The sequence below is a fragment of the Ochlerotatus camptorhynchus genome, unplaced genomic scaffold, assembly GCF_037179485.1.
Source record: "Ochlerotatus camptorhynchus isolate MF236.1 unplaced genomic scaffold, CSIRO-AGI_Acam_v1.1 ptg000503l, whole genome shotgun sequence".
Classification (NCBI taxonomy): domain Eukaryota; kingdom Metazoa; phylum Arthropoda; class Insecta; order Diptera; family Culicidae; genus Ochlerotatus; species Ochlerotatus camptorhynchus.
In genome coordinates, this window is record NW_027040988.1 from 36,076 (window position 1) to 108,164 (window position 72,089).

Genomic DNA, 72,089 nt, shown 5'->3' on the forward strand with positions numbered 1-72,089 from the left:
CTGTGAGGGAAACATGGTCGTCACTTAGTCTCTCATCAGTGAACACACTGGCAAAATTGACAGAAAAAAGGCGACAAATATCCTGCGAAGTGGAAGCGACTTCATTGTTCAATTCCATTGACGATGGGAGGCCAGATTCTCTGCGTTGCTCGTTCACGTAGTTCCAGAAGGATTTCGGGTGTAGTTTAAGGTTACGCTGAATACCTCGTTGAAATCGCAGAAAGCATCGACGACTGGCTCGCTGATACTCGTGATTAAGCCTCACGTAGTGATGTTTCAGAGGAAGCGTGCGATACTTCGTAAATCTTCTCAATGCTGCTCTCTTGGACGACTTCAACCTACGCAGCTCAATCGTCTGCCAGGGAGGGTGAGAGTCTTTGCGTTGAATTCTTTTCGGGACGTGTCTGTCAATGACATATGCCAAGACATGAGTAAAAGTTTGCGCAGCGGCCTCAACGTCGTCATGATCGAGAATGTTCTCCCAGTCCATGTTTGACAACACATCTACAATGCTTCGATGGTCGGCCTTTCGAAAGTCATTAGAAACCGCAGCAGGAAGACTATCGAAATCACGAACGAGATTGTCCTCAACAGTGACAATCAGAGGAGGGTGGTGCGGTACAAGCTTAACTAGTGGACAAGGTGCTGTGGAAATGAACGGAGCATTGTCCTGAGTGCTCACGAAGCAGAGGTCGAAACTACGGTTGTTCTCTTTGACTACGTGGTTAATTTGAGAAAGTGTTGCTACGCTATAGTTATCGAGAAGGCCGATAGCTCCTGCATGAAATACAGAACGTTCTGGATCTGGATAGAGGAAGCCGCTATGGGATGGTCTCCACGAAACGCCTGCTAGGTTAAAGTCCCCAAAAATGAATAGCTCATCAATTGCGCACAAAAATAATGTGCGATCGCTCAGTTTAATGGCTGTCCAAACCTGTTCCACACTGTTCCACGATTCATTTTCGATTGCTCTCGCCTCCAATCCGGAACGGACAGCCACAAGAACGCCACCACCAGTAGATTTTCGGCTGTTGTTTGGATTCCGATCGCAACGAAAAACCTCATAATCGGATCCAAACACCTGGCTGGAAAGCGTTCGCGAATCGAGCCACGTCTCGCATAGGACAATCACATCATAGCAACGATCCGATACAGCAAGCCGGTAGTCGTCAACATCAGAATTCATTCCGCCGGCGTCTTGGAAGAAAATAACGATGTCCTGCTTGCGGCTTACAATCGAACGTCTGTTCTCCCTGGAAATCACGGAAGCATCAGGCAGCGAATGAACATTAACAATACCATGCGGATACTCGCCATAGTGACTGGGTTGGAAGACCCCCTCTCCACATCCGACTACAGGTCCGGAACGACTATGGTGAGCGGCGGCAGCAAATGGCTGGACTGAGACGGAGGGATTAGGGGCTTCCACGAGGCTTTCTACGGCGCGTTCCGGGCTCCGAGGTACGAGAGTTGATTCGGCGGCATTCAAGGTGCTGAAATTTGGATCGGCATCAGACATCGTATTTGCGCCATTAATTATGTACTCGCCTGTTCTAGCAAGTTGGAAGACCCCCAATCCACATCTAAAGTCAGGGCCAGGACGACTATGATGAACGCTGACAGGAATTAGCACGACTGAGTTAGAGGAACCGGGGGCTTCCATAAAGCTTTCCACGATGCGTCCCGGTTGCAAAGCAGATTGGTTCATCCAGAGTTCAGAAGACATCGAGCTTACTACGTCGTTTTCAGAAGGCGAGGTTGGATCGGATGGTTGCGTTAAGTATTCGCTGCTGGAAGCGGAAGGTGGCTCAGAAAAAGAAGGTTTTGGAACGTATCGATACTTGCCTGTAAGTACAGGCTGGAAGACCTCGTCACCGATTCCAAAACCAGAGCCAGGACGACTTCTGATGATTAGATCTACAAACAGCTCGACTGGTTCGGAGGGATCAGAGTCTTCCGAAGCGCTGTGTTGTTGCGTCCCAGATCCGCCCAACAGCACGTTAGTAATTGAAAAGGAAGTATCCTGGAGCTGGTGTCACTGTGCTGGACCAATACGGATGATTTTGGTCACCTTCTTTGACCGGAAATCATCGAACTCACGGAACTGAATGCCCTCCGGCCACGAATCGCAGGAAAGGGCAACATCCCGTTTGTTTTGGTTGACGCCGACTTTGAAGGAAACGTAGTTTAACGTTGACGGATCTTTTCCTCTGGGAACCAACTTGGCAACCCGAGGTTTCTCGTCTGTTTCCAGACACAAACACTTAGAGGCAAGAGATGAAATTTCATCGTTCGTAGTAGTGGGATGAAACGCCGATAAGTACACCCACACCAGATCATCGTTCAGGTCCACGGTTCTGACCGAGTCGATAGGTGCTTTCTTACCACACAGTATGGGCTTGTCGTCAGTGCTAGATGAAGTACGGCGACGTTTCGGGGTGCCACGACCGGAATCAAAGCGGTCATTTTTAGGCCAACGTGGAGTTGAGCCGACTGGGATCTTCGATTCCACTTTGGCTGCAAGAGCAATAACAGCCGAATTCAATTTATTGATGTCCTCTTTCATCGAATCAACCGCATTTGGAGCCACAGAAGTCTAATTGACGTCACGGCTCACGATATTACGGAAGTGGCCGTTTGAAAAAAGCGCCGCACAGTGATCGCACATCCAGAAGACATTGTTCTCGTACAATCCAAGTTGATCGAGAAGTTCGAGATCAACTTTGGCACAAATCACGTGAAATGTGTCGCCACAAAAACCGCGACAAACAATACGTTCGGAGTCCGAAATGGTTTTTTGGCACTTCTTGCAAGCCATGATCACAAAAAATGCGACGCAAACTTTATACACGCAACAAAGACTACCACGTAACGAAAAACTATAGCAAATTTCCGATGCGCGAAACGAGGCAATCAGACGTAGAAACACTATTCAATACGCAAAAGTACGGTAGCAGAGTGTAATGCAACAAGAGATACTGACAATTTGGTACGACTTCAGAGAGGTACACCAAACGAACTCGCACTCTATAACACAAAACACTACTAAAACAGTTCAAATTCACACAGGTAAAACGACGATTTGTCACCAGCGGTTTTACGTTTTCAGCTTATCACTACACTGTCACCTCTGAAATTCCGTAGATATGTAGATAGAACCTATTGAAAAGTGACGCGAGATTTGTTTTCCGTACTGAGCTCCAATGGTCGATGATAGATATCAAGAGATATATTAAAAGTATATCATCATGAGCCTCCAATGATTGCCTTGATGTGTTTTTCCTAACAAAAAGAAAAAAATACTGCATAAATTTAAATTTTATTGATCTGACGTTAAGTAGCATACAATAAGAACATCCAAACAAACGATCATAGGACTGCAACGATTGATTTCATCACCAATGAATCGGAATTATTTTAAAAATCGCGGTAGAATGTTTCAAATATCAAGAAATACAGGGTTTCTCACAAAATTAACAGCGATTTTGAATGAAATTGCCTACATTTAGGCGCAACTGTGCATAAGAAATCTTTTTTGGCGTCGACAGCTCACACTGCTTGCACACAAGGGTCTTAGCATCTGAATCGGATTCAAAGAATCCACATTTAATAAGAATAATTACTAGAAATGCACTTGGAAGAACAAAACGAACAGCCCTTTTTATCGGTCGGCAATCAAACTTTTTTTACATTAAGTTTATTTTTATTCAGTTGTTTAGTTTAACCATAGTAAGTGATGAACATTAGTTATTCATTCTTTCCTAAAACTACTGAAAGCCATTGGCTAACTTTTGCTAATTGGTATTTATCGTTTTTCAGTGTGAACATTTGTTCTATTTTAAATTTTCAAATTTTAAATTACCTATCTAACTAAGTTTTATCCTAAATAAACCTACTATTTACAAAATTATGGGTAAAGATTTCTAATTTTTTCGTACTCTGAATTTAGAGTTTGGTGCCAACTGGCGAGCATTCTCTGGTCGATTTGATCGAGATTTGCCAGAATCATCTTCAGGAACTTGTTCTGCAGGACTTGGAGCTTCTTCCGATGAGTTTTAGCGCAACCCTTCCATACCGGAGACCCATACTTCAGCATAGGCGCAACAATCTGCCTGTAGACAGCCAGCTTGTTGACGGTGGATGCTTTCGAGCGACGGTTGATGATCGGATACAGACGTTTCAGCATGATGGTGCCTTTTTCGACTCGGTCTTCCACGAGCGAACGGAAGAGGAGCTTAGTGTCGAGAATCAAGCCAAGGTAGCGTACCATTCAGTTTCAGCTTTCAGAATCTTGATCATTGATGATGGTTTGAGCCGGTCGGTGTTGCGATGCGGAAAAACAAAAGTTTGCGTTTTGCCGCGTTAACAAATATCTTCCAGTCGGTGAGATATATGGGGCCGTATGAATAAAAAGAGTTTACTTTACCTTCCCGTGCTTTTCTTACGGGAAAAGTAAAGTAAACGCTTTTATTCATACGACCTATGGTGTAAGCATCCAATCCGTTTTGGAGCTTCTCGAGAGTGCGCATTACTCGTCCCTTGTAGATGATTGGCGAACCGTCAGCAAACAGCGACAGTATTCCACCTTACGGCAGTGTCGGTATGTCCGATGCGGACCGATTGTACAATATGGGTCCCAGGATGCTTCCTCGAAGGACTCTGGCGGGTACATCATACGGTTCCGAGAGAGTACTGCCTACGCACACTTAAAACGTCCTGCCGTCGAGGTAGTCCGAGATGATCTTCACCAGGTAGCTGGAGAAGCGAAATTTGTATTTGTATTTGTATTTAAAATAATTCATCTGACAATTTAGTCTTAATGAATAAATTAGAGCTAATTTAACACAGACCTAATCCGATTTGAAAAATGTTCGGTTGGTTCATTGAACTCGAAAAACTCTGCGACAGCCGTAAATGCACGAATACACGCTGAGATTGGTTCGTTGTTCCCAAACATGGTTCGGTGAAAACTTAGTTGCAGTAGCGTTGTATTCCGAAGAGATCTGCTCGGCACACGAAAGTTCAACATCGCAAGCAGGTCGGGGGCATCACCATTCAACAGCTTAGCAATAAGCAACGATTGCTGTTCTTTCCGTCGTTGTTCCAGTGTTTCTAAGCCCAACAGTCGGCATCTATCAGGATACGGCGGCAAATTGTCAGGATCACTCCACGGCAAGTTTCTCAGTGCCAGACGAATAAACCGTTTTTGAACCCGTTCGATCCTTAGGTACCACGTGACATGGTGAGGATGCCAAACGACGGACACATTTTCCAAAATTGGACGGACGAGTGCACAGTACAATGACTTCCAACAATGTGGATCCGAAAAATCCTTCGCAACTTTGGAAATAAAGCCCAACTGTCGCGTTGCTTTCGATATGAGCGCTGAACGGTGTAAATCAAAATTCATTTTTGTGTCAAATTGGGTGTACCATGCGGTGACACGTGATTATCTGACATTTTTCCACACTAATAGTCAGTTTGTTTCTCTGGCACCAATCGGCAAACAAAGTCAGCAAGTTTTGCAGAAGCCAACAATCTTCTAGTGTGCGCACCATAATGTACAGCTTTAAATCATCTGCATTGACCAATTTGAATCTTTCTCCCAAAACCAAAGCAGCATCGTTGAAGAACAGAATAAACAGCAACGGTCCGAGATTACTACCTTGTAGAACTCCAGACTTGTTTGAAAACGGCGAAGATACAAAACCCTCAACCTTCACTCGAAGTACACGCTCTGTAAGGTAGGATTCCAACCAAAAAACCAATTGCATAGAAACTCCAAAACGAGATAACTTGTGTAGCAGTATGTTATGATCAATTTTATCGAACGCTGCCTTCAGGTTGGTATAAATTACATCGACTTGCGCTTTTTCCTCCATACTTTTTATGTACTTCGACGTAAAATTCAACAAATTGGTGGTAACCGATCGTCCGGGCATGAATCCGTGTTGATCAGCTTTTTGTGGCACCGAGAATAACTCTACCCACTATAACCTCAAACAATTTTGAGACAGCTGAGAGACTCGTGATTCCCCGATAGTTAACAACATTGTAACGATCACCACGTTTAAAAATGGGTGTCATAAACGATTTCTTCCAAATGCGAGGGAATTTTGCTTGCTGAAGTGAGCGATTGAAGATATTACACAACGGTTGTGCTAAAGCGGCAATACAACGGCATATTATAACTGCAGGCAAACCATCAGGACCAGGGACACAGGAACATTTCAGTTTATTTGCAGCCAATGAGACCAAGGTTGCAAATACTCATTTCAGCTAAAACAATGTTTTTCTAAATTATGAAATAATTAGATGCCATGATCATATTTTGAATTGGTAGGATACAAGAAGAGGTTGCAAAGAATGTGTTTGAAATATTAAACCTGTTTATTTCACTTCATGAGAGTCACAATCAGCGATTTTTCACACACTCACCCACTCACTCACTCACTCACTCACTCACTCAGCGATCAGCAAATCGCTGATTTTGACTAATAGAAAGCAAAATTTACAGGTTTTATGTTTCAAACGCATACTGTGTAACCTCTTCTTGTAAGTTACAAGTAAGACATGTCATCATGCCATCTTTTGGTTTTATTATTCCGAAAAACATTATTTTAGCTGAAATGAGTATTTGCAACCTTGAATGAGACCATTTCTGGATTTACAGCAAATAGTCCAAACTCAACAAAATAAGCGGGAACATGGTGGCTTCATCGATTTCCAAGTTTGAAGCGGGTTTCGTCACGAATACGGATGCAAAATGCTTGGCGAACAACTGGCATAACTCTGTAGCTGACGTACAGGTAGACATTCGTTGGGTAGACATTCGTTGGGATCACTGCAGAAGTTTGTTCACGAAGCCGTCGTGCCACACGTTATCGAATGTCTTTTCGATGTCCAGTATCGCCATGACCGTTTTCTTCAAGACCGACTTCGCCTGATTGATGAGGTTTGAGACCCGTCCGTCGAAACCCGGTGCCTTCATGTTCTTCGTAGACTTCATGGTGTTCACCAACTCATCAAGTGTGATTTTTCGGTCCGCCGGAAGCTCGCTAGGCTAGCTGGTAGACGCTCTCCGCTTTGCCTATGTCATCGGAGAGCGCTTGCAGCAAGCCGTCGATTTATTCCGTCGTCGTTAACGCAGGATTTTCGACCACTCGATCCTCCACAAACCGCTGGAGTTGAGGCCAAATCACTCGATGATAGTTTCGCCTACGATGCTGCTGACGTTGGTTGATGGTTTGATTCATATCGAAAACCACCGGTAGGTGGTCGGATGACAGCTCGGTAATTGCACCGGGCTCAGAGCAACCGTCTGCCATGTTGGTGAGAACGATGTCGAGAGTGGATCCGACACCGGCTGATGAGTAGAAGATAGGCGAGTCCGAATGGAGGACCACGTAGTGTCCCGCCTGCAGGTCCGTGGTCAGCACTGCTCCGATCTTGTTACTTCTTGCATTGCCCCACGCGAGTGGCGTGCGTTGAGATCAGCGGCGAGGATAAACTTACCCTTCCGATGAATCAACTTCTGGATGTCATTCTTGAGACGATCGATTGTTCCATCCGACTCCTTGCATTGGGCAGGACAGTAGATGGCAATGAGTGTGATGGAACCATCCGGCAATGCCAGGTCGACTCAAATGGCTTGCACGAACGATAGACGAAAGTCAGGCAGCATCCTGTACTCCAGTCCTCTCCTGATGGCAATGGCAACGCCACCGCCCCTATGTGCTCGAGCTCGGTCCAGTCTAGCAATTGTATGATTTGGCAGGCTAAAGTTGACCTCCGGCTTGAGATACGTCTCGGTTGGAAACGCGACATCGATGTTATGTTGGTGCAGGAAATCTACGATTTCCGGCTGTTTATCGCCACTGAATGGACGTTACAATTTAGGGCGTTGATGGTGAACGTGAAAGTTTGTCATGAAGTGCATCATTTGCACCATCATTTTTTTGCATTTCACTGACATCAGATGACTGATTACCTGCGTCAGATCATCGGTTGGAGGGACCAACGTTACAGCGCCAGGCTGGGTTCCCCAGAATCCTGGAGGAGTGCTGCTTGGTTCGGCTTGCGACGAATTCCTATACTGCCTTCTGGGCAGCGGAAGGGGAGGAAGGTAAAACCTTGCTCCGCAACTCTTAATATACAGCTCCCAACCAATAACCTCACTCTTAAGATCCGGACACCCACCCTTCACTATATACTTCCAAAATTCAGCCAGTGAACTAAATTCGTTTGTCCCCACAATCACATCTGCCTCCGACCTGGAACACTTCCAAACCGTGACCAATTTTCATCGTCATCTTCTTCCTTCTTTTTGCCTTGAGCTGATGAAAAGTTGAATATGCTATTTTTAGCTGAAGAATCATATTACCTGAATAACCCCTTATTCAGCTTTCAATGTTCGCTCCTAAGTAACAATTTTGGATTAATGAGGATTCTGTAGGCCATGATTTAGAGTTGTTGAATGCTTAATAATCTCGATAAAACTTGCAATGTTACTTGAGTTGAACGAACACAATCGAAACCGAACAATCCTTCAGCTTTCCATCCATGCAACACCACCGACCGCACCGAAACGAAGCTTCCTCTATGTCCTTAGTTTCAGAATGAGAATCCTCATCCGTGCAGATGTCGTAAAGCTGCTCGGTTGGACGTATTTTTGATACTAATGAGTTGATATTTTCGTTTACTCGTGTTTTGACCACTTCCCTGGATCAAAGGTGGTAGCCCAACCCGAGCAAAGTCTAGCGTCAAAATGACAGCAAATTGAAATCAAGCTTTGATATCAACATCAAACTGAAATCATGATTTTATTTCAGTTTACGCAACTGAAAAATTTGATACCAAATTTTGTTTTCATTTTGCTGTACATTTGCTCTTCAAAAATATGTTGTTGCGGGTTTGTTTTCATTGCCTTAGCATAACATCAAATTCAATACTTGTTTTGATATCAACAGGAAAAATGGATATCAAATTGTGTTTTCAGTTTGCTCTCACTGATAGCAGAAATAGTTTCCAATGTGATGTCACAGGAAGATTTTTTGCTCTCAATTTTGATATTTTAACCGTTAAAACGACCAAAATGACAGCAACTTTGATCTCAGACTTGGCTCGGGAAGTAAGACAAATTCATAGAATTATGTTGAGATAACTGCTTTACAACCAAAATCAGTCATATTAAGGTTATAAGCTTTTATAAAACATGTGTGTTGCTAGGGAAGTGTCCTTTTTCCCCCATACGTTTGAATAAATACACGGCGAATGAGAACAACTCAAATTTGAGTTAAGTTCACTCATAATCGCCAAAAGTGCAGGAACTCAGCGATGAGTAAAATTTGTCCCATGGTTTCCTGTGGAAAACCTAAAAAATCTGCCGGAAAATGAGGATATTGACGAAAATTTTATTCAGTCTCGGAGTAGTACCAATAGACTGAGTGAATCCAATCTTTACTTTTCTCAAATTCGGGAATTTTTCCCTGGAAAATCCTGGAAAAACCTGGGAAAACATGAGGCAAATTAACTCATCGCTGAGTTCCTGCACTTTTGGCGATTATGAGTGAACTAAACTCAAATTTGAGTCGTTCTCATTCGCCGTGTACATTTTTTAAAGACCTGTATCACCTCTGCCTTGGGTTTTGAAAGTTGAACTAATATCCGTTGTTCTTTTAGCATGAAAAAACTTCGCCTGAGCATCAGGGTTATCCATTCTGGATTTTCGTTTTACCCCTGCAACAATGTGCATAAATGTAACCAGATATTCTGAAGTGCAGAATTTGTTATCATAAACGATAAATGAAAGCACTCTGTTTCCATCCCCAAGAAAGTCTTCCCATTCTGTCGGTGCATCTAACCAGCTGTCGGAAGCATACGCTCCTCAGGAATAATGCAATCCCTGCCATAATATTGTTTTCTCATCATCCGCACTAACCAAACATCAACATTAGCAAAATTGCATACCTAAACATTGCAGTATTTATTTTTCCTGTCTCCAACATTGCTCACACAAACACACCACTGCTACCTATCCGAACACATTTGTAGTAATACCTTCCGAATGTATTTCATGTTACGCACAATCTGGCCAATAATTCATTCTGTTGCACACTTTTGCTCTCACTCCATCAGGACAGGCTTCCATCAGCATCACCACATCATATTAGATAACGGACGGATCACCAAGATGGGAAGGAGAGTTGAACCTGGTCTCATCCCGTTCTTCCAGCGCTAATAGACAGTTTCGACAACGGATCCGACACGAGCAACGACAAAAGTAGCAGGATGCTACTATCCTATACTTTCCCGAGCGCCTCTATCCATTTTGTAGAACCTCTGGTTTCATGTCATCCACTACGAACAAAACGCACAATCTCTACACGGGACGGCCTGGGACGGACGGGGACGCACTGACTAAACATGGGAGAAAGAACCCGGCACGAACAATCTTTCTCTGTTTGCAGAACGTCATCATCGCCGAGAGTGGAGGTAACCGGTTGTAGATCATCCAGAAATAACAAATCCATCCGACCACCACTTGCCGAGACTGTGGGGGTGACACTGTGAAAATTAGTCAACGATTTTCCATGAGCTCTATGTTTGCCCTGAGTGGACACAAAACGTTAAGAATTAGATCAGAACCAACGGATAAACATCAATCAAATCAAAATAATGGAATTGAAATCTCAAACAATTTCACCGTGCCTGCACCAAACGCACCCCCGTTCAGTCTGATCATCGTAACGCTTCGGTGTTACGTTCTATTCAACATGTGATTCAAACATCGCTCAACGTCATGCTAGAACCAACGAGTCGCCACACATGCGGGACTCTTGTACGAATCGCTTCCTTCCAATGTACACCAACCCTCAACCCCCCTTATGTTCTATTTAGTCCGATACGCAGATAGGTACCGGGCAGACATTGATGGAGTCCACCCAGAGCAGCCAGCTCCCGAACCATCTACCGGAGAGTGGTTGTAGTGCACCGACGACAGGATGAGATATGAGATATATTAGGACCGAGATCATCGCACTAAACACGATTCATTTTCTCTCTTGCTGCCATATTACCACCGTCCCCCCGTCCCCCATCACTATTGCCACTTAGTTATGATGACGATGATGATGATGACAGTACTGTGGGGGTGATGGTGGAGCAGTTCGGAGGGAGCGGAAAATTTCCTAGCACAATGTTTTCACATGCAATCGGTATGATTCTAATATGTTTGTCTATAAATCAATCAAAATATTTGCTATGAAAACAGGCCAGTAGCAGAAGGTATGATAAAAGTTCTCCGTGGAAAGGAACGTGGTGAAACAGTACACCACAAATTTCAATACCGTACCAGCCTGTTCCCGGAATCAAGCGGCTCATAGTTATCATAGAAACGAGGAGTCTGAGCCATATGATTTTTACATTGCACCCATTCTCTGTACTAAAAAGTTTTGATTTTGAAAGATCTGCCAGACGTTCACGTCAAATCGATTAACTTGCACTGCGTGTTAGTTTACATAATCAACTGAGCAGCCCATTGAGCCAACTTCACTTGAAACCCGCACGTGCGGTTTGCTTCGGGTAAAATAAACAACTTTCACTCGTGGAACCATTTGCGCACAATCAATCATCAATTAGGAAGCAGCTGGCCCGGTGTGGGTACTCGATATACCCACATTACATTCAACCAAATCACCGCAGTGAACGATTTCGGACTGATTTGCATATTTTAACATGTTACCCTCGTTGCTTTTTTCTAGAATCATAAATTTGTATCCTTTACGATATTAAAAACCTTCTATTGCTAACCAAGCACGTACCTACTCAAACGGGATCGTGGAAAGTTGCATGGTATGTATATCAATGTTTTGATTGTCTTTCCCCTCGATCAGCAGGCGTAATCAGAAGAATGTGAGCATAATTATTCAAACATTCATTCAAGCGTTGGTTGGTAGATTAAAACCTTCTGCCAAAGGATAAATGTCAACCTTCCATAATATTGGCGTGATTAAAATACGAGCGGTTGGAACATCTGGAAAAATGGATTCGTGTGCATTTGCATAATTAGGGTAATGATTCAGCCTTGGTTGTGATTTTTATAGAGAGTTATTTAAAAGACAATCAGTAATTCAGCACTTCTTTTGGAATTTATATTTCTAGTAAGAGGCTGATCATAAACTGCGTAGACACTGGGGGGATTCCAAAAATGTCTACGCTTGTCTACAAGGGAGAAGGGGTGAATCTCCAGTCTACGTGATTTTATTAGAACGATTTTTTTTTAATAGTTAGTTGCGTACTATTTACAGTGATGCTTCTATCCACAAGCAAATAGCCAGTGCAAACCTCGATATGATTCAAATTTCTAAAGAAAATAATCAAACTAACGTTTGTCAGAATACAAAGAGACCCCATTTTGATTTTCGAACAGGCAGAATAAAGTTATAAAAAGACATTTATTCCAAATATAAAATTTTCACCGAGAGATCAAGCACAAAACCAGAAAATATCACAATCATTGAAAATTATGAGGAAAACATAACCCACAGGAACAATGGGTATGATTAAAAACCTCAATACAGTTTTGGATAAATCAGGATGTGATGCTGACCGAATTATGTTCCTATTGGGCACTGGCGTGCACAGGGTGGGGCAAGGTGGGGTCAATTGCCCCTCCTTTTATAAATGAGATTTTTATTTCCACACTGACAAAATTATGATATAAAATAGCTTGTTTTGTTTGATAACTTGATCTGAAGGTAAAATAACTTCATTTAAAATATAAGGGCACTGAAAACCTTTTATTGCGTCAATTCCTTTGAGATGGTGCCTGAAAATTGCACCAAAAATGTGCATAAAGGGACAAATGTCAATGAAATTTTTTAATCAAAAAATTACACCACAGTGGTGCATACACAAAATTTCTGGTGTAATTTTTTTTTCTAGGTGGTTCATGGAGGGTTAAAAGAAGTGGGTAAATTCAAGATTGACAAAATTCAAATTAAATCGAATAAAAAGCTTTTTATTGATTATTTCTGGTGTAGAAATATCATCAAGGTGGTGCATGGAGGGACTAATTAAAATGAATAACTCTGGTGGAAAAATTGAATCACGCTAAACATTTGTAGGTGAACATTTAACTGAACATTTCTGGTGAAAAGTTTGAAACACTGCGGTAAATGTAGAAGCAAGGTTTATTCATTTTTCTGGCAAGCTTTATTGAAAATTTATGGTGGTAAATTTGCACCATTCTGGTGTATGAAGAGGCAAAGCCTAAAAATTGCACCACAAAGGTGCATTGTGAAACAAACTTCACTGACAATTTTTGGTGCACCGTTCTAGTGAATGGAGGAGCATGCTTTATTGAAAATTTCTGGTGCAAAATTTGCATCGCTCTGATAAATGAAATGAACAGAAAAATTCTGATGGAAACCTTGCACTGGAATATGAAGGCACAAGCTTTACCAACGGTGCCGGTGGTGTAGTGGTAAGCGTGCTTACCTCTCACCCCAGCAGGCCTGGGTTCAATCCCAGTCGGCGCCGCCGGGATGTTCTGAGGCATAACATCTCTGATCACGCCTTCCTTCGGATGGGAAGTAAAGCCGTTGGTTCCCGGTTCATGAGTTGATGGGTCGATAGGTAGGGTCCAGGTGTGGGAGCTGCCTTCCTGGCACGTCGGAAGCATTCCGCTCAGCACGGAAAACAAGATCGACGGAAAAAACAAACCAAAGGAAAAAAAAAGAGAGCACAAGCTTTATTTAAAACTAAGCTATATTGAAAATGTCTGGTGGAAAATCTGCACCGTTCTGGTGAACGGATGAGCAAGCTTTTCGGAAATTTTTAGGTCTTAAATTTGCATCCTTCTGCTGAATAGAGAAACAAACTTTAATAATAATTTCTGGTGTAAAATTTGCACCATTCTGATGATTGGAGGGAAGCTGCTTTACTGAGCACTTATGATGAAAAATCTAAAAAATAGGGGCAAGCTTTATTCGGTGGAAAACCTGCAACATTCTGATGATAGGAGAAGCAAGCTATATTGAAAATGTCTGGAGGAAAATGGAAAAAGGAAATCTGCACTAATCAGAAGATTAGAGAAGCAATTTTTATTGAACATTAACGGTGGAAAATTTGCATCGTTCTGGTCAATTGAAATTTTCTTTGGGCAAGTTTGTATTGAAAATTTCTGGTGTAAGATTTGCATCAATCTGCTGCATGGAGGGACAAGCAGAATTGAAAATTCCTGATGTAAACATTGCACTGGAAGGGGGAAACTTTATTGTACATTTCTGGTAGAAAAATTACAACGTTTTGGTGAATGGACGGACAACTTAAACTTGACTTCCGAGCAGAACCTCAAGGGTATTGAATTCTGAGAACAGTTCAAAAATATATCTGGGGAGAATTTAAAGAAAATTCTGCGGAAAATTTCTAGAAATTCTAAAGGAATTTCAGTACCAAGGTGTTCTGAGAAAAAAAACATGAAGAGTTCTAAATATAATTCCAGTGGACTTCTGAGAAGAATTTCAAAATAGCTCTTAAGAGAGTACTAAAAAAATCCGAGAACAAGGATAAACTCTGCGAATAATTCCTAGTGAATCCTGCAGATAGTTCCAAGATAATTCAGAAAATAATACAGAGAAAATTAAATTTTGATTGAAATTCCAAAGGGATTTTGAGGTAAATTTCAAGGGAGTTCCGATAATTTCTAGCTGATTCCACGAACAATTTCTGGATAATACTGAGGAAACTCTTCTGAAACTCTAAGGGAATTTCAGCACCAAGATGTTCTGAGTAAAATCAAGAAGAGTTCTAAAAATAATACCAGAGAACTTCTGCATCTTCTCTGAAAATTTCAAGTCTTTTTTTTTACCGTGGTTGAAAAGTTGCAGCTGTTTATATGCGTTGCAATACAATGTTATTCTGGATTTTCAAAGCCAATCAAACATTTTGCTGCTGGTCTTTTCAGACGATTCAAGTTGTCCGATTCCTACAGGGTTCAGAAATTGGAAGAAAGCGACCGGCAAGCTGGGCAAACACAATCGCAATGATACCCATGTTGGTAGTATGGAAGAGTGGAGCGGCTACAAAATCACTATATAATGGAACGTTTCATCGATATTGTGCGCATACTTTGCAGAGGTGGCCGACTACTTGTGGACATTCGGAAGGAGCGGAAAGTGTGCCACCCAGTTGGTGGCTAATTACGATCCTGTGCTGGAAAAACACTTGACGGAAGGTGCCAAAAATTGCCAGTACACAAGTAACCGTATTCAAAATGACATAATTACGTCGTTGCACAATGTAATGTTGCGGAATATCGCGATTGTCATCAGGTAGATTGATAATGATCGGCCGACGGAAACATTCGTGGGTGTGAGACGGGTGTTGAAAACAAACAGACGCGACGACCATCTTCAATACTATTGCTGAGGTTCTGACAGCGATGCAGATTTCTTGGGAGCAGGTGATGTCAGTATGTTTTGACGGTGCCAGCACTGCTGGAATACAAGCCAAGTGCAAGGACAAAAACAGCAATTTACTTTTATGAGAGCTTTGAGTGTGTTGGCTTATTCCCTTTTAATTCCGTTATAATTGCTTATCTTTTGACAGATACGCGTATTTCGTCAACTAATTGCAGACTTCATCAGTGCCAAGTACTCAACTACACTGATCATAAACAATATACTGTTTGTTCACTGCTATGCGCACTGTTTGAACCTTGTACTTGTCGACGTAGTGCTATCACCACCATCTGACGTGACTTCAGCAAAATCCAACCACCAAGGCAACAACATTACAGCAAATGTATCATTTTGGTTAAAGCCTTACTATCGCAACCATTTGACGAACCGATCATCATCGAACTCGTCGATGGGATTAAATTGCCTATTTGCATTGGCAGTCTGAAAGCAGTTTGCATTGAAGAAGATGAACCATCACCGGAGCAAAAAATAAATAAAATTCGCTAAATTGAACAGTAGGGAAACAGTGGTGGGTGGACAGCACCATCCACCACGCACTTGGGAGTACTCCCCATCCCCAGATTAAATGCATCATAGAAACAAAAATTGCCCCTCCTTAACAAGATTCCTGTGCACGCTAGTGCTATTGAGCCTGTTTGGATGATGATGATGATGATGATAATGATGATGGTCTTACAGGTTTGAGCTGGACGAATTATCTTTAAGATAATTAAATATGAGATTTTAACCAGGTTAGCAAACAAAATCGAACAGGTTACAGTTACAGATATCAATTCCCTCTAGAGTTTACAGTTGCTTCACAGCGATATAAATGTGGAAAAGCTCAGGCGTACACCTCTCAGTTCGCCTTCGAACCCCCAACATTTACCAGAAAACTTACTAAACAACTCAAGGTTATTACCGTTGGGACATAATATCCCTTGTTTGTCAGTCAAAAAGTAGTTCAATTGTAAAACTTTTATTGTTGCTAAGTGTGTATTGTTTATTTATTTACATATAGAATATTATATGCAACTATATTAAAGAATTCATAAATAAAAGCCTAGCTAGGATTAAATTAATTGCATGCACACTAAAGAAGCAAATTCAAATTTATAACCTAAGAACACAATTTGTTACACTACACTACACACTACACGAAAACCGATGCCCTTGAGAAAAGCTGCTGCAGAGCTAAATGCATTACCACAGAGGAGACAAAGGACTACGATGAAAAATGGTGTATCAGAAAGGGAGAGGCTACTGGTGCTCCTATTAGTGATGGAATGTTCTTTTCCAAGTAACATCCCAAGTGAGAAACATCTCGAAACTAGACCAGTTGTGCACAGTGAAGTGGAAAAGTGACTACAATCTCAATTTATATTGCTAAGTTGGAGAAAGTCGAACCAGGTGGGCCTAATCACCCATAAAACGATTATGGACCCCGGAACCAAGACCAGTAGTGCTCTATGGTAACACCTGCCCCCTTTGGTAATTCCCTCACCTAACCAGGACCCATTGTATTCGCCGTTCCGTTACCGGTTAGCTAAGGCAGCTGACCTGGAATAAAAGTCCCGTGCGAGGTGCGTAACCAAACCCCAACCTCGACCAGCCAAAGGTCCAGTGTGACCACAGGTTCACGAATAGACCCACAGCCCACGTGGCCTCCGTCCGCAGAGGTTAGGCCAGGGTTTCCGACGCCATTGTATCCAGCCAGCAGATCAACGAACGCAGCCGATCAGGTGCTTTTCGGTCCGCATGACCAACCATCGATCGTGAATCTACGACGTCCCACCACGCTCTTCAGCAGCAGCAGCAGCCGGCCGGCCCATCGTACCCACAAACACACATACCATTGCTGTTAGTCAAAATAAAAATTTGTTTAACTTTAGTTTGCATTGTGAAGTTTTTTTTATCTGGTGACTGGACTCTTGTTAAGCAGATTCCCTTGATAAAAGCCGACCCTGAGCGCAAAAGTGCCTCAAGCTCGAGCTTTCCAGGAGCAATCAAAAGAGGCCCTGAGAGCCCACCTTCAATGGTACCCGTGGCTAGACCAGAGATCGAGGGCATTGTAGGAGGGTTCGCCTGACCCCCTATTAACAAGATATCTTCCAAATAAGCTTCAAAATTGCATTTTTTTATCAAATGTTAAATTCAGTCCTCTATATCCGTAATACGCGCACGAGGCTCAAACCATTGTAGACAACTTTTTTTAATTAATCTACTATTATTAAATCAAATATTAAAAATCCATCATCACTATCGTGACGAACAGCAATCGTTTTTGCAGTGCTACAATAATTATTAAAAAAAAAGTCGTTATGACAGCTATCCATATAAAATAATCCGTTAGAGATAACTTCGTCAAGATACATAATTAGTCAATTCATAAAAAAAATCACTGGAAAACTGTTCGAACAGATTTAACGTGTGAAATGTAGTGCCTTTTAAATTCTGTAAGTGTTGCTACCCAGACAACCAGAATGCACGTAAACACTTAGAAAAATTCATGTAAATTTAGGTGCTCTGGGACTGACATATACGAGCGTCAATTTTGACATAAAATTGAGTCATAACAGACGTGAAATTCAGCTCAATCAAACGTACTTTCGAACTTTTCAGTCTCGGAGCACTTAATTTTACATGACATGTTTGTTTACGTCTCATTCTTTATGTCAAAGATGGATTCCGTCACGTGTAAGCTTAGGTATTTCTAAGTGTGTATATTCAAAGTTGTTTTCGTGATATACAAACATAGATACAAGCAAACAATTCGTATATAATGCAAAGAAATGGCTTATACGTAGTGGAGTGGAGGCCATATACGTGAATATTTTAATTTAATTATAAACGAGTTTATTTAACATCATATAGGGGAGAATGGTATACAACACACCCCCTGGGGAGAAGGCACCAGCTGACTTTCATTTGTGTTTTTCATGTCTTTTACGTAACTTTTTTGTTGTCTTATCAAGCAGCACTTCTAGCATAGCATCTGAACTCAAAATCCTGCACGATAAATCCTAGAATTGGATTATAAATTCCGAGAAAAACTCAAAATAAAATGAAAAAGTGCGTCTTACCCCGGGGGTGCGTTATGTACTGTTCTCCCCTACGATTTAATCTTTTGAATTCATTTTGAAAAGTCTTACGATGTAATCCGAATTAATTTGTGATATTTGTTTGCTGTGTGACGCGAGCACGCAATGATGTCACCAGGTACGAAAGCGAGCAACGAACGAACACCCTGCGTTCGGTTGTGATGCACTGTGTATTCGTTCAGCACCTATAAACCGAACCGAAAGCAGACAGTTGCACACCCTCCGTTCGGTTCTCGTGTTGCGAACGTAACCGAACTATGCGTTGAACGAGTGCAAACGAACCGAGCGAACGGGTGAAACGAACGCTTCGTGTCTACGTAGAAAACGTTTCGTGTAGGTTTTCCGTTGTCATAACTTACGCACGGTGCGTGCAACTTTTCGAACGGCGTTGATGTACTGCGCAGAAAAAAATTAACTTATAGAACTGTTTAAAATCTAAAACAATATTAGCATGATGTGAATATTACATGTATAAGAATGTTGAAGGAATAAGTATATCTAAAACTGTTCTGAAACAGAAATACGCTGTTAACTGACATAATCCCAAGCCATCGAAACTTCCTCAAAGTACAAAGGCTGCAAAATGCTTGTTCTCAGCAATTCGATGATCCATCGTTATGACTAAGCCACCAATCAAAAGATATGGCTATCTAATTTTATTTTGAATAGATAAAAACCCAATTGGACCTGTGGTTGGCCAGCCGGAACGGAAAAACCCGGAAAAGTCCTGAGCAAAATGCGTGTCGATTCATGTTAACATGACTAGTTCCCGGCAATTTGGTTACCACATCTTAAGATTGAGCCACTACTTGAAATGTATGACTATCTACTTTCAAACGGAACAGACAAGGATCCGATTGGAGTTGTGAGTTGCCAATCGGAACGAAAAACCCGTGAAAGGTGGCTCTGTGGAAATTCGGATTCACCAGGAAAATGGTCAATTCCTGAAAGTAAACCTAGAGATCCGCGATTTTTTGTTTCTACATTGCATACAATCATGAGTATAGAGGAAATATACCATCACCATATCGATTCTGTCACCGAGGGGTCTCTGGAATCCGGAGTCACCGTGAGAATAGTCAAATCCTGAAAGTAGACCTAGAGATCCGAGATTTTTTTCTAACTTACATATAATCATTAGCAAAGAAGAAATATGACATCAGCATATCGATTTTGCTACCAGGTGGCCATAATACGGTCCTCTGGATATCCGGAATTATCGGGAAAATAGTCAATTCTTAAAAGTAGGTTTGAAGATCCAAGATTTTTTAGAATATTTAAAGAACCCTTAGTTGAGAAGATATATCTCAGTGGCATATTGATTTGGTCCCCCGGTGGTTATTGAACACCCTTCTGGATATCCGGATTAATCGGGAAAGTAACCTATTCTTAAAAGTAGTCATAGAGCTTCGCGATTTTTTTTTCTAAAATGCATGCAATCTTGAGTATAGAGGACATATATCACCACCATAGAGATTCTGCACTGGGTCGCCAGAAAACGATTCTCAAGATATCTGAAATAACCGGAAAAGTATTCCAAGACTGAAATAAATTTTCGTCAATTTCCTCATTTTCTGGCATATTTTTTAGGTTTTCCACAGGAAACCATGAGACAAATTTACTCATCGCTGAGTTCCTGCACTTTTGGCGATTATGAGTGAACTAAACTCAAATTCGGGTCGTTCTCATTCGCCGTGTACGCAAAAGGAAAAGAGCCAACAAACTATTCATAATAGGAGGAGTCTTTGTAGCTTTTATACCACTTGGTTGCACATCATTCTGCTTTAACCTGAAAAGATATAAAAGAGCGCTGCTGTATGGCATTAGCTCATTTTCGCTTCGGACGGCGTGGTGAACAGCAATAGCAGCAGTAGGAAGGTGGTAGCTAGTCCACTCCTTCACACCTAACAAGCAACAATTGACTGGTCGTGGCAAAGGAGGAAAAGGTCTTGGTTAAAGAGGCGCCAAGCGTCATCGCAAAGTTCTCCGAGATAACCGCCATCGGTCGTCTGGCTCGCCGTGGTGGTGTCAAACGTATCTCCGGTCTGATCTACGAGGTGTGCTGAAGGTGTTCCTGGAAAATTAGGCCCGTGATGCTGTCACCTACACTAAACACGCCAAGCGTAAGTGGCCATGGATGCCCTCTTCAATAAAATGGCCCTTTTCAGGGTCATCAAGCTTACATCAGTAAAGAGTTGGAATAGAATTTATCTGTGTTTGTTTGTCCATATTCAAAACCACAAGCCCCCAACGACCACACAACATGCTCTCCAGAGTTGTAGTCTTGTAACCAAACTTGGAAGCAGGGGTGGAAGTGATTTTGATTGTTTCTATTAATTAACTTTCTCTTTGAAAAAAATACTACAAATTTGGTACGCCTACAATTCAAAAACGGAAGGAGTTGAGATAAAAGATAATTGATCAATTAATGAACTAAATGCTCTTCACATTTATTCCGTCCACTAGCGGTCCTACGTCAAGCTTCCGTTCGTGCCCCTAGGCACAGACCCTTCTACTTTTATTTAACTACTTAGCGTAATGCTTTTTTGGGCAGTTTTAAGGCTCTACTTATAAGAAACATAGAAAAAATTATAAACAATTAAATTCTGATACTTCCTAATACCGTAGATTTAATATATTCAGTGACAGTTTTCATTAAATTTGAATTTAATGTACACATTTGAAACAAATAAAATACATTTCATTCCGAATATTAACTATGTCAACAAACTCTTTATCACATTGTGTTCTAATAAAATTATCTGACAAATGTAGAGACAATTTTTGCCAAACAGCATCTACTTAAGAGTATAAAGAGGATCCTTTAAACAAATCATCTTGATTGTTTACCCGGATGGATTTTGATGTTGTTATTTTTTGAAGTATTTCTGTTGCAAATACTTGCTTTGATGAATAATTATGCGTTTGAGTATCATTAATAAACGTGATGCATACTTTTGTTTGGATTATAATCTATACATATCTAGAATAAACAATACGGAAAATGTTACAGTCAATTTTTGATGTCCCTTTTATAATTTGAACATTCCTTAACCATATAAAACTAGTTCATTTTTTCAACAATTTAGTTAATCCCGAGTTGAAGAAAATCACATTGCTTGTGACTACAGAATGTTTGACTTGTACTAAAAAAGCAACAGATATGCGATTTGTAAAATCTCTAAAAAAAACATTGACACACTTTGCACTTCATGAAACTTGTAAAACATTCCAATTTAAAACAAATTAATCGCCAGCTTCTTTTAGCACCTTGACCATGTTCTTTAGCTAACCATGAGCAGATTTCCTCATAAACCAAATCTCCGCCGTCGCAAAACCATCCTGTCCGTGCCCAGTGCCGGGTCTAATTACTCCTTTCAGCATAAACAAATCATTTATACCCGGGCATGAACATAAAAACCCAGCGGGAGATGGGCACCGGCGGCGCACTCCTTGGAACTCCAACGACGAAAAGGCAGTTGACGACGGCAGCGGTGGCGGCAATGTGTGTGTATGTGCAACAGCGAATAAACATCGATTTAATTAAAATTGATTCCCATTCGTTTTGCTCATTTCACTGTGCACTGGCTGCCTGTTCTGCCTTCGTAGAAGCCACCTACACCACATCTTATACTGCTGTTCGGTCCAGCCCAACACGAGATCGAGGTCGGTGCCGGTGCGGTGAAGGTTGGTGGTGGTGGTTTGCAATCCTGTATGCTTTTTGTTTTAACCTTCCAGCCAGCGGAGAGAGAGATAGCGAAAGAGAGAGAGAGAGAGAAGAGCCCTGAAAGTACACTTTCATATCTACTTGCGCGGTGGACATCGTGTGTGGGCCGCACCAGAATGCAGATGCTATACACTGAACCAATTTGACATATTCCTGTTATGTGGAAGTCTAATAATTTTGCGCTATAAGATAATCCATTGAAAATGATATGATTGAAAATGTGTCAGGTAAATTCTATTTGAATATCTGATACATTGACAATGCTGATAATTTGAAAACTTTTATATGATCGCCATATGATAAATGAAAATCGGTCAAATTATAATAATTAACTGAAATGGATTTGAAACCCATAAGCATAAGCTTTACTTTTCACCACAATATAATATATGTGTCATAAATCAATCGAAGTAAAGTTTATGTGAAAATCACATGAAATTTACTTATTCTTTTGACACATATATTTAATCGATTTCTAAAAATAAATCGAAAAATAAACACCAGGCAGTGGGAGCTTTCACAGTTGTGTTTTTTTATTGTAGCTGATTTGGGATTCGATCCAGAACTGTTGAGCTGTGATGCTTTTCGTGTCTGCGCTCGATTCCATTGGGCCACGGCTGACTTCAATATTGAGCTCGTTCAATTAGCATGAAGTAATAACAGCTCTCTCAACATGGAATATAGAACAACGTTATGCTAGTTTTGCTAGAGTGAAGAAAAATAGCACTGACCAATATATGCTCCGTTTCAGTGGTGTCGTGTATTCAAATCATTATTAATGCTCCTGTGTGCTATAAAACAACGACTACATTATATGAGTTCATGGAACTGGTTCATGAATCTTAGCAAATAAATATTGCAGTAGAATCATTTTTTTTCAATCTCAAAACATTCTTTTCCGGAACCCCTTATCTTATGAAACAATAACAAACAATGATTATTTATTACAGTATCATTGTTGTTAGCAATATTTAGTTCGACTAATCATTCTAATGAGTGTACGATACAAGGTACGATAACATAGTTGAAAATTGTTTCAATAATTTATAAAGAACAATTATGTAAGATGTATTTTATTGGGAGCGATGTTCATCCCAGAAAAACATACCAAAACAAATGTTTGCTGTTGGATTTCTTAAAAGGCAAATCTATATGACTATTTAATGATTGGGATAGATCTTTTTACAATATTCAAACCTCAAAAATCAAAGGAAGCTATTCCAATGAGATATATATGTTTTCCTATACTGCAAAGTTAAATGACAGTCCAATAGTTTCTACATGTCTGTTTACACGCGACATATCAACAAACGTCAAAAATCGTTAAAAGAAACTCCAATAAAATATACATGATTATCTTATATGATATATCTTTTAGTGAGCAATATTCATCATGAAAACAGGTACATTTTACTCGATTTGCTCATAGTGCAAACTTATATGATTTTCCATTAGTTTCTAGATGCCTGTTCCCACCCATGACATATCAACAGTTTTTCACCATGAAATATATCAGACAATATTCATATACATCTTACCTATCGCTAACCACGTTCGAAGCAAAGTATTATCAAGTACTAAGTATGTGAAATTACGATAGAAATCATTCCATATCGCAGTCATAGTTTTTAAGTGATAATCCATTGGAATCTATCAATCATCACATAGAATGAATAAATCTCCTGACATTGCTATGTTATAAGATGGATCCAATAAACGGTACATGTCGATTTGTTTCAGTGTATGCTTCTTCTATACCATTTGGCACGATTCTTCGCGATCGGAGCTAATTTAAATGCAAATGTTTGTCTCCGGCAGGTCTTCTTTCACTTTCCATTCGGAGGAGTTGGTTTCGTGGCTGGCCTCTGTCCAGTGTTGGATTTACGGACGGACTGAAGAGAATGATGCATCGAAAGGTACAAATTTGTAATTCCGATAGCTTGTTCCGGAGGTAATGGGATTACAGTAGTTGTCACTTTTAATTTGTTCTTCATGCTGTAGAAGAACGAAGCAGAAATGTGCAACTCATGAATGATGTGGCATGTGGGGGCTTCTGATAAACCTGACAAAACATGGTTGATATCATATCACGCATGACGCTAAAGAAAAGGGTTGCAAAGAATGGTTCTACAAATGTTTTCACAAATCTTATTATCTATCAAACATCGATTTCGAAACGGAATATAAAATATAAAAAAATAACGTCGAAAATCAGACAGAGAGGAGTCGACTTTCATTAACATGTTTAGCCCACTTTAGGGAATAAACTTTGTGGCCAAGAGATGAAACAGGTTTTGAATTATGGCTACTTAATTTGCTTTCTGATGTGATATTCAATTCAGAATGTAACGTCTTCAATATGGTAATTATAACGCGTTACATTTCGTAACGGGACATCATCGCAGAAATGTATTTTTTCGAGCATGCTATTGAGCCCTAGTTTATTCTTGGCGTTTCTTCTAGGCTCTAATAAAAACAAAACTGTGTGTTGGAAATTTGAAAAAAAAAATCACGAATTATTCATAAAAACATTTTACGTAGCATTACTCTAAATTTCAAACAGTGTTTTGCAAATGGTGTCCCGTATTGCAAATGCGGCCAATGGCCTTAATTTTGATTTTAGCGATGTACAATCTATTTATTTATTTATTCGTCGTCAATCAAATGTAGACCAGTTTAATGTACAAAAACACTTCACATCTATTTTAATTTTCAATCTCTGACTAACCTCGAACAGAAATGTTTTTTAAGAGCATTTTTGTTCATTGTCAAATCAATGATTTCATAATGTTCATTATAACAAGACATCATTCTATTTAAAGGCACGTTCCTGGCATAGTTTGTTCTTTGGTTGTGAATATAAAACATATTTCTGTTTCTTAAGGAACGAGTGGGAGCATAAAAATTTAGATTTTCTAAAATCTCTGTGGCATTCACTCTTTGTGCTACATCATCGTTTATAAAAGCTATCATTACAAACTGCCTTCGCTTTTCAAGGGCATCCGAATTGATCAACATACATCGAGACTCATAAGATGGTAAGGGTAAACTCGTCCAGCCTAACTTTCTTAGAGCAAATAATAGAAACTGTTTTTGAACTGATTCAATGCGGTTTATATGAGTATCTTGATATGGAGCCCAGACTATACTGCAGTACTCAAGGAGGGGCCTAACATATGCAACATATAATGTTTTGATTGTGTATGGATCATTGAAATGAAAGCTTTTAACCTTTTAATAAATCCTAGCATGTTGCTTGCCTTGTAGATAATGTTATTATAATGTTCAACAAAGCTTAAATAATTTTGAATCTAGTATAACACTTAAATCTCTAACTTGATTGCACCTTTCAACTCTGTTTTGTCCTATTGTTACATGTTCTTGTCTAATAATTTTCTTTCTTGTAAATGAAATGGAATTACATTTCTTCACATTAAGCTTTAATAAACTTTTTGAGCACCAAGTGTAACAGTTATCAATTTCTTGTTGAAATACTACAAGATCAGACCTTTGACGAATTCCCAGGAAAAGTTTCGTGTCGTCTGCATATATTGATACATTTAGAATATTCAATATGTGCTCCACATCATTTACAAATAGAATAAAAAGTAATGGTCCAAGATGGGAACCTTGTAGCACACCAGATGTTACATTGACTACTGACGACAAACCTCCTTCAAATCTAACTCTTTGTGTCCTACCGGTCAAGTATGACTGAATCTACTTTAATAAATGTTGACTAAAACCTAACTTAGATAATTTGAATAGCAAAAGAGGGATATCAACTCTATCAAACGCTTTACTGAAGTCAGTATATAGTGCCTCAACATAATGTCCCTTGTCCATTGCGTTAATAGAAAATGTTACAAAATTCAACAGATTAGTAGTCGTTGAACGCCCTTTAACAAAACCATGCTGTTTGCCTGTAATTAAATGTTTAACTTGTGCAAAAACACTTTGATTTATTATAGATTCAAAGAGTTTAGGAATGCAGGACAATATAGCATTTCTGCGGTAATTTTTTGCGTCTGATTTTTTTCCACTTTTGAAAATTGGAATCAAATATGATTCCTTCCAAATTGACGGTAGAAAACCGGATTCGAGAGAAGAGTTGAACAGCCAGAACAATGGCTTTACTATCTCCTGCGATACTGATTTCAAGAATACTGGTGGTAATCCATCTGAGCCTGCACCCTTTGATGCATCCAATGTATTTAGAGAATGTAAGATTTCGTTGAGGGTAACATTATTAACTACAATATCTCTCATTGGCTCAGGAAGGTATGAGAAATACTGGTGATCCCGGTATTGGTCATCATGACTTGTGTAAATATCCTGAAAAAACTCAGCAAATAAGTTACTGATCGTTTTTCCTGTTTTGTTGTCTAGGTAAATTTTCGAAGCATAATTATTTGACTTCCTCAAAAGGTTTCAAAACTATTGATTTTAGTGTAATATAGGGTCAACTATTGCTTTGTCCGCCTTACCCTCCTATAGAATAATGATAATTATTATTCGCTTTTGGCGATTTGTGTATGAGTCAAACATCAATTATTCAGCAACAAACACCAAATGAACGGTATAATAGTCCCATAAAATGCTATTTAATGTTTTTAGAATCGGATAATTGGTTCCGGAGATATGGGCGGAACGAGATCCAAACAACACGGATTTTGGGATTTAAGCAGTGTTTCTCGATAACCTCTAAACCAAATTGGACGCTACAACCGTCAAATGGAAAATGTCTCATATAATGCTTTTGAATAGTTTTGGAATCGGTCATCCGGTTCCAGAGATATGGCCGGAACACAATCCGAAAACGCGGATTTTGCAAACTAAGTCATGTTTCCCGACAACCACTCGACGTATAGACTGTTCTGTTAATTATAAATGCACTTTGTTAGTGATTTAAATAAAACTAGTGTAAAGTTTTAGCTAATTTGTTTTTTAAATGTTGTTTATTATCACGTTTTCTTTCAAACATAAATTCAATTTGCAGGATTTTATTGTGAGAATCCGAGTTTTCTAAATTTGTCATTGACACTCCTCATTAGCTTTGCACAGTTCCTACCTTCACCTACCATTTTTACCACTTTAGCCCAATCTTTCTTGAATTGTTCAACTGTATCGGCTGGTTTAACATGTTTCCTAAGCTTTGCCTTTGTCAAAACCCAGAAAGTTTCTATAGGGCAAGCCTCAAGGCAATTTGGCAGATTCATCTCTTTTGGCACATATATGACTTTATGATTCTTGTACCACTCTAGCAAATCCTTGTGGCAGCAAGCAAGATCAGGCCAAAAGATTACAGGTTTGTCATGCTGTCTGATGAAGGGTAGTAACCTGTTTTGCAGACATTCCTTCAGGTAACTTTGCCATTCATTGTGTCTGTCGTTATATATGGTCGAGAAATTTTTCCATACTGGCATATCGCCAGCCAAACCATGACCTTCTTACCGAATTTTTCGATGTTAATGGCTTTGACCAATTCATGAACATCCTTTCTTTTGGATGATGTGTAGAACTGTGGTCCTGGCAGAGTCTGATAATTGATTTTCACGTATGTCTCATCATCCATGATTATACAACCAGATTTTTCCCCCAGCATTGAGTTGTACAGCTTACGAGCTCTTGTCTTCACCAATGCAGCCTGCTTTTTACTTCGTTTTGGTTGTTTCTGCTGCCGATGGGTTTCCAATCCCAATCTTTTCTTGGTCGCATGACATTTGTTACCGAAGTACCGATCATCTTCGCAACATCACGCACTGATGCTGATGGCTGCTGCTTAAAACGATCTTTTATCTACCGGTCTATTGCAGGGTCAACGGAGCCAGGTTTTCTTCAACGCCCCGGAGAATCATCGAAAGTACATGATTCTTCATACTTCCGGAATTCGGTTTGTTCTGCTCCAGCGCTCACACCCTCTTTCTTAGCCCTTTTTATAAGGGAAAGTCCACTCACGGTACACCATTTGTGCACAATCCCTTTTTCTTTGTTCAGGAGTAAGGTAACGCATTTTCACATTTCCTCGCAAAATATTCAAAACTAAAGAGACTGAATTGGGTAAAGAGGCGACATCTTATCCATTTGACAGGTCTTCTGATCGATTGGAATAACTTTTCCTATGACTTTGACAGATAATCCATTGTTCCAATTTTGACATGACGTCTCTTTATAAATTCAGGCTCTTTATTCAAACCAACTGACAACATGTGTTAGAGTAGGATATACATATCAGGATGCAGCGAGAATTTTTTGAAATATTTAACGCAGTTTGAAATGATGGTTCATCGTTCGTGTATGTATAATCATCGGAATGGTTGAATAACCATCAACCGATAGGTATCATGGTCTCATAGAACTCTATTGACTTTTTTTTAAGTCGGTCAACTTGTTTTGGGGAGGCAGCTCCCACACCTGGACCCTACCTATCGACCCATCAACTCATGAACCGGGGACCAACGGCTTTACTTCCCTTGGGAGAGATGTTATGCCTCAGAACATCCCGGCGGCGCCGACTGAGATTGAACCCAGGCCTTCTGGGGTGAGAGGTAATCACGCTTACCACTACACCACCGGCGCCGGCTATATTTTTTCATGATGAGATAGAAAAAATATGTCTACATGGAATTTTTGACAATATTCTAAGGAAGAAACTGATTTTCTTGGATTCCTGATATTATTTCCCAATATTTTTAGAAAAATAAAAACGAGTCGAAAATATTTTTTTTTATTTTCGGTGCTGTAAACTTCCCTTTAATGCCCCGGTTACATACTTTTACATTTAATTTTATTATAGTATGCTCACGTTAAGGGACAATTAACCACCCCGAGAATATTTATTTTTCGGAACATTTTTCTTTTTTCTAAAAATATTGGGAAACATTATCAAAAATCGAGGAAAATCAGTTTATTTTTTTCTTTAGATTTCTGGAAAAACGTACATTAAAAAATAATTTTTTTAATTTTTTTGGAAATGATGAGATACATGAAAAAAAAGGATTACCTTTTTCCAATATTTTTAGAAAAATCAAAACGTATTTTTTTTTGAAACGGCTTTCCTTAAATTCAAATTAATTTTCAATGACCCATCTTAAAATAAAATATTTATTGCTACAAATACCCCTACCTACATACCACCCCCCCCCCCCCCCTGAAGGTGCACTTGTGAGCGCTCTCGAGTGCACTTTGAGTGAATACATAGAGTGTAGCTCAACGGTGCGGAAATTCTGCCCCGTTTGCCAGCTCAACCAACAAGCACGAATATCAGTTGCTCCTGAATTGACATGCTGATAGATGCTGAAACCTGCACACTTAGAAATAACAAATTTTACACATGACGGCATACATCTTTGACATAAAATATGAGACGTAAACAAACATGTCATGTCATATTAAATGCTCCGAGACTGAAATTTCGTTGCTCGACGAAAAGTACGTTTGATTAGGCTATATTTCGCGCTGCTATGACTTAAATTTATGTCAAAATTGACACTCGTATATGTCACTCTCAGAGCACCTAAATTTACATGAATTTTTCTAATTGTGTGCTTACATTGTGCTGACTTCTGTTTTAGTATAGTTTTAGTTCACTTGCACCAGCACACCAGCATGTAAAACGAGCATATGGGGTGATTACGAGCAACTGAAATTCGTGCTAGTTGGTTGAGCTATTTGAGCTAGTTAGCAAGGCTGAACCAGCATTCATGTAACCGCCACAATAATGACCTGTTTACCTATCTGCTGGTTCATAATACTGATTAACAAAAATTGGTGCAATCCGTTCATGTTTGTGCCAGAAATTGATGAGCCAATGTTAATCAGCGCCGAAAAACTGTTTACATCATTCTTATAAGTCGATTGACATTGTAGACTTTCGCTTAGCTCTACAACATTAACTTAGAATATTTTTTTATTAAAGCAGCTACAACGACGCAAATGCCATACAATTTCTAGTAAGCAGCATTTACGGAGAATGTTATATTAACCCTTTCGTTTGCGTGTACGCATATTTTCTCGGAACCACCCCAACAAACTCATTGAACCGAATCGAATAGACAATTTCCGGGAAGTTCATCATCAGTAGGTAGTACATATACATAGGTACGGTTCGTAACCAGCTCAGTCTCGTAGCTAACAAAGCCCTTAACGAACTCTTGAAAGGTAACAAATCAAACGGCATTAAGAGCTACAACAACGTTGTTGTCATATGCCACACCTTATCACCTTTCCAATTGTGATGATAATACATTCGGCCTACGAGCATTGATGCCAATGTTCTGCTGCCACACGCTTGCTCGCTCGTTGGTTGGGCCCTGGCGACAAGATTGTGGTTCTATTTTTCGTGCAAGATTGGCACATCATGGACCCGACATAGCGGGAAAGGAAACAAAAATGCTTCGAATCAACAGCAGAGCATGATGGCACGTGGAAAGCAAGAAAATGGAAATAATTAACTGGGTACGGTTCCGTTGTTGGAGAGGTGGGTGGTTTCGGCATTCATTACGCTATCAGTGATCGATGATGTGTTGACGATTTCTTGGAAGAATGGGACATGACTATGATTGCGTCTGCATGCCCGCGTTGAAATTGGTACGAAAAGTTTCAATAATGGCAGGAACGGGTGCTAAACATAACCGTTATTCGAGTTTTTTTTTTGCATAGGTCAGATAATCGATAAAGAGACATACTTACTTGCTGTAGCAAACAACCCAAGTAACATTTCAAGTTTTATTGAGGTTTTGAAGCACTCTACAAGTCTAAATCATGGTCTACAGAACCCTCATAAAACCCAAATTGTTACTGGTTCATCTGTTTGTCACCATGAAATGAACGCGTCACTTCACCGTCACCCGACTCTCGGAATTGCGTGAGAATTGTCATGTGACACCCAAGTGAGAAATCTCACTTATACCGACGTGACTGTCGGAATAACCCCCATTGACTAACGAATGTTTTTGAAAACAGTATCCTCAGCTATCGTACTTCATGATTACTTATCATGTTTTGTTTATTTATATGAAATTTTGGAAAGATCAAACTTGAAGATGTCGATATGTTGTGAAACTGATCAACCCTTTAAATAGCTTCCCAGTGAATTTATAGTAAATGTGATTTGAAAAATTTAGGAACCTTGAATCCAAATAAGACGTAGGAATCCTTGGGAGAAAATTATTTTAAGCTAAAATACTTCAATAGATTTCCTTTGGAAATTTCTTTGAAATCGTTTGAAATTTGACGAAAATCCATTGAAATTTGATATTTTCGTAATATTTTAAACACATCGAATGCAGCGGTTGCTATATTTAGTCAAAGAAGCATGTAATTGTATGCTATTGAACGTCAGTTAAAGAGGGACAACTACTGGTGGGTTTAAAAAACTACAAGGGGGACAGCCCTATGACAGCCCTACGCAATGGTGACGTAGGACTACGTGGTCTTATACAGTGGTGGCACGAGAACTGGAGTTTAACGTTTTTTCCTTAACACTTGATACTTTGCGCGATGACCATAGAGAAGACGCACAAACACAAACTGGCAAGCGGAAAAAATGTCATGACATTTCTAAACTGTTTTCTGCAGTCGACAGAACATTTGCGCACAATGAAGCAGACAAGACCCGCGGCGCGTGCGACATAAATTTATGTCATGTAGAATTTTGCTGATTTCTGGCTAATTACAGCAATTATTTGATGTTTATTGCATGGAATTATAAAATAAGAAAGAATACAAACCACTCAAAGCATAGATGTTACAATTATGCGTAAATAAGGGAGTTAATAATTTACTGTCACACGCAAGCTTGCAGCTAAAATGTAATTTCAATAAACTCTTTGAAAAATAATGGGCTACGTAATTTTTCCTATTCTCTATCTCCGCCGTTTGCTTGTAATGTAGAAATACACAACCGCCCGTGTGCTGGCTGTTTTGTTTTGCTCAGGAGAATGGTTTTGCAAAAAATGTACTGTTGCCACCTCTGGTCTTATATAATAAATGTTATAAATTTTAACTGCAGTAGGAACTTGTGTTTTGTGTAGGAATAGCAATTTGAGCGGGGTTCGCTCTGTTTACACTCTTCAGTATGACGCGCTTGACATAAATGGCCCACAGCTACTCACGAAGATCTATTGATTCCGATCAATAGCGGTGTGGCTTCTTCCTCCTTCTATGGATGCTCATGTGGGCTGCAGCTCGCTGCTTGCAGGCAGCCTTTCGTTGTGTACTGGAGAACACCACCACTCACCACGTGGTGATTGAATAAACACCGTTTGGTGAGACCGGATGGAATTCAACTTTGAAATCTTTGTTAGGAAAATCGCTTTTCGCAGGCAATCGGTGATAATTTTAATTATCATAGCAACAGTTGCACATTCGTGCAATTTTCAATAGTGAAATTCTGAAAAATGATAAGATCTTAAATTTAACGGATGCGTTGAAATATTTCTGATCAATTAGTGATAAAATTATTGAAATTGGTCCATTCGCAGCTGAGTTATTAACGTTTAAAATCTTTCATAATTTTGTTACAGGGGGAGGTAGCTCATCGATTCTTCCGGTTCGCCTCCTAGCATCGTGCTATAAGGTACCAGGCGATAACCAGGGTAGTTGATCGATAGCTCGATGACGTCATTTCGTTGGCGTCTGCAATGGGAAATTCTCATAGCAGGCGTTGACGATGGGACGTTGTCGAGTTGTTGAATAGCAACTATCGTGGTAACTCACCGATTACCTGTCGATCTGCCAAATTTGGAAAGACGTCTGCATTGAATTGTCTCATATAATAATATTCCGCCCACTATATCACAAGAAATTGCGAGTAGCTGAGTGGAATGGAGATAAGTTAAGCATTGGGTACAGGACCAAGTCTCTCCTGGGTGGTGCCAGAAGATGAGCGCAATAGAATCATCAAGTTGCCATAAGGCACGGAATGAGACTATTGCATCTTCTTCTTCTTCTTCGCATTTCAAGCTTATTGCATATCGCATATAAGCTTATTGCGTGCTCTCAACTTAGTGTTCTAGATGCACTTCCACAGTTATTAATTGAGAGCTTTCGATGCCTGTACCATTTTTGCATTGGTATAATTGTGTGGCAAGTCCAATCATACTTCTATGCCCAGGGAAGTCGAGAAATTTTCCAACCCGAAAAATTCCTAGACCGGACCGGGAATCGAACCCAGCCACCTCCAGCATGGTCTTGCTTTGTAGCTGCGCCTTTACCGACTGAGCTAAGGGAGGCCCCAGACTATTGCATGGCTGGGTAGTCAAAGTCTTCCATTCGTTAGTCATTTCAGGTGGATTAGAACAGGTTTAGGTTTAGTGTGGGCGTTGGCCAGATTTGGATTTTTCAGATATAATCCTAAACAGGACCTAGATTATTTAATACACTAGTAACCTCAACTTCTGTCACAATGTTTCATTGTGACTAATCAACACTCAATGGGTAAAATATCAAATTTGCGGTAAATTTGAAAAAAAGGGAACTTGCCCACTGGACGATTCTGAAGCCTGACCAAGTGAGTGGGTTACGGGTTTATTTGATTGTACGTCATTTCCAAGTAATATATAGATATATTCATACCATTGGCATTTTGTATTTGAGATAAGACAGAGACAGGATGCGGAGGGCCCGCTTAGGGGGAGCGTAACCCATGTTATGGCTTCCATTTATTAAATAGTTCAGATAGGCTGGAAATGATAGGTTCATGGTGAGAAAATGTACCATATGGTACCCGTTCACTGATCAAAATTAGATTCAAATCGTCAGGCCCTGCCCTGGAATAAGGGGATTGACGATGATTTGTCAAGTTTCATTTTGCATTTGCATATAATTGTAAGTTTAGGTTTGCTTTTGTAATTGTAAGATAGATAGTTTGCCTGAGTTGTATAAATTTGACGAATCATACCTCTAAAATAGTAGTAGTTACAGTGCCGCATTATCTAACAACCACTGCCTGCAACTAATGTTGGAGGGGTCGGCAGGGCTGATTGCGGATCAAAACTAATATAACTCTAACACTGAAATGATCCCGAAACTAACGCTCATTCATTGCACTTTGAGTCATAGAGTAGTTTTATTTATTTTCCTACTAATCTATCTACACACTTAGTTTTTTCTACCGAGCTCGGCTGTGCGGGTCTCGGCGGGTAGGGTTTCGCTGAGATCTTGGCGTAAGTGACATTTGATTGAGGTCTCGGATAATGCCTTTTCTAATAATCTGCTTACGTTTCTTTTCTTTGTTATCTACTCTATCCTCTTTTTATTTGTCTGCTCTTCTTTCCTCTTCTCTTCTTTTGTTTTGTTTGTTTACATATAACTAATACTAATACCTCCTTCTTTTCTCTCTAATTTGTCAACTATGTCCCACCATCACGATGAGAGATGAGCTACCGTACATGGTACACGCTGATATACACTCCCAAAATAGTATGCCGCAAGTAAGTATATCACAGAGGCACTAAAGATCCAGAAACAAAAACCGATAACGCTTAAGATAATGAGCTATGGTGATTTATATGAGTATATAGTATTATTTATTTATAATAACCTAAACACAACGTGGGGTGACCCAAATCCAAACGAACACCAACCAAAATAATAGACTTATCTTTCCTTCAGCAGGTGTAATTTCGTATAGTTCTGTTTCTCTCTTTTCAACAAAACAACAACAACAAAAAACCTCTATAACTCTTCTCCATTCTTTTAATCTCCTACTATCCCCTATAAATGTATCGGAAACTAGTTGGACTGTCAGTGCAAACAGAAACAGGCCTGCTAGTGGAAGAAGGTCGTTATGCTATACGGTCTAGCATAGGCCTACGGCCAGGTTTCAGTAGGTACACACTCGCTTAACGGCAGATTGGTTTACAGTGGTCGACCAGAGTGTGTGCTGATAAATTACAAAATTACAATTACATCATTATTTCATATATCAGCTTGAATTACGTTGATCGATATTACATTTTTTTTTGCTGTGCACTACACCACCGGAGCCAGCAAAGTTCAACAATCCATCGTTGCTTATGCCTTTGTTGTCATTTGGAACCAGTTTTGCGAGGTTGGCGACGATTGTGTGTATTTCTCGCGTAACTTTTGAAAAGGGCCTATTTATAGCCTGAACAATACGTAAAGAGCAAATTGAAACATTGAACATCGCGTGAAAGTGGAACTTAATGAAGGCCTAAGTACTTTTTCGTAGTTTTTAGTTTTCGGATTTGAAAGATCGTCGGTTACAGTTGCCTGCTTACTGAGCAGAAAAACGCGGTCCCAGGTCCTTACATATCAAAGAGTTTTATGGTAAAATCGCTTGTGTATCTGTATTTTGCGAAACTCGTTGTTGTCGTTGGTTCCGGGTTTGAATGGATACACAAATTTGAGCAACGGTATTATGTGATATGAGGGGCTCGGTGGCCTTAGAGCAACCGTTTTTGCTTACTGAGCAGAACATCATGAGTCTAATCTCAGGCCCATACACATTCAAGATTCGTCATTCGTTTTATTTGTTAATATGACTACATGGTAATAACAGCAACTCGGTGATTAAAAAGGTGCTCGTCTGCCTAGTGGGAAACATTTTTGCTTACTGAGCAGAAGACCGTGGGTTTAGTCCCAAGCTCCTTCGCGTTATATGATCGTTAGGACATCAATTCAGCTTATTGTTTACTAAAACGAACCCTGCTGCAAACCCAACCCTCTTATCCAACATCCCAGTGATTTCTCGTGGAAGTGCAGAGGTGTTCTCGGCTTCCATCAAAGCGAGTGTCATGTCAACACAATCCTTCCCATTCCTTTCTTGACCTGTGTTCGGGCGCGGCCGGCGCTGGTATTGCCTAGTTTGAGATCACCAGTTTTTACACATTGAGGATGATTGCTAGTCCCAAGCATCGTCTATTGGTTCTCTGTGTAATTACAGCTGATCTGGCAATAACAGAGTAGCAACCGTGGGTGATCAATCAAGCTCAAGCTCAAGCTCAAACTCAATCTTTCATAATTTTGTTACATGTTCCATTTTCGGTTTTCACAAAGTGTACCCCCATATAGAAATCACAGACATAGTCCTACGTCAAAATCAAATTTTTCGCATTTTTAAACGTTCTAGAATGTTCTGTCAAAACGCCAATTCGATACACAAAATCGTTACGAAGATACAGCGTGGAATAGGGGACTTAAATATAGCTCAAATATTTCAAAGCGTTTTTCTCGAAACCACAGAAAGCTGAAATATTGTTTAATACCATAGTGAAAATCCTAAGTGATTGCATTCTAATGTTCTAAAAAAAACTCTTTTTAACTGGCATCGATTCCGTGCATCATTGTTTTAAATCCTCCTGCACTCATAAACCGTCCACCAATCCGAATAAAATTAAATAATTGTGCATTTCCACTAATAAAATAAACCCTCTAGAGAATGATCCACGCTAATACGATCAACCGATCAATCGCCGCCATCGTCCATCGATACCAGTATGATATAAAACCTTTATAGAACTGTCATTCGAGCACTGTTCCCTGGGCCCTTTCCGTAGTCTCAAACGCGTTGAAATTCAATTTTTTATTGCACCAATTTCGTCCACAGTAGGTAGCAATATCGGAACCTAGCACCATCGCCACGGCAATGTTTGCTGAATCATAAATCCCGATGACGCAAACTTCATCGCCGCTGTTGGTCTTCACTGATCGCAGCGTAGTGATCGTGATCAAGCGCAGCTCCAGAAGCATGATTCACGAAACTGAACGCCCTAAATAAAGTCGAAGTTAGGTGAATCCAAAGTGAAGGCTAGGTCCATTTTTTACGATACTGCTTCTTGGAAACTCGATAGCTAAATTGTCCATTTTAGCTGATTCTGTTGTAACGACAGATATTAATCGACGGTAATAAAATTCAGGAAATTATTCGGCATTCGCGGCTTGGGTTTTTTCTAACCGGTATGGGAGAGAACATCCAAACATTCGAATGGTTCAGTCATCTCAGTGCGCCTTATGAATTTGGTGTTATTAATTGTTATTGCTTTAGTTTTGGGAACGTTTTTTCCTGCTGCCGTGACCAATTTAGTGATAAAAATTAATGAGGGTTGATCGGGCGAAAGAATGTCCAGTCGGAAATAGATGTGATGTTAGTCATTTGGTGATACGAAACAAGGTGTCAGTCAGTCAGACAGCCAAACTGCAAGCATCGCCTGACGATGGCACGGTGAGATTGCAAATTTAAACCCATCAAGCAGCACTTTCCGACCATTTGCTAATAGGTCCATAAAATTGATCCTCTCCAGATTGGTTCATTCGGTCACTAAGAGTGGCAGCAGTAAATCCTGGTTCGCCCTTTTTGTCGATAATAAATTCAAATCCTCTACAGGTTAGCACAAAAGGCCTCGCATAAATCTGTTACATTCTCTTCTCATGCCAAGCGCCTCTTATGTCTAGTGCACCCAGAACAAATTGGGACTGTATGAAACGGCACGAAGACTCTGCGAGTGCATCAACCCAGCTAGCTAGGGGGTACTTGAGATTAGCGATAATCTGCTAAATGACCGTCAACAGTTGCTTGCCTGTTGTTTGCTTCTACTTTTGGCTGATGTAGATAAGCTGCACAGCCTACGTATAATTTATTGCTATCAACCATCGGCCGCAACGGATCCTCCCTCGCCATCCGGAATCCGTGAACCTATGGCGAATCTTTAAGGGGTGACCTATTTTATTCAAATCTTTCTCCACTTCCTTTTCATTCAAGGCTATAATCAGCAAATGGTCATCTCGGTTTCTGTTACATTGTTAAATTCAATGAACGCTGAACAGTATGCTCGAATAAAGGCCACTTCTTACGCTCAAGTATCCGAAAAGGATCCGTTTTCCGGTCAGTTCTAGCCGCCTATTCTGTATGCATGTAGAAATGAATAACGGACAGCATTATGTACGGTGATTGAACGAATTATTCTTTTCTATTGTGACAGATTATGACAAAAAAAATCCTACTCACATAGTTAGGCGTAGCAGAAAAGATAGCTAGCGAATTTTTCAAACAGACAATACTGAAAGCATTTCCCTCGCAACTCTCACATATGGTGCTGACCTTTCCATTATCATTGGTCGTGCACTCGGATGCACCCCAGCTCAAATCAATTCCAGCAGTCTGATACCCAGCATTCAGGAGCATTATTATTCTCCATTAAAATTAAATAAACAAAACTGTCACTCTATGGGATAAACGACCGAATGCACATCGAACCCTACATACTTTGTAGGAGTGACTTTATATTCGCTGAATCAACCTCGAACAAAATTGATATTTCCGTTGCTTCGGTGCCTGGCTGCCAATACTGGAAGGATTGACGTGTGTTTGCGGTCGCTCTGTTGGACGAATGAAAGGACATGTATGTACGCACAGAAAAAGGATTTGTGTTTAATCCACTTCGAAGGGGCATTGTTCTCGATTTGGGAACGATTCGATGCTTGGTGATAAATTTAGCGAAAGTGCTGATTTGGGCGGACATTATTTTTTTCGGTTCGGGATTGTCTACATGCGGTTCGATGAAGGTTAGGTGGCTATTAGTGGCAATAAATTCCGGTAATAGTATTAAGCATGTATGTAGGGGTTTCATTACCGGGAGGTTTTTATAAAATCGGTAATTCGGTATTGAAATCGCTGGTATAAGATAAGTTCTACCCAACAAACAATCGCCTAATGAAGAAACGACTTCTTGACGATTTTATTAAACTGCATGCTTAATAATACTTGTACAATTTTTAAAAATTACTTCTGTTCAGGCTTTGATCACACAAATCTGGAGAATTTATTCAACCACAACATGGTGTTGGTTAAGGCATGTCGAGAATAAAAGCTTTTTTCGACTTCCATGAATTGTAACAGAATCACGTTAAAAATTTGGAGATGCACAATTAGCAAAATTTCTGGTGAAAAGTTCGCAACACTGTGGTGAATGTAGAAGTAAGATTTATTCATTTTTCTGGTGTTAATTTGCATTGTTCTGATGAATGCAAGCTTCATTGAAAATTTATGATGGAAAATTTGCCCCATTCTGGCGCATGGAGGAGCATGCTTTATTGAAAATTTCTGGTGCATAATTTGCATCGCTATGATAAATAAAATGAACAGAAAATTTCTGGTGGAAAACTTGCACTGATCTGGTAAATGAAGCTACAAGCTTTATTTAAAATTAAGCCATATTGGAATTTCTGCACCGTTCTGGTGAACGGATGGGCAAGCTTTACGGAAAATTTTTGGTCTTAAATTTGCATCCTTCTGCTGAATAGAGAAAAAAAAAATTAATAATAATTTCTGGTGTAAAATTTGCACCATTCTGATGATTGGAGAGAAAGTTGCTGTATTGAAAATTTATGATGAAAAATCTGAAAATAGGTGCAAGCTTTATTTGGTGAAAAACCTGCATCATTCTGATGATAGGAGAAGCCAACTATATTGAAAATTTCTAGTGGAAAATGGAAAAGGAAATCTGCACCAATCAGAATATTGGAGAAGCAATTTTTATTGAACATTAAAGGTGGAAAATTTGCATCGTTCTGGTCAATTTAAATTTTCAGTGTAAAACTACCTAGGGGCAAGTGTGTATTGAAAATTTCTGGTGTAAGATTTGCAACAATCTGCTGCATGAAAGAACAAGCTGAATTGAACATTTCTGGTAGAAAAACTACAACATTTTGGTGAATGGACGGACAACTTAAACTTGACTTTCGAGAAGAAACTCAAGGGTATTGAATTCTGAGGACAGTTTCAAAAGAAAATATATCTGGGGATGATTCCATGAAAATTCTGCGAATAATTTCTTGTGAATCCTGCAGATAGTTTCAAGATAATTTCAAATATAATACCGAGATAATCACATCTTGAATGAAATTCCTCAGGGTTTCAAGGGAATTCTGAGGATAATTTCAAGCTCATTATGGGAAGATTTTTTGGAGAATACAGAGTAAATTCTTCTAAAACTTAAAGGGAATTTCAGCTCCAAGGTGTTCTGAGAAAAAAAAAATTCTAAAATATTCCGAGACGAACCTCAATATATTGAATTCAAAGAAAATTCTGCGGATAATTTTAAGTGCATCCTGCAGAAAGTTCCAAGATAATTTCGAAAATAATACCGAGAAAATCTAATTTTGAGTAAAATTCCAAAGGGATTTTAAGCAAAATTTCATGCGAATTCCGAGGATAATTTCTAGCTCATTACGGGAAAAATTTCTGAAACTCTAAAAAAATTTCTGTTTCAAGGTGTTCTGAGAAAAAATCATGAAGAGTTCTAAGTATAATTCCAGTGGACTTCTGAAATGAATTTCAAAAGAGCTCTTAGCAGAGTTCTAAAAAATCTGAGAAGAACCTCAAGCATATTGAATTCTGAGGACAGTTCCAAAGCATTTCTGGAGAGTATTTCAAGAAAATTTTTCGAATAATTTTTAGTGAATCCTGCAGATAGTTCCAAGATAATTCCGAGAAAAATACCGAGAAAATTAAATTTTGAGCAAAATTCCAAAGGCATTTTGAGGAAAATTTCAAGGGAGTACCGATAATTTGTAGCTCATCCAGGAATAATTTCTGGATAATACTGAGGTAATTCTTTTGAAACTCTAAGGGAATTTCAGTTCTAAGGTGTTCTGATTAAAAATCAAGAAGAGTTCTAAAAATAATTCCAGAGGACTTCTGAGAAAAAAATCAAAAAAGGCTCATAGAGCTCATAAAATTTTGAAAAGAACCTCAAAGAATTCTGAGGATTGACTTTTTTGCAACTGTACAAAGACAGCTTTTGGGTTCCCTAATTGAAAAGTGGGTATTAGACTGATGCAAATTTTGACATTTTCGCTCCACAGTGCTCAAACGGTTCCAAATCGGGTCCTGATAAGTCTCCCAAAATTTGAACTCATTTGATAAGAAACTGACTTGGCACAAACTATTTGAAGTTTATATGGAAATTACTATAGTAAAACCAAATGTTTTGTTCATATCCATCTAACAACTTATCATATCGCTCTGCTTTAAAAAATGATAACTGAACTCGTAGAAAATTTTCTCAGCTACAACTTTGTCCTGAACCACTTTTCAATATAATGTAAGCATCAAAAGTTATCAATAATTCAAGCCACTAATGTCTTACGATTATGCTCAATCATCTGTTCAGCAGGCAACATTGGTGTTTCTGGCGCTTGGAATAGAGCACAAAAATCATGGCTACTATGTCACACTGCAAGATACAGTGTTGCTCACAAAACAGCTGCTTGATCATGCCATAAGATTATCAATCTCTTAAACAATTAATAACTATTTTGTTTGACGTTTGGCTCAACAACTATATTCTGCTAAGTTGAAGCTGAGAAAATTTTCCATAAGTATAGCTTTTGAATTTATATATGGAAAAAGGTAAGAAGACGATGAACAAAAAGTTTGGATTTCCCATAGTAATTTCCATATAAACTTCAAATGGTTTGTGCCAAGTCAGTTTCTTTTCAAATGAGTTCAAATTTTGGGAGACTAATCAGGGCCCGATTTGGAACCTTTTGAGCACTGTGGAGCGAAAATGTCAAAATTTGCATCAGTCTAGTGGGTATTAGTTTGCCATTTAACCTTGGTCTATTGTTGTCTTACTAAGAATTCGTCTAAGAATCTTCTCTGAAATTTTCAAGACATTTGTTACCGTGGTTAAAAAGTTACAGCTGTTTATTTGCGTTGGAATAAATTAGGGTTTGTCCTTTATATCGTCTTTAAAACATGTTGAATGTTCGGCATCATTTCTTGTCAACCCAACTGGTGGTACTTTGGGACAAGGTTGACATGCTCAATCCTTCGCACAAGTCGTAATTCCGTAAACAATCCTGCACTCCAATCGTTACATATTGTTTAAACCTTTTCAATGATCCTATTAGCCTTGGCATTCAGTTCAAAATTGGAAAAAAATAGAACTACAATTTTCGCTGAAAATTACCAAGTTAAACGTACTCGCACTCAGGCATGGAAAATCATTTACATTCATTTCATGCAATCATTTGCATTCTTTTGCCTCTAAATTTTTTCATATACAGCAATCCACAAAATGATGTATAGAGCTCTAGTAGGTTTTGTTTTTAGCTACAACCGATCGTCCCAAGATCCAGTGGGAATTATTAATTCATTCATCGTTGTTTAACATGAGACGAATTCTACCTATTCATTCCTCCAATCATCAAAGAAAGGATGCTGGGTTACTTATTAAAATAAATCAATAAATTTGTTGTCGTGAGTGATGTGATCGTTGATTAAGATTTAGAACACGAATAAAAAAAGGGTTGCGCTTGGGGTTGAAATCGCGACGTTCTACTTGGAAAGAGGAAACGGTAACCACTTCTCTAAAGATTTCGTCTTGTTGTTAGACTGAACAAGTGTTGCGGAATAATGAATCTAATACGTCGTTTATAAAGCATTTAAAAAGCATGCAATTAAAACATGGACGCATAGTGGTATAAGAGCTATTTTGCTGACTGTATTGATCTTTATACAGCAATATTGTGAAGCAATGCAATGAAATCTAATAATGGAGCTAGAAAACATTTATAAGACATCTAATAAAGCATTTGATTAAATCTATTGAAAACAATCGAATTAAAGTGTTAATGAATTTGCAAATTACACTTATTCAGTTTGTTATTAGATCAAACTTCTGGTTCTAAATCAGGAAGACAGTCAACGTTTATAAAGCTTTTAATAAGTAAATTAATCATATCAGAGCAAACAGTGTTATGAAGTCGCATCCATCGATCTCAATGAACTTTTTTCAGCACATAATTTGACATCCTGTTTTATTCAGTATTGTACACTGTTATACAGCATTTATTCAATATATATGCTTATTTGTAATTCTGAATTGTTTTTTGGGTTGGGGTTAGGACCAAAAACTCCCAACACCCATTAAGGAACGATGGCTCGGCTACATGGCTCAACTACCGCTACTGAACGCACTCCGCATCGAACGTTTCATTCTCTGCCCAAAACCTTCTTCTATTCAGCTGCACTTTTTCTCTGATGCGTCGGAGAATGCATATGGAGCCTGTTGCTACATCCGATCCTCCAACTCCACCGGCGAAACCAAAACTGCACTGTTAACCGCAAAATCGAAAGTTGGTCCGTTAAAGCAACAGAGTATCCCTCGTTTCGACCTCTCGTTGCTTCTCAGCTTTACGAGAAAGTGTCTGCATCGTTGAAACTCGCAACCGATACGTACTTCTGGGTGGATTCAACTATGGTTATCTGTTGGCTCAATTCTACACCATCCACATCGACTACCTTCATTGCAAACCGTGTCTCGAAGATTCAACTTGCGACACTAAATTGTAGTTGGAATCACGTAGCGGGGCAGCCGAATCCAGCCGATCACATCTCTCGAGGATTACCAGCAGCAGATCTCCTACACGATGGACTTTGGTGGAAGGGTCCTCAATGTTTGGCACTCGACAAAGAATGTTGGCCAATCCAGCAGCCAATCAACTCAGCAGACCATAACAGCAACCCAGACACACGAAAGTTATGCACAACAACTGTTCCAGCCACAGACAATCCATCATTTGTCGATCTGTTTGTAACCAAATTCTCCAACTACAACAAATTGCTACGAGTGACTGCTTACTGCCGTCGATTTCTGCTGCACTGTCAATGAAAATCGAGACCAATTACTACTACCATCACCGCCGAAGAAATACAGCAAGCAGAAGTACAACTGTACCTGTATCAGCAAAATCTCGCATCCGTTGGTTTTACCCCTTTCTATCGACCGATCAGCTGATCCGCATCGGAGGCAGGTTGAAACACGCACAACAACCTTATGACACCTAGCACCAGATTTGACTACCGTCCTCTCATCCCCTATCGACTTTGCTCATTCGCCATCTCCACGAAATCAACTTACACGCCGCACCGCAACTGCTGCTCAATGTTCTCCGACTGCGGTATTGGATCGTCCAACACTGCGTGATTTGCGTCAACAATTTTTGGCCGAACTTCCCGTCGAACGAATCACTGCTACCCGTCCATTCACCATAACCGGAATCGATTATTGGGGCCCAATTTCGCTTAAACCACTCTATCGTCGAGCAGCACCAGGCAAGGCATACGTCGCGGTCTTTGTCTGTTTATCTACGAAGGCTGTCCATCTAGAGCTAGTGGGAGACCTAAGCACCACCAAATTCATCCAGCCCCTTCAACGCTTCGTCGCACGTCGTGGGCTGTGTGCCGAAATCTTCAGCGACAACGGAAGAAATTTTGTAGGTACCAACAACGAACTACAGCAACTTGTCCGAAGCAATGAGCATCACCAACCAATCACCGAAGAATGTGCCAAAGATTTTTGAAAGCCTCGTCTTCGATTCGTTTTATCCACACGTTCATTATATTATTTCCGAATTCCAGCACGGATTCGATTATAGAATTTTGACAACTAGTATCGACAGAGTAAGCACTGTTAAAGATCTGGGTGTGCTACTTGAGGTTTACCCAACACATAGCTGCAACGACCGCCAAGGCGTACGCAGTGCTTGGATTCATCAAACGAAACACGCAGCAGTTTGAAGACATTCATTGCTTGAAAAGTCTCTACTGCGCGCTGGTACGCAGCATTCTTGAACATGGAGTGCTGGTGTGGGTGCCATGGCGTTTAGATTAACCAGATCGAGAGTATTCAAAGAAACTTTCTTCGATATGCACTTCGCTTACTTCCATGGAATGATCCGGTTCGATTACCACCCTACCAACCCATTATTTTCAAGCTGCCGGGTATGAAAATCTTTAAATCGATTTATCTCCGTAAAAATAGCTCTAATCGAGAAAGAGATGAACTAGCCTCAGGCTAAAAATCTCTAAAATAAAGACAAAAAAAAAAAAAAAAAAAGCTCTAATCGAGATTTGGAGGGTTTTTAGTTGTTTATAAAAATGTACCCAAAAAAATTGTCCCAACCAATTATTTTCAGGCTGCGGATATGCAAATCTTTAAATCGATTTATCTCCGTAAATACGGCTCTAATCGAGATTTGGAGGGTTTTTAGGTGTCAGAAAAAATTTTACCCAAAAAAATTGTCCCAGCCCATTATTTTCAGGGTGGCGGGAATGAAAATATTTAAATCGATTAATCTCCGTAAATACTGCTCTAATCGAGATTTGGAGGGTTTTTAGGTGTCGGAAAAAATTTTACCCAAAAAATTGTCCCAGCCCATTATTTTCAGGCTGGTGGATATGCAAATCTTTAAATTGATTTATCTCCATAAATACGGATCTAATCGAGATTTGGAGCGTTTAAAGGTATCAGAAATTTTTCGCCCAAAAAATTGTACCAACCCATTATTTTCAGACTGGCAGGTATGCAAATCTTCAAATCGATTTATCTCCGTAAAAACAGCTCTAATCAAGATTTTGAGGGTTTTTAGGTGTCAGAAAAATTTTCCAAAAAAATTGTCCCAATGGCGGGTTTGCAAATCTTTAAATAGATTTATCTCCGTAAATACAGCTCTAAATAATCGAGATTTGGAGGGTTTTAGGTGTCAGAAAAATTTTTACCCAAAAAAATTGACGTCTAGCCAAAATATCCCGAACTGGAACATTAGGTTGTCTACCTCGAGCCCGAAGGGAATCATAAAAATGTGATCTGACTCCACGATACTCCGCACAAGACCAAAGGATGTGATCAGCGTCCTGGTAACCTTGTCCACATTCACAGAGATTGCTGTCTCCCAACCCAACACGGAACAAGTGAGCGTTTAGACAATAGTGATTGGACATGAGACGAGACATCACGCGTATGAAGTCTCGACTCAAGTCCAACCCTTTGAACCATGCAAACTTCGACACCTTAGGGATAATTGAATGTAGCCATCGTCCCAAGCTCCCTTCACTCCATTGATGTTGCCAGCTAACGAGCGACTGCTGACGATAAATAGAGAAAAATTCACTATAGGCGATCTGTCGATCATAAATGTCGCCTTCCATAGCGCCCACCTTCGCAAGTGAATCCGCCTTCTCATTGCCCAAAATTAAGCAATGCGAAGGGACCCACGCGAAGGTGATGATGAAAGAGCGCAAGGATAAAGTACTAAGCAGTTCTCGTATTTTCAAGAGAAAATACGAGAAGTGCTTTACCGGCCTAATGGAACGGATAGCCTCGACAGAACTGAGACTATCCGTAAAAATAAAGTAGTGGTCTGGAAGAAGTGAAGCAATAGTTTCCAAAGTGTAGTGAATTGCTGCCAGTTCAGCCACATACACAGAACAAGGAGCTTCAAGTTTTTGAGAGGCGCTATGAAATTCATTAAATACACCAAAACCAGCGGACTCCTCTATTAGAGATCCATCTGTGAAAAACGTTCTTGCAGAATCGATATGGCCAAACTTTGCAGCGTATAATGACGGAGCAATCATAGGACGATGATGCTCTGGAATTCCGCGGATTTCCTGCGTCATAGATAAATCAAAATTCACTGAATTGCCGAAATCGGAGAAGATTACACGATTGGGAATATTTCTTGAAGGGCTGACATCCTGTGTTAAATATAGGTAGTACAAAGTCATAAAACATGTTTGAGGATTTAGCTCCAGAAGCTTCTCAAAATTTTCGATCACCAGTGGGTTCATTACTTCGCAACGGGTGAGGAGCCTCAGAGATAACTCTGAAAAACGGACGGATAGAGGCAACATGCCCGCCAGCACTTCGAGACTCATAGTATGAGTCGAGTGCATGCATCCTAACGCGATACGAAGACAGCGATACTGGATCCGTTCCAGCTTGATGATGTGCGTTTTAGCTGCCGACTGGAAGCAAAAACTACCGTACTCTAAAACCGATAAAATCGTTGTCCGGTACAACGTCAGAAGATCTTGTGGATGGGCTCCCCACCACGTTCCGGTAATTGATCGAAGGAAATTGATCCTTAGTTGGCATTTTCGTCTCAGATACTCAATGTGGGATCTCCAGGTGCATTTGGAATCGAACCAGACCCCGAGATATTTAAAAGACATGGAATGAGTGATCGGTTTACCCAAAAATTGAAGCTTTGGTTGTGCTGGGCTATGCTTCCTAGAAAAAAACGACCAACTCAGTTTTCTCCGTGGAGAATTCGATACCTAGCTGAATAGCCCAAGTAGACAAATTGTCCAAGGTATCCTGTAAGGGTCCTTGCAGGTCAACCTCTTTTGGCCCTGTGATAGACACTACGCCGTCATCTGCAAGTTGTCTCAACGTGCAATTGTCACTAAGACAGACATCAATTTCTCTAACGTAGAAATTGTACAAAAGGGGGCTTAAACATGAGCCTTGGGGGAGACCCATGTAGCTAAATCAAAAAGCTGTAGAGTTTCCATGAGAAAAGCTCATATGTTTTTCTGACAGCAAATTGTACAAAAAATTATTAATTAATGGAGACAATCCACAAACGTGGAGTTTCTCTGAAAGAACTTCAACGGATACTGAATCAAAAGCCCCCTTGATATCCAAGAACACAGAAGCCATTTGCTCTTTCTTAGCAAAAGCTAACTGAATTTTCGAGGAAAGCAACGCGAGACAGTCGTTCGTTCCCTTACCCCTACGGAAACCAAATTGAGTATCTGAAAGAAGGTGGTTCGTCTCAACCCATTTGTCGAGGCGAAAAAGGATCATTTTCTTCATCAATTTCCGAATACACGACAGCATCGCGATGGGCCGATACGAATTGTGATCCGACGCGGGTTTATCAGGCTTTTTAATGGCTATCACCCTTACTCGTCTCCAATCGTCGGGAACAATATTGAGCTCCAAGAACTGATTGTACAAGTTCAACATGCGCCTCTTAGCGACGTCTGGGAGGTTTTTCAGCAAGTTGAACTTGATTCTATCAGATCCCGGGGCATGCCACACGAAAGGAGAGCGAGTGAAAGTTCCACCATTGAAAAAGGCTGACTGATTTCGTCTACCGAATTTGCGGTTTCGCGAGGAATCAACTGCGACGGCACGGAATCCGGACACACTTTTCGCGCGAATTTAAGAATCCATTGATCCGAGCATTCCTCGCTTTCGTTGTTAGTAGACCGGTTACGCATTCTTCGCGCCGTACTCCAAAGCGTATTCATAGACGTTTCGCGTGACAATCCGTCTACAAACTGCCGCCAGTAACCCCGTTTTTTGGCCTTGATGAGGCTCTTGAGTTCGCGTTCAAGAGATGTGTATGCGTTGAAATGCTCGCGTGTTCCGCGTTTCCGAAAAAGTTTAAACGCGTCGGACTTTTTACGGTAAACCTCCGTGCATTGTTGATCCCACCAGAGCGATGGTGTTTTCTTACGAATAGACGATCGCGGCACCGGTCGTGTTTGAGCTTGAAGTGCGCTGTCGACGATGAGATTAGAGAGGAAATTATATTCCTCCAACGGCGGAAGCTCTTCCACTGACGATACTGTATCGTCTATCGCGGATTGGAATTTAGTCCAATCGATGTTACGGGTTAGATCATACGCGACGTTAACGGATTCTGACGAGTTGAACCCACTGGCAATCGAAATTTTGATCGGCAGATGATCACTACCGTGCGGATCCTGGATTACATGCCAAGTGCAATCCAACGATAGTGAATTGGAGCAAAAGGTGAGGTCTAATCTGCTACCATCCGAGGATGGACCAGCCAAACGTGTTACTTCTCCATTGTTAAGTATTGTCATGTTGAAGTTGTCGCAGAGATCATAAATCAAAGTAGAACGGTTATCATCGTACAGCTCCCCCCAGCCTGTACCGTGGGAGTTAAAATCTCCCATGATCAACCATGGAGCGGGAAGTACCGCACATATGTCGAAAAGTTGTTTGCGATTAACAGAGACTCTATGAGCAATATATACAGAAGCAATACAAAGGCTCTTACCTTTAATGGTAGCCTGACATGCGACAACTTCAATACCGGGGAATTCGGGAAGATTCACTCTATAGAAGGAATGGCACTTTTTGATCCCCAAAAGTACCCCTCCTCCACGTGAATCCTCACGATCCAATCGAATAATGTTAAAATCATAAAAAGGGAGATGAATTTCTGAAGAGAGCCATGTTTCACAGAGGGCAAATGCATCGCAATTATTGTTATGGACTAAATACTTGAACGAATCTAATTTCGGAATAAGACTTCGACAATTCCACTGTAGAACAGTGATCAAATCCCCGACCTCGTTTGGAAAATTATCCATCGAAGGAAATGATTGCTGCAATGAGGGGCCACTTCAATGTCAATTGCTTCAAGAGGGTCTTCACAGTAGGAAGCATTGCCAGAACAACGCTTTTGAGAGGATCAGAAATATTGAGGTACTTGAGAATATCGTCCACAATTTTATCAAATGAGAACAGCCCAGATCAAGAAGGGGTTTCTGTTCTTAAAATTGGGGCATCAGGGGTTTTGGATGTCCCCGGAAGAGGTGGAAAATCCTAGGTATAATCAGTTCTGCGGAATCAAGGAGGAGTAGAAGTCTCCTTTTTTCCACCACTCCTTGATTTGGGCAAGCTGATTTGGGGTTGTTGATCTGCAACTTTCCGCGAACGGATGCGTTTTCGTTTCCGGGCAGAACCTTCCGGAAAACTGAAAGAAACTCCCTCCTCAGCCAAGTCAGAGCCAGACTCGTCATCTGACAAAAGAGCGAAGGGATTTGTTTCGTTGGTCGATGGCTTGGCTGTCTTAAGCATTTCTGCAAAAGACCGCCTGGAACGTTCCTTAAGGGAGCGTTTCATTTTGTTCCCGAGCTGTTTGTACGCCGGGCACGACGAGAGAGCATGAGGAGAAGTTCCATTGCAGTACACGCATTTTGGTGCAGTAGCTGCGCAGGCGCCATCCTCATGCTTCTCCCCGCATGTGGAGCAGCGTGCCTTGTTGCCGCAGTGGGAGGCCGTATGTCCCAACCGCTTACAATTCTGGCAGTTCATGACCCGAGGTACAAACAACCGCACAGGAAGACGAAGTTTTCCCAGCTCGATGTATTGAGGAAGGGCAGATCCAGAAAAGGTCACCCGAAACGAGTCTGTGGGGGTAAAACTCTTTTTACCCTCGCTGAGCGATACTGACTTCATTCTATGAACGGCCAGTATCTTTACCGGAGGAAGAAAGGGGTTCTTGAATCGGCCAACCGCTTGCTTCTCCAGTATCTCGGGGTTCAGGCTCGCCTCAGTGACCACGCCTTCGATCTCCACATCAGAAGCTGGAATGTACACCCTATATTCCAGTGTGAAAAACTGGGAAACAGCAATTTCATTGGCCTGTTTCAGGTTAGCGACGGTCACACGAAGTTTGTTGTGCCTAACCTTCGTTATTTCGGTCACGGCAGAGAATCGCTTTGTCAGATCATCAGATATCTGAATAACATTCAAGGGTTTGTTTTTGGGCTGAAAATAGACAACCCATGGGCCAGTCGAGTCATTCGGGTAGGCCCGCAATCTGGTGCTTTTCTCATCCTGCTCATTGACAGACTGAGACGACGAACCAGGGATGACATCATCATTATTCTGAGATGAATGGTCATCCATGTCGTCTTCTGACAAAACATCCATTTTGTTCAACTAGTGGGAGCGCAAAACGCTCTCTCACTGAACGCACAGACACAATACACAGAAAACACTACAAACACAGAAATACAAAATGAAAATTTAACTAATGGGGGAGGAAAAGAAACAAGAAAAAAACAAAAACTTATCTGATAATCCTATACTACTACCACCGAGCGTTATATGTGTAGGCGTTTACACAGATGGCTGGAAGAGACGCGCTGCGTGGATGACCTTCGTTGTGGTGCACTTGATCGAGGCTCGGTACTCAGCGCACACAGGCGCACGATGATTGATGAACGATGAAGATGTAGAAACGGGTGCTCACACTCGATGATGATGATACGTAAGCGGGTATGCGTGAGCGCGTATGCGTGACCACGCAACGATGATGCCTAAATTGGTTTGCGAATTACCAATAGCACGGATTAATCGTTCCGAAAATGACACTTTCTACTACAAAAAAACTCACTTTTCGATCAATTTACCGGGAACTATGCCAGGAGTCACTTAGTGAGAAAAAACTGATAATTTATATCAAGCGAATACCGAGAAAACTTCCAAAACAACGGAGCGCGAAACAAGTCGACCGTACTTCTTGCTAGGACGCAGTGAGATGATATTTTCAGATTGGCGGGTATGAAAATCTTTACGTCGATTTATCCTCGTAAAAACAGCTCTAATCGAGATTTGGAGAGTTTTCAGGTGTCAGAAAAATGTTTACCCAAAAAAAAAAAATTTCCCAACCCAATCTTTAAATCGATATATCTCCGTAAAAACAGCTCTAATCGAGATTTTGAGGGTTTTCAGGTTTTTTTTTTTCTAAATTGTCCCAACCCATTATTTTCAAGCTGGCGGGTATGAAAATCTTTAAATCGATTTATCTCCATAAAAACAGCTCTAATCGAGATTTGGAGGGAGATTTAAGAGATTGTTAAACTTATGACATGATCAAGCAGCTGCTCTGTAGGCAACACTGTATTTTGCAGTGTGACATAGCAGCCATGATTTTTGTGTCATATTCAACGCCCCAGAAACACCAATGTTGCCTGCTGAGCAGTTGATTGAGCATGATCATAAGCATTCAACCATTGATAACTTTCGAACCTTGCATTTAATAAAAAAAAAATGGTCTAGTACAGTTGAAAGTTTTTGAAGCAGACCGATATGGTGATTTATTAGGTAGCCATGAACAGAAATCTTGGTTTTGCCATAGTAATTCCCATACAAACTTCAAATGGTTTGTGCCATCTTAGTTTTTCACCAAATGGGTTCAAATTTCGAGAGGTTAGTCAGGATCCGATTTGGAATCGTTTAAGTATTGTGGAGCGAAAATTTCAAATTTTGCATCACTCTAGTGCATACTTACTGCTGTATTTGTTAGACAGATCTAAGTAATTTATGGTGATAAATACTATTAAAGGACTGTATGCATACAATAGGTTACCACAAGGTGTAAAACTCTACCATGGAGCCGTAATTGTAAATAAGAATCTACGTCCTTAACTACCTGGAGAGCAATAATGTGACACAGAATGCACGGAATTACACTTTTTGTTAACAGGTGAATCATTGTCATTGACGAAAAATCAATGCTTCCAGTGACGATATCAAACATAATGTTGTCAATATTGCGTAAAGTCTTTCAATGACACTGACACATTTCAGCACTGCATCGCAGCCCTCACAAATAAAATAAAAATTACACTTGCCGTGATTCATCAAAAATTCAATGAACCACGCCAAATCAAAGTCTCACTGCAACAAAAATTCCCAAGAACCGCTATCTAATGATTTACTGCGCTACACATTGTGCCATAATTTCACGCGTCAACTGTGCCATACCGAACTGCTGCCCTTTGATCTCTTTGATTTACGATACGTTCGAGCAGACACAATTCCAAAATTATCACTTTTCCGGATGCTCCTGCCTCACGAAAATTTGCAACCAAACCCAGTGAAAAGAGACAGAGTAGCAGGGGGAAGAGAGCGATAGAGAGTGACAAGCTAATTAAATCTAATCATGTGTAAAGCAAACACATAAAAGCGCGTTCCGGCCACTTCTTTGTGACTCGTTGGGCGAAGCATAATGGCAGCAAATTGGCGAAAATTCTTCAGAAATGGATACGCGATTCCCCGGATTGTCATTCGCGCAAATGTCGTCGTCGTCGTCGCCGTGGCCGATTCCTGGCGAAGAAAAAGTTTTACATTTCACTAGCCAGCTTTGCTGCAAAAATATGAAAATTAATTTCCTCGAATGTACACAGCAATAAAGCAATAAAACTTTGGCAATAAAATTGTCGTGACATAAAATCTTCAACCGAGCCAAAGGGACCTAACACCACACACTACTAGTGGTCTCTGCAGGGAAGGTGATGTTCGAATGGGAGAAATCCATTTGCTAACTGGGGATTGAACTTCTACATAAGATCTATGAATAGAGTAGTTGAGTTGGAAAATGAAAATGAGCAATAGGTTTGTGACAGGGGTGCAACCGATGTGATGATTCTTGTTATTCAATTATGACACGAATTATTGAATTCAATACTAATCTTCTCAACAACGGACTTTTACCATTGACAAATAATGATAGTCTTTGTTTTAAAACTAAAATAAAATAAAAAGATTCATCCCTACCGTTCCAATTTCTAGCATAAAGGATATGATGAAGGAATAGAGGAAAAGACAAATTCATAAGAATGGCACTTCTTGTAGGTACCTACGTCGAAACTTGACTCGTTCTCGGAATAAGTGTACTAAGGAGTTAGCGTTTCTCTATTTGCATAATTGAATTAGTCACGCTACATTAGCGACTTGGGCAGAGTATCAATATAATATTTTCATTTTTTGCTACCCCCGGCTAAATCGACAGCTCAGGCGGCTCTAGTTCTAACCCACCAACATCCGCGTCGAACCAAGGCGGAGAGGCAACGATTTTCTCCATCAGTTGAAATTAAATTCCAGCTGCTCCTTTCCGGTTTGGCAGTACCTACCGGTTGCTATGAAACGCGACAGAACCTGCACGGATTTGCTCCCATCAGTCCCATCGCATAGTGCACATGGCCTAGACTTGGAAATACTTATTTACCTTCGGCGTCGTCATCGTCGTCGTCGTCAGTGCTTGATCCTAGCCGTCCAGGAGTGCCGCCCAGCAGAACGCCGACACGGGATGATGGTGATTGGCAGACGAAGACATTCAGCAGCCACATTTCTATCCCCGGGAAATCATTTTCCCCCACTTGCAACTACTGGCAGTTACAGTTTGGAAGTCCCGGACTGGACGAAGAACTTTTTAATATGAATATCTTTTTACGAGTTTAGGTATTATGAAATTTTCTCATTTGCTCTGCAGTTTGCTTGCGCTTGCCCTTCCTCTCTATTTTATGGCCCAGAGTGCACTTAGATTTTATTGGTTGGTCCATTTGCGCTAATTGGCTCATTTTGAACCGGTTTGCTATGAGGGAGGAATATAAAACGAATCGTATCTCATTGCAGTTCTCGTGAAATTCGATGGGTTTGACTAAAGAAGTACAAAATACAACACAAATTTATCGTGAAATGAAGATTGAAATGCCGAGTGTTATAACCATCCGTTAGTCTAGCTAGTGAAGACGCAACAATAAATGAGTATGAGCATGAGAATGAGCATTGACGACCATACATTTCAGTAGTTGCTACTCCATGATTGAACACATTTAGCGAAATTTGCACAAAGAACCATTTGAATAATTGAAATTTCAACAACCGCTGTTACTAGAGACCGAGTATACCTCTGCATCTTCACGGCTGTCCCGGGAAGGACGGTTTTGTTAGTGGGAAGAGTAAGATAGATCTGGATTCACATTGAGAAGTGATGCGATATTTTAAACCCTGTTAAGCAAATTACGCGACTCTATCAACTCAGTAATGTAAAGGAGCTTGGGTTCTAACCCACGATCTTCTGCTCGGTACGCAAAAACAGTCGCTCTAAGGCCCCCGTGCCCCTTACATCACAACAACCTACGACCGACGATCGTTCATTATCGGTTACAAGAAGCTATTACAGTGAAATGAAAGCCTCGAAAGTAGTTAACAATGTCTTCCGAACCGGATCAGGCGTACGTCTTCTTCTTCTTCTTCGCATTTCAAGCTTATTGCATTTCGCATATTAGCTTTTTACGTGCTCTCAACTTAGTGTTCTAGATGTACTTCCACAGTTATTAATTGAGAGCTTTCTATGCCTGTACCATTTCTGCATTGATATGATTGTGTGGCAAGTCCAATCATACTTCTATGCCCAGGGATGTCGAGAAATTTTCCAACCCGAAAAATTCCTAGACCGAACCGGGAATCGAACCCAGCCACCTCCAGCATGGTCTTCCTTTGTAGCTGCGCCTTTACCGACTGAGCTAAGGGAGGCCCCATCAGGCGTACGTCACATTGGTCTAAATATACTTATTACTTTTCTGAATCGTTCCTCCAATTTCTGTAATTAACAATATTCTACAATAGTGGCCTAGACGATAGATTAACTCAGTAATGTAATGAGGCTTGGATTTTAACCCATGATCTTCTACTCATTAAGCAAAAACGGTTGCTCTATAGCCACCGTGCCCCTTACATTACCACAATCTACGATCGACTTAACAAAAAGCTATTCAAATGAAGCGACGTCTCTGGAAGCAGCCAACAATGTCTTCCAATCTGGATCACGCATACACCCTTTCTGAAATTCATGGTTTAAACTATTCAACTATTGGTTATAAACTGCGCTTTATGCTCTCGGAACCCAACGATGGCAGTTTACTATTTTGTGGGAGAGCTTTGGATTAAACCCATGCTATTCTGCTGATTAAGCAAAACCGATCCTTCCAGGGTTATCGAACATCTTAAAACCAAAACACTCCACGTAAAAAAATACACACGATGGTGGCCTTTACACAAGGATAAGCCTCTGCCATCGATGATTTTTTATACCTAGAGACAAAAAAAAAAAAAACTACGAAAAAGTGCTTATGCTTTCATTAAATTCTACTTTTGCGCGAGTTCGTTGTTTCGATTTAGTCCTTACGTAAGACGGGAACAGAATCCATAAAACTTTCACATTTTTGGGCTACCATGCCCCTTTCTTCACGCTTGCCGATTTCAGCAGCGTACACAAATTGCACATCTTTTAAGCAATCTCCACCGAACTCTATTGCGCTTTAAAACTGTTTTCTCTTTCATATTTCGTCGTCAAAACCACCAAACCCCACAATCAAACAACACAACCCGCTGTGACTACCGTCAGTCTTCAACCACGGTCCTCATGATCATGTTAAGCACACACCTAACAACACAACAAAAACTAATCGGTCAAGTGCCAAGCTTGCATGTTCGATCGCGACATTTATTTTTTTAACGAATCATGCTTCAACTGAAAAAAAAATAAATAAAATGGATTATTCGTAGACACCTAACCGTGATAACTCAAGGAACATACTTCATGCGATCGAGGTCATCCCTCTGACAAATGGAAACGAAGAAAATAAATCTCGATTACTCCCCCGAATATCATATAGTTAAATTTTCCCCTGCCTGATAGCGGCGCAGCACGCGCGGACGAGCCACCAACCATACCAAACCGACAATCAAATGCACTGCCCACAAAAACAGACACTTCCCTTCAAAAATGCAATCGAGAAATGTATGAGAACAATCTTCAACTATTTTTTTTATATCTTTACTAGCTGAGTGTGCCCGGCCTTGCTCAGGATTCAATAGACAGACAGACAGACAGACAGACAGACAGACAGACAGACAGACAGACAGACAGACAGACAGACAGACAGACAGACAGACAGACAGACAGACAGACAGACAGACAGACAGACAGACAGACAGACAGACAGACAGACAGACAGACAGACAGACAGACAGACAGACAGACAGACAGACAGACAGACAGACAGACAGACAGACAGACAGACAGACAGACAGACAGACAGACAGACAGACAGACAGACAGACAGACAGACAGACAGACAGACAGACAGACAGACAGACAGACAGACAGACAGACAGACAGACAGACAGACAGACAGACAGACAGACAGACAGACAGACAGACAGACAGACAGACAGACAGACAGACAGACAGACAGACAGACAGACAGACAGACAGACAGACAGACAGACAGACAGACAGACAGACAGACAGACAGACAGACAGACAGACAGACAGACAGACAGACAGACAGACAGACAGACAGACAGACAGACAGACAGACAGACAGACAGACAGACAGACAGACAGACAGACAGACAGACAGACAGACAGACAGACAGACAGACAGACAGACAGACAGACAGACAGACAGACAGACAGACAGACAGACAGACAGACAGACAGACAGACAGACAGACAGACAGACAGACAGACAGACAGACAGACAGACAGACAGACAGACAGACAGACAGACAGACAGACAGACAGACAGACAGACAGACAGACAGACAGACAGACAGACAGACAGACAGACAGACAGACAGACAGACAGACAGACAGACAGACAGACAGACAGACAGACAGACAGACAGACAGACAGACAGACAGACAGACAGACAGACAGACAGACAGACAGACAGACAGACAGACAGACAGACAGACAGACAGACAGACAGACAGACAGACAGACAGACAGACAGACAGACAGACAGACAGACAGACAGACAGACAGACAGACAGACAGACAGACAGACAGACAGACAGACAGACAGACAGACAGACAGACAGACAGACAGACAGACAGACAGACAGACAGACAGACAGACAGACAGACAGACAGACAGACAGACAGACAGACAGACAGACAGACAGACAGACAGACAGACAGACAGACAGACAGACAGACAGACAGACAGACAGACAGACAGACAGACAGACAGACAGACAGACAGACAGACAGACAGACAGACAGACAGACAGACAGACAGACAGACAGACAGACAGACAGACAGACAGACAGACAGACAGACAGACAGACAGACAGACAGACAGACAGACAGACAGACAGACAGACAGACAGACAGACAGACAGACAGACAGACAGACAGACAGACAGACAGACAGACAGACAGACAGACAGACAGACAGACAGACAGACAGACAGACAGACAGACAGACAGACAGACAGACAGACAGACAGACAGACAGACAGACAGACAGACAGACAGACAGACAGACAGACAGACAGACAGACAGACAGACAGACAGACAGACAGACAGACAGACAGACAGACAGACAGACAGACAGACAGACAGACAGACAGACAGACAGACAGACAGACAGACAGACAGACAGACAGACAGACAGACAGACAGACAGACAGACAGACAGACAGACAGACAGACAGACAGACAGACAGACAGACAGACAGACAGACAGACAGACAGACAGACAGACAGACAGACAGACAGACAGACAGACAGACAGACAGACAGACAGACAGACAGACAGACAGACAGACAGACAGACAGACAGACAGACAGACAGACAGACAGACAGACAGACAGACAGACAGACAGACAGACAGACAGACAGACAGACAGACAGACAGACAGACAGACAGACAGACAGACAGACAGACAGACAGACAGACAGACAGACAGACAGACAGACAGACAGACAGACAGACAGACAGACAGACAGACAGACAGACAGACAGACAGACAGACAGACAGACAGACAGACAGACAGACAGACAGACAGACAGACAGACAGACAGACAGACAGACAGACAGACAGACAGACAGACAGACAGACAGACAGACAGACAGACAGACAGACAGACAGACAGACAGACAGGGCTGGTTCGTCTCCCCCAATCTTCAACTGGAACGTATTCACCAAATTAATATATCCGGGAGTGAATTACATGTGCTTATTTTTCTCTGTTAATTTTTTAGCAATTTCTCCTCCAGCGATTCCTACCCCACATTAACTAAATATCACTTTTCTTTTTCAAGTCGCTTCAAGTGCATAAACACACAACGGTTCTCACACACTAAGAAATTATAGCCGACTTGGGTAATTTTTACCTAAATCTGAACAGCTGAACTGTTCGGTAGAATTTATGCACTCTCCCACTAAAATGACAAGATTTGATCATTTAAACATGGTTAATGTTTTGAAATTATTTTCAAATTCAATAGCTTTTAAAATTAACGTCAAAGTTTAAGGTAAGTTCAGCTGTTCTGATTTCGGTACAATTTACCGAACACGAAAACAAAATCTTAGTGTGCAAAGCGGACTCCGCTGGTGAAGACGCGACAATAAAGCAAACAATGCCCAAAAACTATTGCTGCCACGGTGTCCACTGGTGATCAGGTATTTTGATTTGGTAGAGATAATTCAAGGCTCTATTCATGATGTCTTCCTCTTAACAGGTGCAAACGTCTTTTCGACTGCTCTTTCGATGTCGGTCTCTAAGCCTCAAAGCATCCGTGGGATGGAGGTAGCATTCCTATGCACGACTCCAACTCCACAGCCCTGAGTGGCTATGGAGTTGGAGTCGCGGAGTTAGAGTCGCGGAGTTGGAGTCGCGGAGTTGGAGTCGCGGAGTTGGAGTCGTGGAATTGGAGTCGTGGAGTCAGAGTCGTGGAGTCAGCGTCGTGGAGTCAGAGTCGTGGAGTCAGAGTCGTGGAGTCGGAGTCGTGGAGTCAGAGTCGTGAAGTCGGAGTCGTGGAGTTGGAGTCGTGGAGTTGGAGTCGTGGAGTTGGAGTCGTGGAGTTGGAGTCGTGGAGTCAGAGTCGTGGAGTCGGAGTCGTGGAGTCAGAGTCCTGGAGTTGAAGTCAGAGTCGTGGAGTTGGAGTCGTGGAGTTGGAGTCGTGGAGTTGGAGTCGTGGAGTTGGAGTCGTGGAGTTGGAGTCGTGGAGTTGGAGACGTGGAGTCAGAGTTGTTGAGTCAGAGTCGTAGAGTCAGAGTCCTGGAGTTGGAGTCAGAGTCGTGGAGTTGGAGTCGTGGAGTTGGAGTCGTGGAACTGGAGTCGTGGAGTTGGAGTCGGAGTCGTGGAGTCCGAGTCGGAGTCGTGGAGTCGGAGTCGTGAAATCGGAGTGATGGAGTCAGAGTCGTTGAGTCAGAGTCATGGAGTCGGAGTCGTGGAGTCGGAATCGTGGAGTTGGAGTCGTGGAATTGGAGTCGTGGAATTGGAGTCGTGGAGTCGTGTAGTCGTGAAGTCGTGGAGCCGTGGAGTCATGGAGTCATGGAGTTGTGGAATCGGAGTCGTGGAGTCAGCGTCGTGGAATTGGACGCACTTTTGAACATAAGGAGTTGGACTCAGAGTCGAATACCCAACCGGTGGATGTAAGATTCGCTTACAATTATGTGGGATTCATCATCAGAGGATGTAAGTGGAGACCGCATGAACCGAGGATGCGATATACCTAGCTGCGGACCAATGCAAGAAAATTGAAGACCGAAAAATGTAGAGTGTATTAGTGAGGTAAATTAATTATGTCGAAAAAAAATAGGAAAAAGCTTGCCGACTGGACTCGAACAATGAACATAGCAATTATCAGACCTGTGCTTTCTCCACTGCGCTCTCCATGCTTCTGAATATGGATAGCCTAAAAGCAAACAAGAAGCGCTCATTTCCTCTCACACTCGACTTCGTATGCTTTTTATGTTGGAGAGATTTGAGGCATGGGTGTGCGTCGTTCTACCATGTTATGCATAAAAATCAAGGCAAATGCTTGCTTGTGCAGGTGAAAGCACAGACAGAACACGAAATAAAAAAGGCAAAAAACCATTACATCGCCTGCAAGGTCAACTTCTAACATTCGCTGCGATGTTCATGAACAGAGGATGATAGGAAATGGAACTAACATTCATTGTAACAGATTTTTGGTTTGCGTGAAGAAATAGTACCGACTGTTATGAAAGAAATAATTTCAAACAATAATTGCAAAAGTTTGGGACATATTTTTTTTTTAGAAATGTCGCTAATTATGTTAAAGATAGAGATCAGTTTAATTTTGAAACACTCAAAATCATCTGGAGTTGTGTTCAATTTAATTTAAAAAATAATTGTATTTTGATTGAATCAGAGTCGGAGTCGAAGTCGGTGAATTTCAAATCAGAGGAGTCGGATTCGATACATTTTAATCCGACTCCACAGCCCTGGTTCTCCTAATAGGTTGAGTTGCAACCTATCACAATAACAATCGTCAAACAGGTGATGGTAGAACGCTTGGCACATTCATATCAATGTGTTTGTCGAAGTTCCCTCCATGACGATTAGGCTAATGTAAAATTTAAAATTTTCGCTCTAAATTTAACTTATTAGCGATTCTCTAACAGATGCATTTGAGCTCCGTCCGTTTCACATCAGTGAACATACCGTCAATCTAGCTCTTCAAAGGTTGAAACTCTCGTTTGGTGCTGGGCCAGACGGCATTCCTGCGTCCGTTCTGAAGATGTGTTCGGAGTCGTTGCTCACTCCCTTGGCGAAGTTATTTAATCTGTCACTACAGGAGAGTAAATTTCCTGAGGCGTGGAAGTTTTCGTCCACAAGAAAGGTGATAAAAGGAATGTCCAGAAATACAGATGAATCATTATGTTGCTGCTCCAAAGTATTCGAGATTATCATCAATGAGGCGCTCTTCAGCTCTTGTAAAAATTACATCTCCACGGCTCAGCATGGATTCTACCCAAATCGGTCAGTTACAACCAATTTGACCGAATTCGTGTCGCTCTGCGTTCGGACAATGGACTCTGGCGGACAAATCGACGTGGTTTACATTGATCTCAAGGCTGCATTTGACCGAGTAGACCTCAACATTCTTTTGAGCAAGCTAGAGAAACTCGGAGTGTCTGGATCCTTCATCTCGTGGTTCATATCTTAATTTACGAACCGTTCGCTTTGCGTTAAGATTGGAGCTTCTCGTTATGAAGTGTTCACGAACGTTTCCGGCGTTCCCTAGGGAAGTAATCTGGGACCCCTTCTGTTTTCGCTTTTCGTCAACGAGCTTTCGTGTCTACTGCCACCTGGATGCCGGCTATTCTACGCTGACGATGTCAAAATGTATGCGGTTATCAATTGCATCGCTGATTGTGAGGAGTTACAGCTGATTGTGGACCGTATGCAGAGTTGGTGCTCCCGTAATTTCTTGACGCTCAGCATCAACAAGTGCAATGTGATATCATTTCACCGCAAACAAACCCCGATAATATTTGATTATTCCATTTCCGGGCAACCATTAGAGAGGATTAGCCAGGTCAAAGATTTGGGAGTAACACTCGACTGTGAATTGACCTTCAAACCGCACTACAATGACATCCTGACTAAAGCTAACAGGCAGCTTGGATTTATGTTCAAAATATCTGAAGACTTTCGTGATCCACTTTGCCTGCGGGCGCTGTTTTATTCGTTAGTAAGTTCAATCTTAGAGTAAAGTGCTGTCGTCTGGTGCCCATGCTGGATAGCCAGATTTGAGAGTGTACAGAGAACGTTTGTACGCTACGCACTTCGTCATCTGCCTTGGCGTGACACGGCTAACTTGCCGTCTTACGTGGATCGCTGTCGTCTGCTTGGAATTGACACCTTGGAACAAAGAAGACGGAACGCTCAAGCTGTGTTTGCTGCTAAAATCATTACCAGCGAGATTGATTCCCCCGAATTACTTAGGCAGCTTTTCTTTTACGCACCTGAGAGAGTGATTAGACAGCGTAATTTTGTACATCTCGCAGCTCGTAATCGGCAATATGGGTTGAATGAATAAATCCGAGCCGTCGCTAATGCGTTTAATGACGTCTATGCATTGTTTGACTTTGATATGCCGTTAACTGTTTTTATTAGAAGACTGTCCTGAATTAGAATGTGTCCTGATTTTGTTTTAATTATTCTTTTTTCGAAGTTCTAAGATCGCACACCGAAACAATGGCTCCTATAGATTATAAAAATAGTTGTTGGATTTTCAAGTAAATAGTTTAAAAAGTTAAGGAATATCATAACAATTGAAGAACTATCACTCTGCTTCATTAAATAAAAGTATTCTCGTTTTACCCCTTCTTCCCTTATAATGCCACTGATTTATAGTACATACCACTAAAATGGCCCAGGTTTATCTTATCTCATTACACTCCATTAGACCCATCCAGCACCTCATTAGCACCGGTCTACTCTTGACTCCATTCTATATTTTTATGTTTCCCCAAAAGCATCACTATCAGATGAGTAGGTATATCACATTCAACGGCAGCCGCTCCGGTAATCTTCTTTGATCAACGCTACGTCAACACCAAATGCATCAGCTAACGGATTCGCATCATCGTCGTCAAAAGCAACATAGGCAGCAGCAAGCACCGTCACTGTCAGTGTTTTGAGCTGCATCACTGCCCTTCTATATGCATCGGATATTCTACCGACGCTACTTGCTGTTGCTTCCGACCATCTCTTTCTCTGCCACTTGGACTTACCGGTGGCATAGATCGTCTTCGGCATTTGGCAAAGTTCAACTGCGATATGGCAACAGGAGTAGCAGAAGCAGTGAACGCAAACGACACACAAACGACGAAGACGACGACGACGACGACGAGTCAACTTGGAGAGCTGAGTGATGCATTTGCTTTCATCTAGCTCGACTTTTCAGCTCATTTAATTAAATTGGACGGCAAATTTTCCACATAAATCAGTATTAATTATCCGTTCAGATTGCAAGCGATACACCATGCTGGGTCTCAGATGATGATGAAGGTTGGTCGAGTAAGGTGTTGTGTATTTGCATACACAATTTTCTAAGTAGAGAATGTGTGAAAACCGACATAGATTGAATTTCTACTGGAAATACATTAAACGATGGTGCGTGGCCTGGCCTGGCCAGTTAATTTTATAAGATTGAGGTTTTTGAATTTCACTTACAAAATTCCATTTGAGGGTGGGTATCTACGGTCCATGCACATGTCCTAATAAAGTTATTGACAATTGTCTACGCAGGGGAAGGAGGAAGGGGGTCTAAATGCGCATTATTTCCGCAAAACCAACATTTTTATTCAAATATATTCAAAATTATGATATAGCCAATAAGTGGACCACAAGGGTCACACACTGGCTCACTCACCCTAATACAATAAAAATATCAATAACATTAATAAAACATTTCTATTTGCTATAATTATTTCTGGATCGTGATTCCACCACCAGTTGCGGTAGATTTTTTCACAAATTTCCCCAAATACACCTAACCTACCGATCATGTGTGCTTTGCTACTCAGTATCTTCTAAATATAAAAAAAAAAATATTTTTATAAATTGAAGATTCTTGAAAAATGATCAACGTTCAACTCCAAATTGTCAAAGCTTTATGATAATTTTTTTTTTTCAAAGTTATTGGGCTTTGGTCGTGAGACCCAACTATTGGACAGTGAAGATTAATCAAAGATATTGCTGTAATCCTTGAATAAAAATAAATAGGGGAAATGGCTCTAATGTTGGCCTATGGATCTAAGATTGGGCCCATCGCTGATATATCTGCTATTTATCAATTTAATCTAGATGAACGCGTCATTGGGATTGCACTAATGGATATTTTTGGTCGCTATTGAAAATTTAGTCGATTACTGAATTTATGCATGGGCCCAAATTAGGGGCATTAGGCCGACATTACATTCATTTTCCCTATTTCAAAGAAAAGTATTTCGATACCGTGGACCAAGCATGGGAAAATTCATTCACTCGCGCGAGCACCACAGAATCAAAATAGCCATCCTCGCCTACAGACAGATTGCCGAACGAGTGTAAATTTTTCCTACCAAGTGACTCTGCAGCTCGACTCAGAACTGACAGCAGTAGAAGGAAAGAAGAATAAACTGAAAGGCAGCCGAACAATTTTCTCTAAACGGCGCCGGTGGTGTAGTGGTAAGCGCGATTACCTCTCACCCCAGCAGGCCTGGGTTCAATACCAGTCGGCGCCGCCGGGATGTTCTGAGGCATAACATCTCTGATCACGCCTTCCTTCGGATGGGAAGTAAAGCCGTTGGTCCCCGGTTCATGAGTTGATGGGTCGATAGGTAGGGTCCAGGTGTGGGAGCTGCCTTCCTGGCACGTCGGTAGCATTGGTGCTCAGCACGGAAAACAAGATCGACGGAAAAAAAAAAAAAAAATTTCTCTAGCGATTGAATGCGTAAAATCCGAATGCTAACGATTTAAATAGCCGAGTCAGATAGTTTTTGGCTCACTGATTTAAATCAGTTGAATTGACCACAGCAGTTTTAAGTTATTTGCGTGACGCTTATGTTTATGTGTTACAGTATAACAGTTTTCTCGATATTAATAGCGATTTAAATGTGTCAATGTATGTTTAAAGCTAGAAAATAAAAAGTGATTCTTTCTGCAAAATTATCATTCAGCTCACTCAGCAGAATGCAATCGTAAAAGGCTCAGCATGGAAAACATAATAAGAGAGGAATCATCCACACTACTACACTCAGAATCATTCATGTTACGCTCAGCTGTCTGTTTTGCTAAATTCTGCATTCATCGAAGAAAATAGAAGCAATGCGAATACGAACGAAATCAGTGTGGCTCGCACAAGCTGCTGTTCGTTTCTGATGGTGTATGCGTGTGAGTGAGTTGAGAATGCAAAATGGAACGATTTTTCCCATGCTTGCCGTGGACATGAAAAAATAAGTATTGCAGGCAAAATCATCAATCTCCTGGGTCTTGTTTCCAATTTAAAGGATTTCAATTTTATACAGACATTTTACCGACATTGGGACTTACATAAATATTCCATGTGACAGACTTTGAAAATATCCAAGAAAATGTATGTAAGCTAGCCACCATCCCTTCGAAGATCTTGTCTTGTAGGCGGCTCCACTTAATAGCAAGATCAATTTGAGTTACCGATTTGGATTCCCAATGTCACTGAATGAAGGGCAAAAACCGGAAGGGCGGACCCGTAATCAGTGACGCTTACGCGAAATCCATGGGAATTTAAGAATCTCCTTCCTACTATACGATCCAACAAATCGAATAACACAATTCGCAATACTTATTAAGCTTCCTGGATGGTTTGTGATTTTTATTTCTGAAAAGGCAATCCAGTTTCTTACACCTTTGTCATTTAAATTAGATGAGCCGTTTTCGTGCTATGATTTAATAAAAAATATCGAAAACCCCATTTTGGAAAATTGTTTGGCGATATTTGGCGTGGATTTGCTCCATTGCATCATTTAATAAAGTCTGGTCCAGTTAGAATCAGGACACTTTATTTATTCTATAGCAGCGCCTGTAGTGGTTGGATTTGGAAAGTTTTGACAGCTATGTGTTTTGAAAGCACACGTGTTTCAGTGGTGAAAGTTTCGTTCCGATACGTGCGGTATTAAAACAGTAGTACTAAGGCTTGTACTCGAAAAAATACGCAATTTTTATCCGTGTGTAACTTTTTTTTATGAGAAAGTTTGAACATACTGAGAACTTGAAGATGTACAACAAAAATGAGCTGTGTTTGTTCTCATCGACTGATACTGAGTGGTTGCGGTACAAGCACATATCGTCGATAATAGACGTTTGTTGTGTATCAGAGAACGCTTGCGCAAAAAGACTAGGGTGGGAAACGGATTCGAAACTCAAATGTCATTAGCCAAATACATCCGTAGACCATAGGTCCACCGTTGTATAATTGGCAATGCACCCGTGTACTGAATGGGAATTGTGGGTTCGAATTCCACCGGTGCCCTTAGATTTTTTCGCAAATTTTCTCACACACACGTCTCTTACCGATGATATGTGCTTACCTCTCAGTATGTTCCAACTTTCTCATAAACAATTAAATTGACTGCAAAGCCGCTAAACCGTAAATCAAAATGTAACTTTTTTATCCGTAGGTAAAAATTTATGCAAATCTGGCTACAACTAGTTTGGAGTTAATTGTTTACATGTGCAAAATTTCATAACAATCGGTTCAGTGGTTATTGAGATGTCATCGAAAAAAGAAGAAAATCGTCGGAGAATTTTTGCGAGCCTTCATGGAAAATCCGACTGCGACCATGAGATGGATCGGAAGACAACTGGGAATCACCCATACAACTGTGTCTCGGGTGGTAAAATCGTTTAAGGAGTCCCAGACGACCGAGCGGCGGGCTGGAAGTGGAAGAAAATCGAAGACAGCTGACCTTGTGAAGGCCCGGAAGGTGATGGATTATTTCAAGCGTAATCCGAACCTTTCGGTTCGCGACGCGGCTCTGAAGGCCTGGTTTGTTCAGCAAACCATGAAACGAGCTGGGCTTCGTGTATTCAAGGTCCGGAAGCCACCGAACCGGCGTGATCAACAAAACACGGCGGCCAAATCCCGCGCAAGGAAGCTGTATCGAGAGTGGTTAACGAAACCGATGTGTGTGGTTATGGATGACGAAACCTACATCAAGGCAGACGCAAAGCAGATACCGGGGCTGGAGTTCTACGTTTCCAAATCACGGTTTGATGTTCCGGAAGACATAAGAAAGAAGAAAGTGGACAAATTCGCAAAAAAAAAATACTTGCTCTGGCAGGCCATATGCCAATGCGATAAACTGAGTAAACCGGGTACCATCAACAGCGAAATTTACCGCAATTTTGAAGCCGGATAAAAATCCAGCTCTGAGCTGTCCTTCCGGTTTCTCATCCGTTGTGAAGTAATGAATTCTTTGGTAATAGAACACTTTGAGAAGCTGCTCGACCAAAATCCTCGAACAAGATTCATGAGTGTTTACTATGAGTACATGACGCTGGAGGTTGGTAATTCTTCATTAATCTCCAATCGTGATTACTTTCAAGCCTTCTATAGTTCCTCTGTAAATTTTGATCTGACCATGATGCAAGAAATCCATGGAATATCAGATCACCATCGGTCGATGGTTGTTCCCTTAATTTTTGCAAACAAGTACCACCATGTAAGTACCGATAAAAGATTTTTCACAGTTGGGTCAACCATAAATGCTTCCACTGGATTTGGTGTATTTAATCAATTTCGTAGCGCCTCCTATAAACGGCAAAAACCATGCTCCGTATACGTTGCGGAACTCGCAGCTATATTTTACGCAGTAGAGCGAATTGCTTCACTACCTTCTGACCATTATTTCATTTTTACGGATAGTCTTAGCTCATTGGAGGCTATTCGTTCAATGAGGCCGATGAAGCACTCCTCGTATTTCCTGCCTGAAAAAAATGTCTAAGCGAGCCGAGACCTCGACTATTTGAATTTAATTTATGTGTTTTTAAAACGGATAGATTTGAGGATTTAGTAGTTAGTGTCAGCTTGTGTTCTCCCATGTTGTTAGCTGCCCATCGGTGTACCCCCATGTTTGTTTTTTTTCATCAGAGTGTCGCCTAGTTGCTCTCCAAACCTTGTGTTCACAATCCCTACCCTGCTATCCATTTGTTACAATTTGTTACCCCTAACCTCGAGATAGCCGCGAGTTTTAAGTAATTTTGTTATCTAAACAATGAAAATCGGCTCCGTAAAGCTACAGCAAATAAGCCTGGAAAAATAAACGAATTATTAAAATGAAAAATCCAGCTAAAGCTCCATACTAGCGTGCAATAAGTTTGATTTCTTCAATAAGTAAACTTTTTGAAAAGATAATTTTAAATAGAATGATGCTTCACATTAATACGAACTTAGCGGTGTTGGAAGTAAAGCTGTTGGTCCCCGGTTCATGAGTTGATGGGTCGATAGGTAGGGTCCAGGTGTGGGAGCTGCCTCTCTGGCGTCGGTAGCATTGGTGCTCAGCATGGAAAACAAGAACGACGGAAAACAAACCAAAGGAAAAAAAAATCAATTCGAAATCAATTTTTGCAGATGAGCAGTTTGGATTTCGCCATGGGCATTCAACTACTCATCAACTCTTAAGAGTTAACAATTTAATTCGTTCAAACAAATCTGAAGGCCACTCAACTGGAGTTGCTCTTCTAGACATAGAAAAAGCATTCGACAGTGTTTGGCATGAAGGTTTGATTGCTAAATTGAAAAAGTTTAATTTTCCACTTTATATTATGAAATTAGTTCAAAATTATTTAACTGACAGAACTCTTCAAGTAAATTATCAAAATTCCAAATCTAATCGACTACCTGTTAGGGCAGGAGTTCCTCAGGGTAGCATTCTTGGGCCTATATTGTATAACATTTTCACTTCGGACCTCCCTGATTTGCCTCAGGGTTGCCACAAATCTTTGTTCGCTGATGACACAGGCATTTCCGCTAAAGGAAGAAGTCTTCGTGTTATTTGCAGCAGACTGCAGAAAAGCTTAGAAATGTTCTCTTCTTATTTACAAAAATGGAAGATTTCTCCCAACGCTTCCAAAACTCAACTTATAATATTTCCACACAAGCCTAGAGCTTCGTTTTTGAAACCTAGTAGTAGTCACATAGTCACTATGAACGGAGTTCCAATTTCATGGTCAAACCAAGTGAAATGTCTTGGATTAGTAGTTGACCCAAAATTTATTTTTAAAGATAAAAATTAATTTTTGGTCAAGTACTAATTTTTTTTTTAAAGATTAGAGATGAACTAGCCAACGGCTAAAAATCTCTCTGATAAAGTTTGAAAAAAAAAATTAAAGATCTCATCGAGGGCATTCAAGCCAAATGTAACAAATATATAAAGTATTTGTATCCTCTTATAAACAGGAAATCCAAACATTGCCTGACGAATAAACTTCTAATATTTAAACAAGTTTTTAGACCGGCCATGCTTTACGCTGTGCGAATATGGTCTAGCTGTTGCACTACCAGGAAAAAAGCACTTCAAAGGATTTAGTGGATCCTTGTTACTGTTCGTTTGTCCTGGCAAGTTCAGTAGCAAAAGACCCTTCAAGCTGGGTATCAGGATCGGCTTTCTATCTGGTAATTACGGGGAGCTTTGCGGACAAGATTTGCAGCATACAGTCATCTGTCTAGAGATATTATGTAGTATGAGCTTGGTGTAAGAAAACGTTCGCTTTATTGCTCGCTTCAATAAAATGACTGATATCGGATTAGATGCTTTTCGTTTGGGTATTTATTTGCGACTGAGACGGATCTGGCTCTTGTATATCCTTAGCCAGAATGTTTAGCTCGGAATGTTTACTCTATAAAAGACTTTTTGATCAGAAGAAAAGCAGCTTGCGTTTCAATAAATAGCAGCCAAGTTCCAGGAATGTGAATCAATTCGATTTTTTATACTTGAATATTGCGGGGTTGTCAACAAACTACGTAGCATTACGTCAGATTGTTGAGGAAAAACGTCCTCTTTTAGTTTTCTTATCTGAAACTCATATTGTAGAAACTGAAGCTTTTGATCAGTATAGTATTCCGGGATATATTGTTGGTGCTTGTTTATCAAATTCTAGACACACTGGCGGTGTTGCTATTTATGTCAAAGAATCAGTTCAATTCAACCTTCGTACCAACGAAGTTATTGATGGCAACTGGTTCTTGGGCATTACAGTTGTACGTGGCATGAAGATGGGTAATTATGGTGTTTTGTATCATTCTCCCAGTTCTAAGGACTGTTCAATTTATAAAACGAACACATTAATTTGACGATATCTTTTTTATTTATCATCCAATTTAAACACGGTTTTCTGCATAACAGATTCTTATCACTCCACAACAATTATAAAATAAAAAATCCACGAAATGCTTTTAATGATAAATTTGACGCACTTTTCCACGAACACCTCTCATAAGCTTCTTTACAGTTTTCTGTGTAACCTTTCGGCTAGTAGATGACCACATTTTCTTGAACTCGTTGACAGATGTGCTTCTCTACCATCCTGCCGCCGAAGGTTGCGCTTGAGGATCGCCCAGTAACGCTCAACCGGACGCAGTTCTGGACAGTTTGGTGGATTATCCTCTTTCTCGACGAAGTTGATCTTAAATGACTTCATCAGTTTGAGCGTAGCAAAAGCGTAGTGGGCGGATGCAAGGTCAGGCCAGAACAGTGGAGGGATCCTGTGCTGACGATACAGAGCAACAAGTCGTTTTTGAATGCATTCTTTGCGATAATGTTCACCGTTAATGGTTCCTGTGGTAAAATACGGCAAACTTTTTTTACCACATGAACAAATTGTTTGCCATACAAGCACTTTTTTGCCAAACTTGTCAATTTTAATGGATTTCTTCTCATTAGGTACCTCCTCCCCAACAATTACATTAAAAAATTGCGACCCGGGTAGTGTGGTTGTGTCCAGTTTGCAATATGTCTAATCATCCATTAATATGCACCGTTTGATTTGCGTCCTAAAAATTGCGTCAAGCTTCCGGCATAGCTCTTTAGTGTACATACGAGTGCTGTTCTGCGCTCCGTTTAGGCGCTTTCTATTTCCTATAAGCCTTGACATTCTTCCTACTTTTTATGTTTTGGACGGTTCCGACGGATATTCCCTGTTTTTTTGGCATTCTTACGTACAGAGTTAGATTATTCATACAACAAAAGCTCAACACATTTCTTCTCTATCTGTAGGATTGCAGCACCGCTTCTGGTTCTGGATCTTGGCAAATCTTCAACGGTTTGGTGCTTTCCAAACTTTCTGATGATTTTATGTACAGCAGACTTCGATCTTTTCACAATTTTCGCAATATCTCTACAAGATAGTCGTCTGAGCAATATGTTTGAATAATGAAAACTCGGTTTTCTTCATCAATTCGTCCCATGTTCCGAAATCAAACTGTTTTGACAAAAACAAAAAACATCTATGTTTTGTCAACAAACCTTTGTACACGGTGAAAATAAATTCATCAAATTGGGGTAAAAAGTTAGCTTTCTATCGTCACATGTAGATGTCCGTTTTATAAAATGAACAGTCCTTAGTGACCAGCGTTTTGTTGAAGTTTTAGAGAACTGGCTTGAAACATTCCTTGATTCTAGTAAATTAAATATATTGGCTGGTGATTTTAATATTAATTGGCGTGATAACCATAATTCGAATCATTTGAAGCGTTTAGCTGAGTTTTTTAAATTTAAAGCAAAAAGGTAAATGAGTATACGCGTATTTCCAGGCACAGTAGAACTTTAATTGACCATGTTTATTCCAATTTTGATTCCATTTGTTCAGTTACGGATACTGATTTGAAAGTAACCGATCATGAGACTTTAGTAATTAATGTCTTAGACCATGTTAACGATAACGATAATTTTGTAAAATTGAAGTGCTGGAGGAAATATTCGAAGCAAGCTGTTTCGAATCTTGTTGAGAGAAGCCTGGATTTTCCATTCGCGGCCGGTAATTTAGATGAATCTACAGCTGTTCTTGATAACGCTTTGAAAACGTGTATCAATCAACTAGTTGAGCAAAAGTTTGTTTCTTTGAA